The 71,706-nt window shown below is 50.8% G+C and overlaps 2 protein-coding genes across 3 annotated transcripts; one reads left to right on the top strand and one right to left on the bottom strand.

The window, feature by feature from the left end:
* Window positions 1-2,847: 2,847 nt before the first annotated feature.
* FAM43B (family with sequence similarity 43 member B) lies at window positions 2,848-4,251 on the bottom strand. Its single transcript, XM_063943924.1, has one exon. The coding sequence runs from the start codon at window positions 4,184-4,186 to the stop codon at window positions 3,191-3,193; it is 996 nt and encodes a 331-aa protein (XP_063799994.1). The 5' UTR covers window positions 4,187-4,251; the 3' UTR covers window positions 2,848-3,190.
* Window positions 4,252-28,626: 24,375 nt separating this feature from the next.
* Window positions 28,627-69,625, top strand: MUL1 (mitochondrial E3 ubiquitin protein ligase 1). 2 transcript variants are annotated; one of them, XM_063942157.1, is made up of 5 exons: window positions 28,627-28,734; window positions 32,468-32,587; window positions 33,099-33,186; window positions 33,333-33,453; window positions 68,622-69,625. In XM_063942157.1, the coding sequence occupies exons 2-5, from the start codon at window positions 32,468-32,470 to the stop codon at window positions 69,334-69,336; spliced, it is 1,044 nt and encodes a 347-aa protein (XP_063798227.1). In that variant the 5' UTR covers window positions 28,627-28,734; the 3' UTR covers window positions 69,337-69,625. The 2 variants fall into 2 exon arrangements, with proteins under 2 accessions (XP_063798227.1, XP_063798228.1); XM_063942158.1 differs by having other exon boundaries at window positions 28,732-28,820.
* The last annotated feature ends 2,081 nt before the right edge of the window (window positions 69,626-71,706 follow it).

Genomic DNA, 71,706 nt, shown 5'->3' with positions numbered 1-71,706 from the left:
CAGTCAGACAGATATATAATATATATAGATGATGCAGCACACTGGCCTGAGCCTGAGCAGTGCACACAGATATGGTATGTGACTGACTGAGTCACTGTGTGTATCGCTTTTTTCAGGCAGAGAACGGATATATTAAATAAACTGCACTGTGTGTCTGGTGGTCACTCACTATATAATATATTATGTACTCCTGGCTCCTGCTATAACCTATAACTGGCACTGCAGTAGTGCTCCCCAGTCTCCCCCACAATTATAAGCTGTGTGAGCTGAGCAGTCAGACAGATATATATAATATTATATATAGATAATAGATGATGCAGCACACTGGCCTGAGCCTGAGCAGTGCACACAGATATGGTATGTGACTGAGTCACTGTGTGCTGTGTATCGCTTTTTTCAGGCAGAGAACGGATTATAAATAAAAGTGGTGGTCACTGGTCACTATCAGCAAAACTCTGCACTGTACTGAGTACTCCTAATGCTCCCCAAAATTAGTAAATCAAGTGTCTCTCTAATCTATTCTAAACGGAGAGGACGCCAGCCACGTCCTCTCCCTATCAATCTCAATGCACGTGTGAAAATGGCGGCGACGCGCGGCTCCTTATATAGAATCCGAGTCTCGCGATAGAATCCGAGCCTCGCGAGAATCCGACAGCGTCATGATGACGTTCGGGCGCGCTCGGGTTAACCGAGCAAGGCGGGAAGATCCGAGTCGCTCGTACCCGTGAAAAAAAACATGAAGTTCTGGCGGGTTCGGATTCAGAGAAACCGAACCCGCTCATCTCTAGTTTTCATCCAAACACAGCTCGGAGCAGAATGATTTCCCAATGCTAGGACGCCAGTTAGACTGCTGTACGTGAGCACAGAGTGTATCTGGGGACATTAGACAGCTGAGAGATGTTTCATTTAGACACAAGGGCTGTCTCGCTATGTATTATGATTACAGTGAATGAGTGACAGAAAACTTTCCGCTGCGTCCCACGGACAGAATACGTGGAGATCATCTTCCACAGTGCACAACTGATGTGTATCTCCGTCACACAATAAACACATGGAGAAACCTTTGTTTGCAACCCGCTGAACTACAAGTACAAGCATGTCTGGCCAGCCTCCAACTGTTGTGGAGCTACTGTTCCATCCTGCTGGGACTTGTGGTTTCACCACAGGCGGGTGGCCACCTCTGAGCAATTAGGGATTATTGATTAAACTAACACCATTTAGTGCTAAATATCAACTTATAATTATATTTAATTATTTATAAACACGGGGCAGATTTATCAAACCTTCTAAAAGTGGTAAGTGGAGGTGTTACCCATAGCAACCAATCAGAATCGAGAAAACATTATCTAGAACGTGCTATAAAAAAGCTATAATCTGACTGGTTACTTTGGGGGACATCTGCGCGAGTTCTCTATAGAAGAAGTCCATTAATGTATATTCCATTACAGGGCTCATGTATCAAGCAGTGAAAACAGTGAAGTTGTCCATAGCAACCAATCAGCTTGGAGGTAGCACTTATCAAGTCCATTCTATAAAATGATAGGTAGCAGCTGATTGGTTGCCATGAGCAACTTCTCCACTGACCCACTTCACTCTTGTGACTGCTTGATACATAAAGACAAGTCACTACAACCAGGAGCTTTATAAATGACATGGCGCAAGGAGCAATAATGTGATGTAACCAATAGTAACCAATCATTTATCATATAATAACACTAGTTTAGCTCTGACGTTCTCAGCAGGAAACACTTCACTATACAATGAGGGAACATCTATGTCTAGGTGCAAGGTCCAGTCGGCACAGATGTCGGGGATAGGTACGCATCGTTAAGTGTGTACCCAGCTTTAGCCTCTACCACCTCTGCTGGGAGGCTATTCCACCTATCCACTACCCTTTCTGTGAGGTAAAATTTCCCCCGGACCTCTCTCCCTCCAGTCTCAGTGCATGTCCCCGTGTCCTATTACTTCTCTTCCTGTGGAGAACGTCTCCCTACTGGACCTTGGCAGCGTCAGACTGGCTGACCGGGGAAAGTGCTTCCGTCCATTTACGCCAGGACAGTGTTCAGGAGCACTCGGCTCTTTACACCCGCAGGTAATTGCAGGTGCGAGTGCAGAGAACCGGCTGCCTCTAAACATTGTCCCGGCATAAATGGACCGGAAGCGGTTCCCCGGAAAGCCAGTCCGAGGCAGGACCTTGGTATATGTGAAAGTCTCTATCATGTCCCCCCTTTCCCTTCTCTGCTCCAAGCTACAGTATACGTAGTAAGATCGTTTTATTCTTTCCTCACCCGAAAGCCATGTCTTGCGGGATCCTATTATTTATAACCAGTGATTGATAAAACCCATTCAGATACCCCACGCACAGTATTACTTCTCACTGGCACAGTATTACTTCTCACTGGCACAGTATTACTTCTCACCTCTACTCAGACAGGAAAGACACAGAGATGCTAAACCCGAGGTATTTATTGCACAGATTATAAGTATCTGACTGTTCAGCAGACTCTGCACAGTGATGTTGTGTTCCTGCACACAGACCGGGATGTATATAAGTCTATAATGTCCTGTACATATACCGGTCTATTCAGTTTCATGAGACGCTGAGACAGGAGCTGATTCTGAGGTCGGACCACAGCAAGAAGAGCAAGTAACCGTGCTGCAATGCAAGGGGGGTAAATACACTTATATGTCTGCATGCAGGGTAAATACCCGCTGCTTCTGCATGTAGCCCACAGATGCTGGGCAGCTTTATTACCCTGCAAATTAGATATGAGCCTAGGCAAACCCCTCTCACATCTGAATCTCTGCTCAGGTAACCCCCCCCCCCCACTCCCCCCCTAAAGGTGACTTTCTCTTTTTTGCTTCGGTCCCAAATCTTAATCAGACCTTTTTTTTTGCTGTTTAATTATGGCTGTGGCAATGATTGTCAGGTATACTGTCCAAGATGTTCTGCAGCATCTTCAGCACCAGGTGTTAGTGACTCGCAGCTATGTCCCTGATACAGAGAGCCAGCGGCCAAATCCCAATCTCCCAGTCTTCTGCTTGGAGCACGGGGTAAGGGGGGGCCGTTGGGGTGAACTCTGCAGGTGCTTGGGCACCCCCAATATTTGTGCTGCCATTTGCCAGTCCTGCGGAGCGGCACCCCCAGTTAGTCTGAGAAGCTGGCTTTGGAGTGACCCCAGCCGGACGGTCAGCAGATAGTTCTGATATGACACTTCCAGGCGCACAGCTGCGGGGGAAGCGCGGGACTGTGGGTTTTGGACAAAGCTCTCTGGACGCTCAGTCTCCTGAGCTCCTGCGCCAGTTCCAGGACCGTGTCTCTTTCATGGCGCTGTGCGCCCACCTGACCCCGGACGTGCATGAGAATCTCCTGGGAGCCTTTCCACTCTTCCTCGCCGCCTTCCTCTTCCTCTAAGATGGGGCTGAGCCTGGGGGCGCTCCGAACTCTCTCTGCCGGAGGGTTGTAGGAGCATGTCCCGTTCAGGAGCCTTCTGAGCGGTATCATGGGGACGACCAGTTCCCCCAGGAGTTCCTGCTGCCCCCTCCTGAAGTCACTTTGCCTCTTTAGCCTCTTGAACTCATTGAAGGCGGCCAGGGAGGTCTGGCAGAGGGTACATGCCATGGCTTTCGCCTTTTCAGCCGTGGAGACCAGCACAGCGTGGCACCTCAGTACCACTGCCTTGTTCTTAATCTGGTGCCTGTAGACCCAGGAGAAGACCTTGAGGTGCCCCGTGCCAGCCACACAGTAGGTGATGCGGTGAAGTGCGTAGGAATGGACCGCCTTTCTGGAGCCTCTCCTGCAGGGGGTCATCTTGATGCCATAGGTCCCCAACGAGAGCTTCATCTTGGAGCTGCACTGCCCAAACTCGCTCTTCTGCCAGATCTTGCTGACGGCCTCCAGCGTGCAGCCCTCGCCCTTGGCTTGCAGGGTCACCGCGTTGCCCAGGTACCACACGGTGTAGGATGGGTCCTCTCTGTTCAGCACCACCTTCTGCCTCCTGGTGCTGAAGACGCTGCCCAGGCGCTCCAGGGGGAAGTGGGGCAGCAGGTCAGGGCAGGAGTGCATGACAGAGGAGAGGAGAGAGGAGTAGCTGATTCCCTTCCCCTTCTTCTCATCCTTCACCAGCACAAACTTGCTTCTCCTCCAAGGCAGCATGGTGTCTCTCAGCCCAGCGCAGTGTCTCATGGATGCCGGGGACACAGGAGACAGGTCTCTGGTGTTGTGTGTTTTCGCCTGATTGTGGGAAAACGAGGAGGGGAAGCGTTGGTACTGCCTCCCCCTTCCTCTGCCACACCTCTGCTTCTCCAACTTCATCACTGGCTCCGTACAATCCCCAGCCACATGTTACATGGAGCTACAGGAGCATCAGCTGGCTCTGCGCCTCTACCAGGCAATGTCATTCCTAGTCTCACACAGGAGAAATAATCTGTCCCTCTTACTGGGGACCTGTAGCTCACCGGCTGCTGTGGAACCACAAATCTCAGCACGGCTGTCAGGGCATGCTGGGACTTGCCGTTCCACAGCAGCTAATTCAGCATGAGATCCTTCCCCCCGTCCCTGGGAAGTCTGCACTGTGTGATCTGCATTTCAAAGGGAAATACACCAAGGGGTCTATGGTGGTCATTCCGAGTTGATCGCTAGCTTCCGTTGTTCGCAGCGCAGCGATCAGGCAAAAAAATCGTCACTTCTGCGCATGCGTATGGTGCGCACTGCGCACGCGCGTCGCACTTTCACAAAAGCCGACGTAGTTTCACACAAGGTCTAGCGACGCTTTTCAGTCGCACTGCTGATCGTAGTGTGATTGACAGGAAGTGGGTGTTTCTGGGTGGTAACTCAGCGTTTTCAGGGAGTGTGCTGAAAAACGCAGGCGTGCCAGATAAAAACGCAGGAGTGGCTGGAGAAACGCAGGCGTGGCTGGCCGAACGCAGGGCGCGTTTGTGACGTCAAAACAGGAACTGAACAGTCTGCAGTGATCGCAAACTAGGAGTAGGTCTGGAGCTAAAGAGGTCAGTTAGGAGCTCATTGGTTGGTACTTTATCTCTCTCCAAGGCTTAGTAAATAGACCCCAGAGCCTGTAACAGGGCAGTTAGGAGCTCAGCTGATTGTCTGGTACTTTATCTCCATCCACTTTATCTCTCTCCAATGCTTAGTAAATAGACCCCTTTGTTCCTGTTTTTTTTAGAAATGCTGATGTTACTCATAGCAACCAATCAGATTGTACTTAACATTTATCTAGCTGCTTCTAAAAGATAATAGAATCTAATTGGTTGCTATGGGCAACATCACCAGTTCTAGAAAGATTCCCACCTTAGTAAATTTACCTCATGGTATCCTATGGATCAGGAATGCTTTGATACTGCGCTTGTGGCGCTGTGTTCCGATGGAGACCACAGTGCAAGGGTTTGTCTCCACGTGTAACTAGCGATGTTCTTCTGTGAATGAGCCTTAAGGGAGGTGGGTGGTTATACAGTGATGTAGGTACTGATCCAACAGGATTCCGTGTCCAATCCAGGGGCTAATTCCGACCTGATCGCACGCTAGGTTTTTTCGCTGCGATCAGGTCAGAACTGCGCAGGCGTATGCACCACAACGCGCAGGCGCCTCGTACGGGTACAAAGCGGATCGTTGCTGAGTGATGGATTTAACGAAGAATCCATTCGCACAGCCGATCGCAAGGAGGTTGACAGGAAGAAGGCGTTTGTGGGTGGCAACTGACCGTTTTCTGGGAGTGGTTGGAAAAACGCAGGCGTGTCCAGGCGTTTGCAGGGCGGGTGTCTGACGTCAATTCCGGTCCCGGACAGGCTGAAGTGATCGCAGCGGCTGAGTAAGTTCTGGGCTGCGCAGAGACTGCACAAAACTTTTTTGTACCGCTCGGCTGCACATGCGATCGCACACTTGCAAAGCTAACATACACTCCCCTATAGGCGGCGACTATCTGATCGCAGCGCTGCAAAAAATAGCTAGCGAGCGATCAGGTCTGAATTAGGCCCCCAGTCTGGTGGCGTATTCGCATATCCTTCCCATGCACAGCGAATGCTCCGGACAGTAGCCTGTCTCACTCTGGGCGGGATGTATTAAGATACATTGCCGCCCCTCGCCGCGCATCGCAGCGATGTTGATCGCATATGTACTAACATATGCGATCAATATCACAATGCAGTGACGGAGGCCCCCGCGATACCGGTGAGGTGGTCTACGGGGGTCTCTGTCATCTCATTGGGCTCTCCAGACTCCTCCCACACTGGGAAGCAGCAGCAGGCTGCCCCCGGCGCCTCCTCCTCCCCCCTGCAGCCGGAAGGACCTCCGGCTGAGTTGCTAGGGGGAGGAGGAGACTACCTTGCGGGGCCAGGGCTGCCGGGGGGGAGGGGGGTCAGCATCTGCGGCGGGGGAGGCGGGTTGCGGTGGTCGGCGATAAGCTCATAGGCTTCTATAGGGTATCGCCATCCAGAGATGGCGATACCCTGTACAGCGAAAAACCGGCGGTGGGGTCTTAGTACATTTGAAAATGCAGTAAACCTCCCGAAAATGGGGGTTTTACCGCATTTTTCCTTTAGTACACCCCGCCCTATGCGAGGGATGAATGCAAGGGAACAATTAACATGGATGGGACCTCGTGACCCAGACGTTTCGCAGTCTGTTCATGGGCTATCGTTCTTCTGTATATTAATGTAATAAATCTAATGTAATAATACATTCAATAATGACGTTAATAATATAAACAGCGCTGCGTTATATGTTGGTGCTATATAAATATAGTATGATGATAATAATAATACTAGAGGTCTTCGGGGGGACATACTGCTAAGTACTGCGCACTAGTGTATGAGTGCGCTATATTGTTATCAGCGGCTGCAGCCATACAGTAAGTGGATATTTCCAGGGTGGCCAGACAGCGCAGAGGATAAATGTCTCTGGATGCCGGTGTGTGGAAGAGACGCACTTACTGTATAGGAGGGGGGGGGGAGGGGGATGACTCGCCAATCCCTCATTTCCGGCAGCACTTCAGGCATTGGAGAACATAATAAGCCTCAAGGTCTTTGGGTAATAAATATACGGTGGAGTCGCGTCCAGCCTACGTCAGGCCGGTCACCCAATGCTGCTACACACACATATATAAACAGGACACAAGGGGCGATATGTATTATGTTATTTACAGCAAAACACAGATACAAACTTGTTCCAGCAAAATAATATTTATTGTAAAAGATAATTGTAGGGTACAGACAGACCAGCGGGTGGTGGAGTCATTCTCACCCGATAACGTGTTATATAACACCCCGCACCTGTGCTGACCTGTGCTATTATATAATACGCCTCCTCGCTGTCACACAATGCCTCCTATGTACTAAACATCTGCATCAGTCGCCGCCATAACGCAATCACTTGTCTGTGAAATGTATTTATATGTTATACTGGGCTGGAATTCTGAGGGATATTTCTTATTCGCTGGGCTATTCTGCACAAGTACACTATGCTGACCTATAACCTCTGCCTGTGACCTATGGTGACCTATAATGACCTGTGTCTGTGACCTATGATGATTTGTGTTAGGGATGGCCATCGACTATCGATGATTCAAAATCATTGATGGTTTATGGCCGATGTAGAATACTTTTACCATCGATGGGGGAGAACCAGATGGTTTTCCTCCATCGATGGCAAGGTATAACCATATGCTTTTTTTTTTTATGTGTTGCCCCTCCCCGCAGCCACCAGATGGGTTGTGCCATTGGGTTGTCCAGTCAGCAGTGATCAGCTGCATGGCAGGCACTGTGGAAAGGATCACAGATGTTCAGGGGCCAGGAGGTCTCTATAAGATTGGCAGCAGCTAGAAGATTACCATCCGGCAGCGGCCTCAATTTCTGTTTTCTGACTGGTCGCATCAGATGCGACCATGGGAAAGCCCAGCTTGGCACGGGGGTAATTCAGACCTGATAGCTCACTAGGGTTTTTTTGCAGTCCTGCGTTCACATAGTCGTCACCCACGGGGGAGTGTATTTTAGGTTTGCTAGTGTGCGATCGTATGTGCAGCCGGGCGGTACAAAAAGATCTTGTGCAGTCTCTGAGTAGCCCAGGACTCAGCCGCTGTGATCACTTCAGCCTGTCTGGGACTGGAACCCGCCCTGCAAACACTTGGACACGCCTGCATTTTTTCAACCACTCGCAGAAAACGGCCAGTTGCCACCCACAAACGCCCTCTTCCTGTCAATCTCCTTGTGAACGCCCGTGCAAATGGATTCTTCGCACAAACCCATCGCTGAGCGGCGATCCGCTTTGTACCCGCGCGACCCGCCTGCACATTGTGGTGCATACGCATGCGCAGTTCTAACCTGATCGCAGCGGTGCAAAAACCGCTAGCGAACGATCAGGTCTGAATTACCCCCCATGGTCGCATCTGATTGAACCTCACCGGGCAAGTTGTTAAAGTGGCAACAAAAAATAAGAATTTACTCACCGGTAATTCTATTTCTCGTAGTCCGTAGTGGATGCTGGGAACTCCGTAAGGACCATGGGGAATAGCGGGCTCCGAAGGAGGCTGGGCACTCTAGAAAGATTTATGACTACCTGGTGTGCACTGGCTCCTCCCACTATGACCCTCCTCCAAGCCTCAGTTAGGACACTGTGCCCGGACGAGCTGACATAATAAGGAAGGATTTAGAATCCCGGGTAAGACTCTTACCAGCCACACCAATCACACCTTACAACTCGTGATACTATATCCAGTTTGACAGTATGAAAAACAACTGAGCCTCTCAACAGATGGCTCAACAACAACCCTTTAGTTAACAATAACTATTTACAAGTATTGCAGACAATCCGCACTTGGGATGGGCGCCCAGCATCCACTACGGACTACGAGAAATAGAATTACCGGTGAGTAAATTCTTATTTTCTCTGACGTCCTAGTGGATGCTGGGAACTCCGTAAGGACCATGGGGATTATACCAAAGCTCCCAAACGGGCGGGAGAGTGCGGATGACTCTGTAGCACCGAATGAGAGAACTCCAGGTCCTCCTCAGCCAGGGTATCAAATTTGTAGAATTTTGCAAACGTGTTTGCCCCTGACCAAGTAGCTGCTCGGCAAAGTTGTAAAGCCGAGACCCCTCGGGCAGCCGCCCAAGATGAGCCCACCTTCCTTGTGGAATGGGCATTTACAGATTTTGGCTGTGGTATGCCTGCCACAGAATGTGCAAGCTGAATTGTACTACAAATCCAGCGAGCAATAGACTGCTTAGAAGCAGGAGCACCCAGCTTGTTGGGTGCATACAGGATAAACAGCGAGTCAGATTTTCTGACTCCAGCCGTCCTGGAAACATATATTTTCAGGGCCCTGACAACGTCTAGCAACTTGGAGTCCTCCAATTCACTAGTAGCCGCAGGCACCACAATAGGCTGGTTCAGGTGAAATGCTGACACCACCTTAGGGAGAAATTGGGGACGAGTCCTCAACTCTGCCCTATCCATATGGAAAATCAGATAAGGGCTTTTACATGATAAAGCCGCCAATTCTGACACTCGCCTGGCTGAAGCCAAGGCTAATAACATGACCACTTTCCACGTGAGATATTTCAGATCCACGGTTTTTAGTGGCTCAAACCAATGTGATTTTAAGAAACTCAACATCACGTTGAGATCCCAAGGTGCCACAGGAGGCACAAATGGGGGCTGAATATGCAGCACTCCTTTCACAAATGTCTGAACTTCAGGTACTGAAGCTAGTTCTTTTTGAAAGAAAATCGACAGAGCCGAGATCTGTACTTTAATGGAGCCTAGTTTTAGGCCCATATCCACTCCTGCTTGCAGGAAATGCAGAAATCGACCTAGTTGAAATTCCTCTGTTGGGGCCTTATTGGCCTCGCACCATGCAACATATTTCCGCCATATGCGGTGATAATGCGTTGCCGTAACATCTTTCCTGGCCTTAATAAGCGTAGGAATGACTTCTTCCGGAATACCCTTTTCCTTTAGGATCCGGTGTTCAACCGCCATGCCGTCAAACGCAGCCGCGGTAAGTCTTGGAACAGACAGGGCCCCTGCTGTAACAGGTCCTGTCTGAGCGGTAGAGGCCACGGGTCCTCTGAGAGCATCTCTTGAAGTTCCGGGTACCACGCTCGTCTTGGCCAATCCGGAACCACGAGAATTGTGTTTACTCCTCGCTTTCTTATTATTCTCAATACCTTTGGAATGAGAGGCAGAGGAGGGAACACATAAACCGACTGGTACACCCACGGTGTCACTAGAGCGTCCACAGCTATCGCCTGAGGGTCCCTTGACCTGGCGCAATATCTTTTTAACTTTTTGTTGAGACGGGACGCCATCATGTCCACCTGTGGTTTTTCCCAATGGTTTACCAGCATCTGGAAGACTTCTGGGTGAAGTCCCCACTCTCCCGGGTGGAGGTCGTGTCTGCTGAGGAAGTCTGCTTCCCAGTTGTCCACTCCCGGAATGAACACTGCTGACAGTGCTAGTACATGATTCTCCGCCCATCGGAGAATTCTTGTGGCTTCTGCCATCGCCATCCTGCTTCTTGTGCCGCCCTGTCGATTTACATGGGCGACTGCCGTAATGTTGTCTGACTGGATCAGCACCGGCTGGTGTAGGAGCAGGGATCTTGCTTGACTTAGGGCATTGTAGATGGCCCTTAGTTCCAGAATATTTATGTGAAGGGAAGTCTCCTGACTCGACCATAGTCCTTGGAAGTTTCTTCCCTGTATGACTGCCCCCCAGCCTCGAAGGCTGGCATCCGTGGTCACCAGGACCCAGTCCTGTATGCCGAACCTGCGGCCCTCTAGAAGATGGGCACTCTGCAGCCACCACAGTAGAGACACCCTGGTTCTAGGAGACAGGGTTATTAAGCGATGCATCTGAAGATGCGATCCGGACCACTGGTCCAACAGGTCCCACTGAAAGATTCTGGCATGGAACCTGCCGAAGGGAATTGCTTCGTAAGAAGCCACCATCTTTCCCAGGACCCGTGTGCAGCGATGCACTGATACCTGTTTTGGTTTCAGGAGGTCTCTGACTAGAGATGACAACTCCCTGGCTTTCTCCTCCGGGAGAAACACTTTCTTCTGGACTGTATCCAGAATCATACCCAGGAACAGTAGCCGTGTCGTCGGAACCAGCTGTGACTTTGGGATATTCAGAATCCAGCCGTGCTGGTGCAGCACCTCCTGAGATAGTGCTACTCCCACCAACAACTGTTCCTTGGACCTCGCTTTTATTAGGAGATCGTCCAAGTACGGGATAATTAAAACTCCCTTTTTTCGAAGGAGTATCATAATTTCCGCCATAACCTTGGTAAATACCCTCGGTGCCGTGGACAGGCCAAACGGCAGCGTCTGGAATTGGTAATGGCAATCCAGTACCACAAATCTGAAGTACTCCTGGTGAGGATGGTAAATGGGGACATGCAAGTAAGCATCCTTGATGTCCAGGGATACCATGTAATCCCCCTCGTCCAGGCTTGCAATAACCGCCCTGAGCGATTCCATCTTGAACTTGAATTTTTTTATGTACGTGTTCAAGGATTTTAAATTTAAAATGGGTCTCACCGAACCGTCCGGTTTCGGTACCACAAATAGTGTGGAATAATAACCCCGGCCTTGTTGAAGTAGGGGTACCTTGATTATCACCTGCTGGGAATACAGCTTGTGAATTGCCGCTAGCACCGCCTCCCTGTCTGAGGGAGCAATCGGCAAGGCAGATTTTAGGAACCGGTGGGGTGGGGACGCCTCGAATTCCAGTTTGTACCCCTGAGATACTATTTGCAGGATCCAGGGATCCACCTGTGAGCGAGCCCACTGATCGCTGAAATTCTTGAGGCGACCCCCCACCGTACCTGGCTCCGCCTGTGGAGCCCCACCGTCATGCGGCGGACTTGGAAGAAGAAGCGGGGGAGGACTTTTGCTCCTGGGAACCTGCTGTTTGTTGCAGCCTTTTTCCCCTACCTCTGCCTCTGGACAGAAAGGACCCGCCTTTTCCACGCCTGTTTTTCTGGGTCCGAAAGGACTGAACCTGATAAAACGGCGCCTTCTTAGGCTGTGAGGGGACATGGGGTAAAAATGCTGACTTCCCAGACGTTGCTGTGGAAACTAGGTCCGAGAGACCATCCCCAAATAATTCCTCACCCTTATATGGCAACACTTCCATGTGCTTTTTAGAATCTGCATCTCCTGTCCACTGGCGAGTCCATAAGCCTCTCCTAGCAGAAATGGACAATGCACTTACTTTAGATGCCAGTCGGCAGATTTCCCTCTGTGCATCTCTCATATATAAGACTGAGTCTTTTATATGGTCTATGGTTAACAGGATCGTGTCTCTGTCTAATGTGTCAATATTTTCTGACAGTTTATCTGACCACGCAGCGGCAGCACTGCACATCCAAGCTGACGCAATAGCTGGCCTAAGTATAATGCCTGTGTGTGTATATACAGACTCCTGCTTTCTATCAGCAGGTTCCTTGAGGGCGGCCGTATCCGGAGACGGTAGTGCCACCTTTTTAGACAAACGTGTGAGCGCTTTATCCACCCTGTGCGGTAGCGGGCGTTTTAAAGCCCCTGACGACCCATGCGACGCCTGGGCAGGCACGAGCTGAGAAGTCGGCTGTCCCACATTTGGCATGTCGTCAATTTTCTTATGTAAGGAGTCTATACGTGCACTCATTACTTTCCATAAGCTCATCCACTCAGGTGTCTGCCCCGCAGGGGGTGACATCCCTTCTAAAGGCATCTGCTCCGCCTCCACATCATTATCCTCATCAAACATGTCGACACAGCCGTACCGACACACCGCACACACACAAGGAATGCTCCGAATGAGGACAGGACCCACAAAAGCCCTTTGGGGGGACAGAGTGAGAGTATGCCAGCACACACCAGAGCGCTATATAATGCAGGGACTAACTGAGTTATGTCCCCTATAGCTGCTTTTTCTATATATTATATACTGCGCCTAAATTTAGTGCCCCCCCTCTCTGTTTTTACCCTGTTCTGTAGTGTAGACTGCAGGGGAGAGCCAGGGAGCTTCCTTCCAGTGGATCTGTGAAGGAGAAATGGCGCCAGTATGCTGTGAGAGATAGCTCCGCCCCTTTTCCGCGGACTATTCTCCCGCTTTTTTCCATATTCTGGCAGGGGTATTTTCCACATATATAGCCTCTGGGACTATATATTGTGGAATTTTTGCCAGCCAAGGTGTTATTATTGCTTCTCAGGGCGCCCCCCCCCCCAGCGCCCTGCACCCTCAGTGACCGGAGTATGAAGTGTGTATGAGGAGCAATGGCGCACAGCTGCAGTGCTGTGCACTACCTTGGTGAAGACTGATGTCTTCTGCCGCCGTTTTTCCGGACCTCTTCTTGCTTCTGGCTCTGTAAGGGGGACGGCGGCGCGGCTCCGGGACCGAACACCAAGGACTGGGCCTGCGGTCGATCCCTCTGGAGCTAATGGTGTCCAGTAGCCTAAGAAGCCCAATCCGGCTGCAAGCAGGCGAGTTCGCTTCTTCTCCCCTTAGTCCCTCGCTGCAGTGAGCCTGTTGCCAGCAGGTCTCACTGAAAATAAAAAACCTAAATCTATACTTTCTTTCTAAGGGCTCAGGAGAGCCCCTAGTGTGCATCCAACCTCGGCCGGGCACAAGATCTAACTGAGGCTTGAAGGAGGGGCATAGAGGGAGGAGCCAGTGCACACCAGGTAGTCATAAATCTTTCTAGAGTGCCCAGCCTCCTTCGGAGCCCGCTATTCCCCATGGTCCTTACGGAGTTCCCAGCATCCACTAGGACGTCAGAGAAATAAATGCTAAATCCATCGATAAGAGCCGCCGATCATCAGCGAGAAACAGCGTGTTAGTAAATATACACCCTGGCCTGTAAACGTGTAGCACATCATGTAGTGTGGCCACGCACCCTTTCTGGGTGTCTACAACCTCGGGTCACCACATCCTGGTCCTTTGTAGACAAAGGACGCCGGGCAAACTCGGATTGGCTGGTATTTTATCTCTCTCCACTTTATCACTCTTCAAGGCTTTATACATCTGCGTCTGTATGTCATAATGTGAATTATGGGTACTGTGTTGCATTATGTGTACTTGCAGTCCTACAATGTGACATTGGGTGGGATTTATCAAGCATCGCATTTTGGGGCTAATTAAGGTTGGACCGCTGTGTGATCCGACCGCAAAAATGACAAAGAAAGGTGTAGGCGCATGCACCCGCATTTTCTGCGCGGGGGTGGGGGCGCAGAAAATGCACTTGCCTCTGCCTGTCAATCAGGCAGAGGCATACCCTCCAGTTGGACCTTTTTAGTAGGTACAGTACGTTTTAATAGGTTGAACTCGATGGACAATTGTCTTTTTTCAACCTTAGATACTATGTTACTATGTTACTATGTTTTTTTTATGGTCTGTACCGATTTCTGTCTCTCCTAATTCCATTGAAAATATAGGAAAAGGGCGTGACCACGCCCTTTACCAGAGACCACGCCCCTTTTGCATTTGTACCAATTTTGGGGGGTCATTCCGAGTTGATCGCTCGCTAGCAACTTTTTGCAGCGCTGCGATCAGATAGTCGCATACCTCCCAACATTTCTTCTGTATAAAGCGGGACACACACGCGGCGAAGCCGCGCGCTCTCCCGAAAAAGGGGTGTGGCCTAAGGAAAAGGGGGCATGGCTTCGCGGAGGACCCGCGATCGCGAGCCACGCCCCGTTTTCGTCACTGAAGGGCATGCCAAGCGCTCTGTGAGCCGCTGGCATGCCCCCTCTCCCTCTGACTTCAGTGAATAGACGCTGTGCGCATGCGCACAGCGTCTATTCACCGCTGCTCTGCTAAGCAGGGCAGCGACAGACAGAGCCTCCCAACTGCCCCCCCCACCGCGGGACACTGCGGCCCGCGGGTGGGACAGCGGGACAGTCCCCAAAAAACAGGACTGTCCTGCAAAAATCGGGACAGTTGGGAGGTATGTAGTCGCCGTCTATGGGGGAGTGTATTTTTGCTTTGCGAGTGTGCGAACGCTGTTGCAGCCAACGGCACAAAAAAGTTTTGTGCAGTTTCTGAGTAAGTCTGGACTTACTCAGGGCTGCGATCACTTCAGCCTTCCCGGGCCCGGAATTGACGTCAGACACCCGCCCTGCAAACACTTGGACACGCCTGCGTTTTTCTAAACACTCCCTGAAAATGGTCATTTGCCACCCACAAACGCCTTCTTCCTGTCAACCTCCTTGCGATCGGCTGTGCGAATGGATTCTTCATTAAATCCATCGCCCAGCACCGATCCTCTTTGTACTCGTACGACACGCCTGTGCATTGCGGTGCATATACATGCGCAGTTTTGCCGAGATTTAACCTGATCGCAGCGCTGCAAAAAGTTGCTAGCGAGCGATCAACTCGGAATGACCCCCTTTATGTTTAAAATGTTGGAGGGTATGCAGAGGTAGTCGTGGGGCGAGCGGCGGCAACGCTCCATTTTCTAGGTGGAGATGAAGCGTTGCGGGGGGCGGAGGCCAGTAAATGGGGGGCAGATGGGGGGCGGGGCGGAGCGATCGGGGGCATGGTGGAGGCGTGATCGCAGCGGCTGTGTGACATCACACGTAGCCGCCACGATCGGAAACATGGAGGCGGGGCTCCTGCGTGCGCAGATAAGCTGCGCTGGCAGGAGGCATCCTTAATTTCTGCTTACAAGCTTCGGGATGCGATCGCAATTTCTGCTTGATGAAAGGGGGGAGGCGGCGGTCAGCGTGCTGGGTCAGCATGCCGCGATTGCGGGCCCCCAGCATGCGAACAGATGGATTGCAAATTCTGATAATTAGCCGGATTTGCAATCCTTAGTGGATTAGGCCCTTTGCATGCAATGCCCCCCCCCCCCCCCCCCCCTCACCGCATCGGTGTTTAGTAACGCTGTATGCATGAACATTGTAACAAAGGACAACTCTCCTGGGAGTCCGTCTGCGCATGCGTCTTATGGAACACGCACCTCGGGGGTTTTGCTGGGAGGGATCTGAATGGATCCCTTTCCGAGCAGAGTGGGAAAAAAAGCCCACAGGCTTCTATTGGGTAGCACCATGACGTTACATATCGGCTCCAGGTTCCGGAACGCATCACGATACGGATCTTGGTGCATTTGCAATAAGCGACCAGACTTCTGAAAATAAAATTTTTCACATTTGATGAATCTGGATCCGGTCAGGATCCCGGAGTTTAGGATGCCGGCAGTCGGAATTGGCGGCATTGTCAGTGGTCGGGATTCAGGCGTCGGTATCGTGAACGTCAGGATCCCGACTGCCGGCAATGTAACTACATCCCCATAAAAGGCTTATAATAATGCAGATGTGGTAACCAATAGCAACCAGACCAGCATTTGAGGTCATTGAAACGTTTTCCCTAGAAAGATGGAAGCTGATGACTGGTTGCTATGGGTTACTGCACAACCGTGTGATTGGTTGCTATAAATTACAGCACATTTCTGCAATTGGTTACTGAGTTACCATGTTTGTGTGATTGCTATGGTTTACTTCACTGCACATGTGTGTGATTGGTTGCTATGGGTTACAGAATATTTGTGTGATTTGTCACTGTAGATTAAACAACCAGTGGCACTCCAGTTGCTGTGGAACCACATATCCCAGCATGCCCTACCACTTTTTTTGCTGTTATGGCTTGCTAAAATTGTATCTTGGCATGCTGGGATGTATAGTTCTGCAGCAGCTGAAGTGTCACAGGTTACCTACCTGTGGGTCACAGGACTCACAGCATATTTGTGTGATTGGTTGCTATGGGTTACAGCATACTTGCCCTATATATAGACAGTTGGTAAATAATAAAATCACCTAATTTATGAGCTCTGCTACAGTATATTCTCCTGATACATCTCGGTAACGCTGACCTCGTTATTATACTGTACACTACGCCAGGGAACAGAGTGGGGGGGGGGGGGGGGGCGGGATCCGCTCCCTGACATGAAAGAAAACTGTGTCACACATAATAATTCAGATTCATTTTCTTCTCTTTATCTGAAATGGAATGAATGCAAATGACGCTGCGATGTCAGGAAACTTTCTATATTTAACAGCTGTGTTCCGTTTCTACGGTAACTAAAGTTTTTTTAAAATGATGTCAAGTATTGAACTTCAGAAAGTTGCCATGGAAACTGCCGGGAAAGAAAAAAAAATGATATAAATAAATATTTATCCACGTCTTATTCCTCCACCACGTCATGTATCTTCACTTCAGAGATGTGGTTTCACCTTTAGCTCAGATAATAAGGTACAAGCGACATTATTATAGATGGGATAATGTACCCGCTCACTGCACATTATAATGATACTAGATGTCATCAAGGAGTCCTGTGATGATATACAGGCACTATACGCCCTGCATGCTTCTATGTGGGTCACCGACGTCTGGGGTGTCTTCTAATATCATAATATATAATAGTATGCAATATTCCTTCTAACCAGTTCCTCAGCTAGGAATGTGCAAAACGGTGCCGCAGCTCCTGGGCGCAATGCCAAGGGGGTAGCATCGTCACTGACCCAATCCATCCTGTTCCAGGCTGCTGAGGAGCCACACATGGGCCTCCACAGGAAAAAAAAAATACACATTGATCCCCCACAGGAAAAAAATAAAATACACATTGGTCCCGCACAGGAAAAATAAGAATTTACTCACCGGTAATTCTATTTCTCGTAGTCCGTAGTGGATGCTGGGAACTCCGTAAGGACCATGGGGAATAGATGGGCTCCGCAGGAGACTGGGCACTCTAAAAGAAAGATTAGGTACTATCTGGTGTGCACTGGCTCCTCCCTCTATGCCCCTCCTCCAGACCTCAGTTAAGGAAACTGTGCCCGGAAGAGCTGACACAACAAGGAAAGGATTTGGAATCCAGGGTAAGACTCATACCAGCCACACCAATCACACCGTACAACTTGTGATAACCATACCCAGTTAACAGTATGAACAACAACTGAGCCTCAGTAACAGATGGCTCATAACAATAACCCTTTAGTTAAGCAATAACTATATACATGTATTGCAGAGAGTCCGCACTTGGGACGGGCACCCAGCATCCACTACGGACTACGAGAAATAGAATTACCGGTGAGTAAATTCTTATTTGCTCTGACGTCCTAGTGGATGCTGGGAACTCCGTAAGGACCATGGGGATTATACCAAAGCTCCCAAACGGGCGGGACAGTGCGGATGACTCTGCAGCACCGCATGAGCAAACTCAAGGTCCTCCTCAGCCAGGGTATCAAACTTGTAGAACTTAGCAAACTTGTTTGACCCCGACCAAGTAGCAGCTCGGCAAAGCTGTAAAGCCGAGACCCCTCGGGAAGCCGCCCAAGAAGAGCCCACCTTCCTTGTGGAATGGGCTTTCACCATTTTGGATGCGGCAATCCAGCCGCAGAGTGAACCAGCTGAATCGTGCTATAGATCCAGCGAACAATAGTCTGCTTCGAAGCAGGAGCGCCAACCTTGTTGGCTGCATACAGAATAAACAGCGAGTCAGACTTTCTGACTCCCGCCTTTCTGGAAACATAAATTTTCAAAGCCCGGACTACGTCCAGCAACTTGGAATCCTCCAAGTCCCTAGTAGCCGCAGGCACCACAATAGGCTGGTTCAAATGAAACGATTATACCACCCTAGGAAGAAATTGGGGACGAGTCCTCAATTCTGCCCTGTCCATATGGAAGATCAGATAAGGGTTTTTACATGACAAAACCGCCAATACTGACACACGCCTAGCCGAAGCTAAGGCCAATAGCATGACCACTTTCCACGTGAGATATTTTAGCTCCATGGTCTTAAGTGGCTCAAACTAGTGGGATTTCAGGAAATCCAACACAACGTTAAGATCCCAAGGTGCCACCGGTGGCACAAAAGGAGGCTGAATATGCAGCACCCCCAGAACAACGTCTGAACTTCAGGCAGTGAAGCCAGTTCATTTTTAGAGAAAATGTATAAGGCCGAAATCTTGACCTTTATGGATCCTAATTTTAGGCCCATAGTCACTCCTGACTGTAGGAAGTGCAGGAATCGACCCCGCTGGAATTCCTCTGTAGGGCCTTCCCGGCCTCACACCAAGCAACCTATTTTCGCCATATACAGTGAAAAAATCTTGCTGTCACGTCTTTCCTAGCCTTTATCAGCGTAGGAATAACTGCATCCGGAATGCCCTTTTCCGCTAGGATCCGGCGTTCAACCGCCATGCCGTCAAATGCAGCCGCGGTAAATTTTGGAACAGACAGGGCCCCTGTTGCAACATGTCCTGTCTGAAAGGCAGAAGCCCTGAGTCCTCTGAGAGCATTTCTTGCAGCTCCGCGTACCGAGTCCTTCTTGGCCAATTCGGAGCAAAGAATATTGTTTTCACTCCTCCTTTTATTACAATTCTCAGCCCTTGGGTATGAGAGGAAGAGGAGGGAATACAGAGACCGACTGGAACACCCACGGTGTTACTAGTGCGACCACAGCTATCACCTGAGGGTCCCTTGACCCGGCGTAAAACCTTTTTTAGCTTTTTATTGAGGTGGGACGCCATCTAGTCCACCTTAGGCAGTTCCCATCAATTTGCAAACTGCGTGAAGACTTCCTGATGAAGTCCCCACTTTCCCGGGTGGAGGTCGTGCCTGCTGAGGAAGTCTGCTTCCCAGATGTCCACTCCCAGAACGAACACTGCTGACAGTGCGCTTACTTGATTCTCCGCCCAGTGAAGAATTCTGGTGGCTTCTACCCTTGCCACCCTGCTCCTTGTGCCGCCTTGGCGGTTTACATGAACCCCTGTGGTCTGACTGGATCAGAACCGGTTGGTCGCGAAGCAGGATCTCCGCTTGACTTAGGGCGTTGTATATGGCCCTTAGTTCCAGGATATTGATGTGAAGGCAAGTCAGTTGACTTGACCACAGACCTTGGAAATTTCTTCCCTGTGTAACTGCCCCCCACCCTCGGAGGCTTGCATCCGTGGTCACCAGGATCCAGTCCTGAATGCCGAATCTGCGGCCCTCGAGAAGGTGAGCACTCTGCAGCCACCACAGGAGAGACACCCTGGCCCTGGGGGATAGGGTGATTAACCGATGCATCTGAAGAGGTGATCCGGACCACTTGTCCAGTAAGTCCCATTGGAAGGGCCTCGCATGGAACCTGCCTAAGGGGATGGCCTCGTATGATGCCATCATCCTTCCCAGGACTCGAGTGCAGTGATGCACTGACACCTGTTTTGGTTTTAATAGATTCCTGACCAGTGTCACGAGCTCCTGAGCTCTCTCTATCGGGAGATAAACCCTTTTCTGGTCTGTGTCTAGGATCGTGCCTAGGAGAGGCAGATGAGCTGTAGGAACCAACTGCGACTTTGGAATATATAGAATCCAGCCGTGTTGCCGTTACACTTCCAGAGAAAGTGATACGCTGTTCAGCAACTGCTCTCTTGATCTCGCTTTTATGAGGAGATCGTCCAAGTACGTGATAATAGTGACACCTTGCTTCCGCAGGAGCACAATCATATCCGCCATTACCATGGTGAATATTCTCGGGGCCGTGGAGAGACCAAACGGCAACATCTGAAATTGGTAATGACAATCCCGTACCGCAATTCTGAGGTACGCCTAATGAGGTGGATAAATGGGGACCTGAAGGTATGCATCCCTTATGTCCCGATTCACAATAAAGTCTCCCCCTTTTTAGGCTTGCACTGACCGCTCTTAGCGATTCCATCTTGAACTTGAACCTTCTCAGGTATATGTTCAGGGATTTTTAATTCAATATGGGTCTGACCGAACCGTCTGGTTTCGGGATTACAACATGGTCTAATAATAACACCCTCTTGTTGAAGGAGGGGACCCTTGACCACCACCTGTTAAAGATACAATTTGTGAATTGCAGATAACACTGGCTCCCTCTCTTGGGGGAAGCCCGCAGGGCCGTCGGTGAGGGGGCATCTTCTCACAGTCCATCTTGTATCCCTGAGACACAATATCTATTGCCCAGGGATCGAACAGGGAGTGAACCCACTTGTGGCTGAACTTACGAAGGCGTGTCCCCACCGGGCCTAGCTCCGCCTGTGGAGCCCCAGCGACATTGGTGGATTTTTGTAGGGGCCGGGGAGGACTTCTGTTCCTGGGAACTAGCTGCCCGGCTCTGACAAGAAAGGACGCCCCTCAGACTTTCTTGTTTCTTTATACGAAAGGCTGCATTTAATAATGTCGTGATTTCTTAGGCTGTGCAGGAATATAAGGCAAACTAGCAGAATTACCAGCTATAGCTGTGGAGACCAGGCCCGAGAACCCTTCTCCACACAATCCTCAGCCTTCCATATGCCTCTTAAGTCGGCATCATCTGTCCAATGCATATTCTACAGGACACGTCAAGCAGAGATCGACATAGCTTTGACTCTAGGACCCAGTATACTCATGTCTCTTTGGGCATGCTTTATAACTATATATCTATCACTTAAGACAGCATCTTTAATATATTTATATTGCATACTAGCCGGTCTCATCTCTGCTGATAAGGTACCTGTCCACGCTGCCACAGCGCTATAAACCCATGCCGACACAATCGCCGGTCTGGGTAGTATACTAGAATGTGCACGCTATCTGCAGGATCCCTGAGAATAGCAAGTGCTACCGTCTGTGCAAACAGGACACCCTAGGGGAAGATTCTCAACACATCCTGGCCCTAGTGGGGAAAGGATACAGCCTGAGAATTCTCTTGTGGGAAGCTGCCGTCTCTTGTCTGGAGATTCACGCTCTTTTTCCTCATGAGAGGAGGGAAATTTACCTCAGCATTCTTCCCCTTAAACATGTGTACCCTTGTGTCAGGGACAGATCAGTCATCAGTGATATGCAAATCATCTATTATTTCAATAATCATATATTGAATACCTTATAGCCATCTTGGCTGTAACTTTGCATTATCGTAGTCGACAGTGGAGTTAAACTCCATGCCGATACCAGTGTTTGTTATTATGGATAGTGAGCATTGAGAGACTCTGAAGGTCTCTGTGACATAGGGACAGACATGGGTAGATTTCCTTTCTGTTCCCTAACCTTTTGTGCAATAAATTCACCTTAGCACTTACACATATCCAAACAGGTGTCGGCGTTGTCGACGGAGACACCCTCTCACACACATATCCGCTCTATCACCTCCTTAGAGGAGCCTTTTACCTCAGACATGTCGACACACGCGTACCGACACACCACACACACAGGGGATGCTCTATTTGAGGGCAGTTCCCCCACAAGGCCCTTTGGAGAGACAGAGAGAGAGTATGCCAGCACACACCCCAGCGCTATATAACCCAGGGATTACACTACAGCTCAGTGTTTACCCAGTAGCTGCTGTATATACAAATTTTGCGCCTAAATTTATGTGCCCCCCCCTCTCTTTTCACCCTTTGTGTACCAAGATACTGCCGGGGAGAGCCTGGGGAGCTTCCTTCCAGCGGAGCTGTGAAGAGAAAATGGCGCTGGTGTGCTGAGGAAGAAGGCCCGGCCCCCTCAGCGGCGGGCTTCTGTCCTGTTTCTGACTAAAAATGGCGGGGGTTTTACACATATACAGTTTTCCAGACTGTATTATGTGTATATATTGCCAAAAGGTATACTTATTGCTGCCCAGGGCGCCCCCCCCCAGCGCCCTGCACCCTACAGTGACCGGAGTGTGTGGTGTGCAGTGGGAGCAATGGCGCACAGCTGCAGTGCTGTGCGCTACCTTAGTGAAGACCGGAGTCTTCTGCCGCCGATTTTATCTCCTTCTTCTGTCTTCTGGCTCTGCAAGGGGGACGGCGGCGCGGCTCCGGGAACGGACGATCGAGGTCAGGCCCTGTGTTCGAACCCTCTGGAGCTATTGGTGTCCAGTAGCCTAAGAAGCACAAGCTAGCTGCACGCAGGTAGGTTTGCTTCTCTCCCCTCAGTCCCTCGTAGCAGTGAGTCTGTTGCCAGCAGATCTCACTGAAAACAAAAAACCTAACAAATACTTTCTTTCTAGCAAGCTCAGGAGAGCTCACTCAGCGGCGGGCTTCTGTCCCGCTGTTTCTGACTAAAAAATCGCGGGGGTTTTACACATATACAGTCACAGACTGTATTATGTGTCTTTTTTATGCCAAAGGTATTCTTATTGCTGCCCAGGGCGCCCCCCCCCCAGCGCCCTGCACCCTACAGTGACCGGAGTGTGTGGTGTGCAGTGGGAGCAATGGCGCACAGCTGCGGTGCTGTGCGCTACCTTAATAAAGACAGGAGTCTTCAGCCGCCGATTTCATCACCAACTTCTGATCTTCTGGCTCTGCGAGGGGGACGGCGGCGCGGCTCCGGGAACGGACGACCGAGGACCTTTGCCTGTGTTCGATCCCTCTGGAGCTAATGGTGTCCAGTCAGAGCCGGCCCTAACCAATATGATGCCCTAGGCAAGATTTTGGCTGGTGCCCCCTAGCACCACCGCTGGTTCCGCCTCTGACCTTGCACTTCTTTACCAGAACCATCACCCCTCAGCCATAACAGTCCTTATTTTGGTGTTTGTACCCCCTATATTTTAAATAGGAACAGTTCGCACATTTGGCGCACAGCCCAAAAAGGGGTGTGTTTTTGCTGGCAAGGGGCATGGCCACACAATAGTAACCCCAATTCCAAATACGCCACACAGTACTGCACTTTATTCACATTTGATCATGCGATAGTTTCCATAATTAATATTACATCCCACAGTAGTATCACTTTACCTTATAAACGTTACTCCTCACAGTAGAGCCCCTTATTCACATTACATCACACTGAATTGCTCCTTATTCACATTACACTACACCCTATTGCTCTTTATTCACATTAGACGACACAGTAGTACCCTTTCTATACGCAACACCACATAGAAGAGCACCTTAAACACATAATTCCACACAGTAATGCCCCTAACACATATGAGACACATTATTAATGTCCTTCTAAACATAATGTGCTTACACATTATGACAACCTTTATTAATGCCCTTTTACACAGAATGTCCCTTACACATATGCCGCACATTATTAATGCCCTAATACACATAATGACACACATAGTGCCCCCTACACATTTGCTGCACATTGTTAGTGCCCCTATACACATAATGACAAATACAGTAGTACCCTGTTACACATACTGTATGCCACACATTATTAATGCCCTTATACACATAATGACACATAGTGCCCCTTATACATATGTTGCACATTAATGCATTTTTACATGACACACATAATGCTCCTTACACATATTCCGAACACTACTGCACAACCAACCCACTCACATGCACACAGCACTCACACTGCTGCTAACACTGTGACCTCTGCCTCTGCTTGGATACAGATGTGTCCTCATAAATCTTGCCTCAGTGCTAACGTCGGGCACATTTTTTTATGAAAATGCATCTTATTTGCATTGTTATGTGGCTAGGATGCACAAGCAGCTTCTGCTGATTAAAATGATATACAGCATGCCTCTATACTGTGTGAGACTGTGGCTGTATCTGCATATGAAATGTTACACACAGAATATAGGCATGCTGCATATCATTTTAATCAGCAGAAGCTGCTGATGCCCCTGGGCATATCAAATGCCCTAGGCAATTGCCTAGTTTGCCTATAGCTATGGCCGGCTCTGTGTCCAGTAGCCTAAGAAGCACAAGCTAGCTGCAAGCAGGTAGGTTTGCTTCTCTCCCCTCGGTCCCACGTAGCAGTGAGTCTGTTGCCAGCAGATCTCACTGAAAATAAAAAACCTAACATTACTTTCTTTACTAGCAGGCTCAGGAGAGCCCACTAGGTGCATCCAGCTCGGGCCGGGCACAGATTCTAACTGAGGTCTGGAGGAGGGGCATAGAGGGAGGAGCCAGTGCACACCAGATAGTACCTAATCTTTCTTTTAGAGTGCCCAGTCTCCTGCGGAGCCCGTCTATTCCCCATGGTCCTTACGGAGTTCCCAGCATGCACTAGGACGTCAGAGAAATATAAAATACACATTGGGCCCCACAGAATACACACCTGCCCTGATATGAAGACTAGTTGGCACAGGTAGAAGGTGTTGGTGCTGCGTTGCAGAACTAAGTTGCAAAGTTTCAGGAGAGAAGTTCGCAGTCCCGTCCTCGCCCTCAGCTGCGGAACGCAGCAGCCTCAGCGAGCCAGTCACTGCAGTGCACTGAGCGGGGCTGTGATCGCCTGTGTGACCTGCGACATCACGCAGCCGCGCATTGCTGTTTATAGGTCACGTACGCATCTGAGCCCCCAGGACGATGAGCCCAGCACTACCGCCTGGGCCAGACAGAGGCTAGCTCACTTAACTGTGGAGGTTGCGGTGCTTCTGGTGGCTGGCGGTTGCCGCTATAAGCCGGACTGTGCCCCCCAATGGGGTGACACCTCTGTGTGGCTGCTCTGCTGGAACAGCCCCCGAGCCGGTCCTGGGAAGAACACGCCAATTATAAGTGGTGACATCAGAGCTGACCTTCTTACAGACATTACCTACGGGAGCTGATATATGGAGGTGATGGAGATAACGTACACGTGTGATCGCTGCGAGCCCGCTGCTTCCTGACACACTGGCCTGCATTACGTTCCCGCTCTGCAGACAGAGGGTGATGTGTGACGCGCAGGCTCCTCGCTCCACTGGCTGTGATGGAACCAGACTTTCCCTTACAATTAAATGAAAAGCATTTCTGACTCTCAAGGCTCTAATTAGAAGCACGTACAGCAGAAAACGCGGCTGCCGCTGTCTGAAGATTCCTGTGACTTATCCCTATTTAAGTCTTGCATTATCCATGAGAGTGAGGATATTGGGGCGGTTTATAATACATGGTCCTTATATGTGCCTGGAGGATTTTATTACATGACTGCGCCCACAATTGCGCATTACTTGAAAGGTCCAGAGACACGTCTCTGAGCAGCCATAGAATTTGCGCAGAAAGCTGCGCGCTTAGCCCCCTCAATGCGCCTTCTCCATCCCTGCCGGCTGTTTAAATAATACCGAACCCGAAATGTAAAAAATCTTATTGCTCCACTTAGCATCGGTACATCCTGCGACACCATCAGCCGGCTGCATGAGCCACGGGGTCGAGCGAGACAGGAAATTTCCGTCCCTTGATAGAGATCCTTGTCCCGTTCCTGCCCCACAAAAGCTGAGACACGTTGGGAAACAGAGGCCATTGCCGTCCCCTCACCGCCCCCAAAACGCCAGCAGACTGTAAATCACTGACAGCGTGCTGCCGATCTGCGTCTGACGCCTGTAGTTGTGGCTGACGTCCCTCCTCACCGTCACAGTACACCTGCATCTCTTGACCGGGACAGGGCCGCAACTAGGAGTGAGGGAGTGGTGCTATCACTCACGGTGCAAGGCAGAGGTAGCGGCACTCTTAGTTCCAAGATGGTACCTGCATTTGGCATGCAGGGTGCCTAGAGTTGGTGGGGTGGTAAACCACCTGGTACATGAAGAATATAAATAGAGATCGATTTATCGTAGGGAGAAAAGTCTTACATAGGTAAGAAGCCGAATGTCTGGCGACAGCGACCGCTGGGCATCGCTGGTCTCCAGTGACAGCTTCCCCGTACAAAGCAGGACGTCGACAGCCGGGATACATTAAAGGGAAGTAAAAAAAAAAAAGATTTTTTTTTTTTAAATAAAACATTTTTTCTGAAGAGAGAACAATATGAAAATATATTTTTTCTTTTTTTCCCCAAAAAATAATTCTGCGATAATTTGCAATTTATATCACCCTCGCTATTGCCACATATTGATAAACAGACTTGGCACCAAGATCGTTATTGTGAGAAATTGCAGTGTCTGCGAGTAGAAAAGTGCCGCCCCACAGGAAGAGAAAACGCTCCGTGCAGTTTGCGAATGCTTCGCAGATCGCTATCAACTCGCAGACGCATACGCAATTTCCGGAACATCTGAGATTTTTTGCCGTCTGAGCAAACGTGAGTAAGTCTGAGGCTGCCATTAATCTGCGACTGAGACGGCCTGGAAGTGGTCTGCGCTGACGTCAGAGACCTTCCCCAAAAAACGCCTGGGCGCGCTTGCTTTTTTTCCGACACACCCAGAAAACAGCAGGTTTCCCGCCCAGAAACACCGGCGTCCTGTCAGTTAAACAGCGGCTGCATTGCGATTACGATCTGTACGCATTTTCTGTCGCTATTACACCTCGCACATGTGCAAAGTGAACGTTACGCATGCGTAGTCGTTCGATTTGCGATTTCTCTGAATAGCGATCCATGCTGAATTACGCCCCTAGTTGCTTATTACTAGGTAGAGTATAGCGGCTGCACCAGGCCGCTATGAATAACGACATATGGCACGGCGCACAGTACGATGACTCAGCTGCACTCATGTTCCTTTCTTAGTACAAACTTATATTAATCTGTCTGATGTGAGTCAGAATCAGCGCCGAGTGACTCAGGAGAGAAAGTATATATATATATATATATATATATATATATTACATCAACCGTCATGTGAGCGCGTGTGTACACACCGTGCGTCTGACCAGCGCCAGCGCCAGTAACACCTAGATGTAGGGGGGAGGGAACATATTTAATAAATATTTGTTGCAGAAGTTCTCAGGGCGGGATGTACTAAACAGAAAATGCAATAAAACCTCTGTTTTCGGGGGTTTTATCGCATTTTCGTATGTGCTATCACCCGACCACCGCGTTTTCGCCCATGAGGGTATCGCCATCTCTGGATAGCGATACCCTATAGAAGCCTATGGGCTTCTTATCGCCGGCTGCTGCAACCGGCCGCCTCCTGCCGCAGACGCCCCCCCCCCCCGCATACATTCCTCCAGGAAGCCTGGACCCGGAAGGTAAACTCCTCCTCCCCCTAGCAACGCAGCCGGAGGTCCTTCCAGCTGCAGGGTGGAGGAGGCGCTGGGGCCAGCCTTCTGCTTGCTTCTCGACAGGGGGGCAGGTGAAGAGCCCAGGAAGGTGACGGAGACCCCCCGCTCACCACCTCACAGGTATCGCGGGGGGGCTCCGTCACCGCATTGCGATGTTGATCGCATGTTAGTACATCTCACCCTCAAAGTGAAAATGAATATTGTTACACACACGTACTGCGGTCAGAGCCCGTGCTGGCTGGAAGCAGCGTGGTAGCGCAGTGCTGTTCCCTCTCGGTAAAGATTTACGAGTTAGTAGCCCAATAACGCCATATGGAGATGACGTTATCCTATCGAGGCCAAGCTCCGAATTGGCTTGGTACATCTGACAGCTTTGTAACCCCCATACAAAACTACAGGGGCTGTGGCTGCTGTCGGGAATGGAGGAACCACGGCAGATATCGGAGACGTTGTGATGTCACATCCCTGGAAGAGCGCGTAAAGAGCATCCACACTCCCCACCGACAATACAGCGGGTTACACACATGTATATGTAACGCTCACAAGGTTTCAGTGCACTTATACAGTTCTGCTGTTGTGGAACTACAAGTCCCAGCATTTGCCACCAGTTACTACACAGTCACACAGTACAGATCTATCACTGGGCTGCCTGATGCTGCATAGTCAGTGCTAGCAACAGGGCATGCTGCTGTCAGTGAGGGGTGGGCGGGTCCAGCCACAAGCCCCGCCCTTCCAGTGACGTCTATCACAGGATCGCCTGATAAGCGATAATAAAAGGACAAGCTGCTGTCAGAGAGGGGTGGGCGTGTCCAGCCACGCCTCTCCAGTGGCGCCACGTGTGGGCAGAGCGGCGGCTTCCGTGCCCTCAGCTGACGTCATCAGTGGACGCATGAGCAGGAAGTGAGTACAGTCTGGGGTTGCACTGTGCCAGGTCGGGTAACCCTGAAACCGCTCCGGGTGGGCTCATCACCGGCTACTGGGACTAGGTGGGCTCCCAGCCTCCATTCTGGGGCCTCATTATACTAGTCATTAGGGGCCCCACCCTCCCTTTACTAGTCATTAGGGGCCCCACCCTCCCTTTACTAGTCATTAGGGGCCCCCACCCTCCCTTTACTAGTCATTAGGGGCCCCCACCCTCCCTTTACTAGTCATTAGGGCCCCACTCTCCCTTTACTAGTCATTAGGGCCCCACTCTCCCTTTACTAGTCATTAGGGGGCCCCACCCAGGGCGCACATTGACTCTGGTCTGTGTCTGGGCTGGGAGAGTCAGTGTTACAGCTGTGACACAGGTCACTCAGGAGACAGGAGGGGGTTTCCAGAGAGGGGTGGAGCTAAGCATGGGGGTTAAGTCTGAGGTAAACCAACATGTACTGTACCTGGTCCATTAAACAAGTGTATATACATAGACAAATGCTATACAGTATATACATGTATATTATATATATCTATATACACGCACACACATATATATACAGATGGAGTCACAGTCATCCTGGCTACATCTGCAGCAGACGGGCACTCTCGGCGTGGCTAGGCGTTCCCGCGCTAAGTCGCGCTGAGCTGCGTGTTTACCAGCCCCATTCATTGCAAACGGGGAAGGTGTGCGCAGTAGGCCGAGACGTAGCCACAATGAGTTTGGCTACATTTGTTCATGCATATACTTACGTGTGTGTGTGTATATGTGTGTGTATATATATATATATATATATATATATATATATATATATATATATATATATATATATATATATATATATATATATATACACGCACGCACAGCGGATACATACATATATATGATATGTGTATACAGTATGTTTAAGATTGAAATTCTAGTGAAACAGACATAGGGGGTAATTCCAAGTTGATCGCAGCAGGAAATTTTTTAGCAATTGGGCAAAACCATGTGCACTGCAGGGGGGGCAGATATAACATTTAAGGAGAGAGAGTTAGATTTGGGTGTGGTGTGTTCAATCTGTAATCTAATTTGCAGTGTAAAAATAAAGCAGCCAGTATTGACCCTGCACAGAAATAAAATAACCCACCCAAATCTAACTCTCTCTGCAAATGTTATATCTGCCACACCTGCAGTGCACATGGTTTTGCCCAATTGCTAACTTTCTTGCTGCTGCGATCAACTCAGAATTACCCCCATAGTGAATTCCTTACAAGTGCCTCTGAGTTTGGAAGTGGGAACAACATAAGCAGCAGCGTTGAGATCTTGGAAAGAGCTTGAGGGACGGATGGAGACGGAGATCACAGCAGTAGTTGTGTGGAAACACAGCAATGACAGATCTGCTCTCTGTACAACCCGCGGGTGTTTGGAAAGGGGACGGAGCCAACACTCAAGGGGCTGGGCTTAATTGCAAGTCGCGACAGGCAACCCCATTACATGAAAAAAAAAAATTGGGGTGGGGGGTGGAGATGGGGTTTTCTGGGTACTCAGATACCCCGCTGCGTGCGCCACTGGGAGAGGTCACCATTGCTGGGGAATAAGTGGAAAAAGCAGAGGTCTGTGACACAGATCTTTCAGGAGAGGTCACCATTGCTGAAGAATAAGTGGGAAAAGCAGATGTCTGTGACACAGGTCACTCAGGAGAGGTCACTATTGCTGGAGAATAAGTGGGAAAAGCAGATGTCTGTGACACAGGTCACTCAGGAGCGGTTACCATTGCTGGGAGAGGTCACTATTGCTGGAGAATAAGTGGGAAAAGCAGATGTCTTTGACACAGGTCACCCGGGAGAGGTCACCATTGCTGGGAGAGGTCACCATTGCTAGAGAATAAGTGGGAAAAGCAGATGTCTGTGACACAGGTCATTCGGGAGAGGTCACCCTTGCTGGAGAATAAGAGGGAAAAGCAGATGTCTGTGACACAGGTCACCATTGCCGGGAGAGGTCACCATTGCTGGGGAATAAGTGGGAAAAGCAGATGTCTGTAACACAGGTCACCATTGCTGGGAGAGGTCACCATTGCTGGGGAATAAGTGGGAAAAGCAGATGTCTGTGACACAGGTCACTCAGGAGAGGTTACCATTGCTGGGGAATAAGTGGGAAAAGCAGATGTCTTTGACACAGGTCATTCGGGAGAGGTCACCATTGCTGGAGAATAAGTGGGAAAAGCAGATGTCTGTGACACAGGTCACTCAGGAGAGGTTACCATTGCTGGGGAATAAGTGGGAAAAGCAGATGTCTGTGACACAGGTCATTCAGGAGAGGTTACCATTGCTGGGAGAGGTCACCATTGCTGGGGAATAAGTGGGAAAAGCAGATGTCTTTGACACAGGTCATTCGGGAGAGGTCACCCTTGCTGGAGAATAAGAGGGAAAAGCAGATGTCTGTGACACAGGTCACCATTGCCGGGAGAGGTCACCATTGCTGGGGAATAAGAGGGAAAAGCAGATGTCTGTGACACAGGTCATTCGGGAGAGGTCACCATTGCTGGGAGAGGTCACCATTGCTGGAGAATAAGTGGGAAAAGCAGATGTTTGTGACACAGGTCATTCGGGAGAGGTCACCATTGCGATCCGCCGCCGAGCTGCCTGACGGCGGATACGGGCGACGCGGTGGGGGGGGGGGGGTCAGGCAAATATGGACGAGATCGTCCATATTGGCCTGCATGCACAAGCGACGGGGTACCAACGATGAACGAGCGCGGGGCCGCGCATCGTTCATCGCTGGTGCCTCCACACTGAAAGATATGAACGGTATCTCGTTCATTAATGAACGAGATCATTCATATCTTTCAGTAATATCGCCCAGTGTGTAGGGCCTATAAGTGGAAAAAGCAGATGTTTGTGACACAAGTCACTCGGGAGAGGTCACTATTGCTGGAGAATAAGTGGGAAAAGCAGAGGTCTGCGACACAGATCACTCTGGAGAGGTCACTATTGCTGGGGAATAAGTGGGAAAAGCAGAGGTCTGCGACACAGATCACTCAGGAGAGGTCACCATTGCTGGTCTGTAACACAGGTTACTTCACTTGGGAGAATATACTACTGGAGAATAAATGGGAAAAGCAGAAAGTGCTGGGGGAAGTGGGCCAAGCAGACATAGGGGCCCATTTATTAAACAGTGTTTGCGGCTATGTACCTGAAAACACCCATTTTAGGGGGCTAGCCGCAAATACTATGTATCCCCCAACTGTATGAAAAAGGGATCTCCGTTACCTGCTGCGATCCCTCCATTGCCGCCTGCAGCTGCATCCCCCGTAGCATTCTGTGAGGGATGCGATGCTGTACGATGTATCAATATTGGAAATGCAAAGCATTCCTGATACTGGCCCCAACTGCAATCTCCTGATTGTGGCAGCCCCTGTCCTTGTCTGTGCGGGGTGATCGGCATATTGCAGTCTGATCCTGGGTGCTAAGATCCCGAGATATATAGATACCCTAGCAACATCTCTTACCCGGTGATAGTGCAGCGGATACAGGGCGTTTAAACAAAAAAAAGACAACTATAACTTTTTCCGCCTTCGCACATTGCTCGTGCTGCTGCGGGGTCTGCCGGAACATCCTTTATTAAGATTAGCCGCGGACCCTGTTTGCCGGAACGTTTCCACCCAAGACAGGGATAGGTTTGTTTGGCGGTGTATAATGTACTGTGTATGATTGCTATTTTCTTTCCCCTGCGCAGATGGAAGGCAACGCACGCCCGTCCGTCGGGCAGATCATTCTCCTGGCATCCAGCTCCGCGGTCACCGCCATCTTCTACTCCATATACCGCCACAAATACCGATCTGCACAGTCGCTCAAGGTTAGATGATGTGGCACGTGGGGTGATATTAGGGGGGTGGCTTTTAGAGAGAGTAGAAATATATATGCGGGTGACGGGAAGGGTGGTTTCACATCTGACAGGTTTACAGTGTTATTTTATATCCTTAAGGTCATGTGACGCAAACTAAAAAAAAATGCTTTCAAATAACGCTGTGGGCCAAGTGTAACACAGCCAATGAGATCTCAGCGATTGGCGCCGCTAGATTCAAAGCAGCAATTTGTTTTATTGCAAAATCAACCTGGTTTTGCTTTTAAAACAAATTGATGCTCTATGTGCGGCAGCTGCGGGTCCTTGCATTTGTGCCCCAACAGGTCCTTGCTTTTTGTGCCCCAGCGGCTCATGACATTTGGGCAGTAACAATCGTCAGCGTTGTTACCATATGCTGTAGTGCCTTGCGATGTCTGACTCGCCAAAGAGCGACTGGATCGCTGCAGATCCTGCGTTAGTAACTGAGCAATGAATTAAATGTCTCTTCTTTTGTGATTTTGAGGGAGCCAAGAAAATCTCCTTAGATGACGACTTGCAGAATATCCTCATGGACCTGCCCGGGAAGTGCGTCCCCTATGCGGTCATTGAAGGTGAGCGTCACAATTTTAGAGTGTAAGCTTCTTGCGATCAGGGAAGTATGTGTCTGCATAAGCCAGGCTTATAATATTGGAACAGGTACAATGCCCTGCGCTGGTGCCATTGCAACGTGGCTTCTCTGACTTGTGATCCTTTCCAGGCGTGGTGAGGACCGTGAAGGATTCTCTCAGCAGCCAGTTCATGGATAGCTGCAAGGGTGTCATCCACCGGCTGTCTCTGAAGGAGCACAAAATGGTCTGGAACAGGACAACGCACCTCTGGTGAGTGTCATGGCTGCCGTCCCGCTCACCTCTCCAATTACTGTATGATACAGTGCACCCGGAAGGTATTCACAGCGCTTTTTCCACATTTTATGTTATGTTACAGCCTTATTCCAAAATGGAATTCATTAATTTCTCTGACGTCCTAAGTGGATGCTGGGACTCCGTAAGGACCATGGGGATAGCGGCTCCGCAGGAGACTGGGCACAACTATAAAGAAAGCTATAGACTACTGGTGTGCACTGGCTCCTCCCACTATGACCCTCCTCCAGACTTCAGTTAGAATCTTGTGCCCGGCTGAGCTGGATGCACACTAGGGGCTCTCCTGAGCTCCTAGAAAGAAAGTATATTTAAGTTTTTTTATTTTACAGTGAGATCTGCTGGCAACAGACTCACTGCAGCGAGGGACTAAGGGGAGAAGAAGCGAACCTACCTAACTGGAGATAGTTTGGGCTTCTTAGGCTACTGGACACCATTAGCTCCAGAGGGATGGACCGCAGGACCCGACCTTGGTGTTCGTTCCCGGAGCCGCGCCGCCGTCCCCCTTACAGAGCCAGAAGCATGAAGAGGTCCGGAAAATCGGCGGCAGAAGACTTCGGTCTTCACCAAGGTAGCGCACAGCACTGCAGCTGTGCGCCATTGCTCCTCATGTACACCTCACACTCCGGTCACTGATGGGTGCAAGGCGCTGGGGGGGGCGCCCTGAAGGCAATATAAGACACCTTGGCTGGCAAATCTACATCATATATAGTCCTAGAGGCTATATAGATGTAAAAATACCCCTGCCAGTATTCCAGAAAAAGCGGGAGAAGTCCGCCGGAAAAGGGGCGGGGCCATCTCCCTCAGCACACTGGCACCATTTTTCCCTTACAGCTCCGCTGGAAGGAAGCTCCCTGGCTCTCCCCTGCAGTCTGCAAGCTACAGAAGGGTAAAAAAGAGAGGGGGGGCACTACATTTAGGCGCAGTATATATATAATAATATAAACAGCTATAAGGGAAAAAAACACTCATTTATAGTGGGATCCCTGTGTTATATAGCGCTCTGGTGTGTGCTGGCATACTCTCTCTCTGTCTCCCCAAAGGGCTTTGTGGGGTCCTGTCCTCTGTCAGAGCATTCCCTGTGTGTTTGCGGTGTGTCGTTACGGCTGTGTCAACATGTTTGATGAGGAGGCTTATGTGGAGGCGGAGCAGATGCCTGTAAATGTGATGTCACCCCCTGCGGGGTCGACACCTGAGTGGATGGTGCTGTGGAAGGAATTACGCGACAGTGTCGACTCCTTGCATAAAAGGTTTGACGACATACCAAATGTGGGACAGCCGGCTTCTCAGCCTGTGCCTGCCCAGGCGTCTCAAAAGCCATCAGGGGCTCTAAAACGCCCGCTACCTCAGATGGCAGACACAGATGTCGACACGGATACTGACTCCAGTGTCGACGACGATGAGACTAATGTAACTTCCAGTAGGGCCACACGTTACATGATTGAGGCAATGAAAAATGTGTTGCACATTTCTGATGTTACCCCCAGTACCACAAAAAAGGGTATTATGTTTGGAGAGAAAAAACTACCAGTAGCTTTTCCTCCATCTGAGGAGTTAAATGAAGTGTGTGAAGAAGCGTGGGCTTCCCCTGATAAGAAGCTGGTAATTTCTAAGAGGTTACTAATGGCGTACCCTTTCCCGCCAGAGAATAGGTCACGTTGGGAAACATTCCCTAGAGTGGATAAAGCGCTCACACGCTTGTCAAAGAAGGTGGCACTACCGTCTCCGGATACGGCCGCCCTGAAGGAATCTGCTGATAGAAAGCAGGAGGCTATCCTGAAGTCTATATATACACACACAGGTATTATACTGAGACCAGCTATTGCTTCAGCATGGATGTGCAGTGCTGCAGCTGCATGGTCAGATTCCCTGTCAGAAAATATTGATACCCTAGACAGGGACACTATATTGCTAACCGTAGAGCATATAAAAGACGCACTTTTATACATGAGGGATGCACAGAGGGATATTTGCCGGCTGGCATCCAAAATTAGTGCAATGTCCATTTCTGCCAGGAGAGGGTTATGGACTCGGCAGTGGACAGGAGATGCAGATTCCAAAAGGCACATGGAAGTTCTGCCTTATAAGGGTGAGGAGTTGTTCGGGGATGGTCTCTCGGACCTAGTTTCCACAGCAACAGCTGGGAAGTCTACATTTTTACCCCATGTTCCCTCACAGCCAAAGAAAGCACCGTATTATCAGGTACAGTCCTTTCGGCCCAATAGGGGCAAGCGGGTTAAAGGCGCGTCCTTTCTGCCCAGAGGCAGAGGAAGGGGAAAAAAGCTGCAGCATACAGCCAGTTCCCAGGAGCAAAAGTCCTCCCCCGCTTCCTCTAAGTCCACAGCATGACGCTGGGGCTCCACAGGCGGAGCCAGGTACGGTGGGGGCCTGTCTCAAATATTTCAGCAATCAGTGGGCTCGCTCACGGGTGGATCCCTGGATTCTTCAGATAGTATCTCAGGGGTACAAGCTGGAATTCGAGACGTCTCCCCCCCGCCATTTCCTCAAATCTGCCTTGCCAACCACTCCCTCAGGCAGGGAGGCAGTGTTACAGGCAATTCACAAGCTGTATTCACAACAGGTGATAGTAAAGGTACCCCTACTTCAACAAGGACGGGGTTACTATTCCACAATGTTTGTGGTACCGAAACCGGACGGTTCGGTGAGACCCATTTTAAATTTTAAATCCTTGAACACATATATAAAAAAATTCAAGTTCAAGATGGAATCGCTCAGGGCGGTTATTGCAAGCCTGGACGAGGGAGATTACATGGTATCACTGGACATCAAGGATGCTTACCTGCATGTCCCCATTTACCATCCTCACCAGGAGTACCTCAGATTTGTGGTACAGGATTGTCATTACCAATTCCAGACGTTGCCGTTCGGTCTATCCACGGCTCCGAGGGTCTTTACCAAGGTAATGGCCGAAATGATGATACTCCTTCGAAAGAAGGGAGTTTTAATTATCCCGTACTTAAGGCAAGGTCCAGAGAGCAGTTGTTGGTCGGGGTAGCACTATCTCAGGAGGTGCTACAACAGCACGGCTGGATTCTAAACATTCCAAAGTCACAGCTGGTCCCTACGACACGTCTACTGTTCCTGGGGATGGTTCTGGACACCGAACAGAAAAAAGTGTTTCTCCCGGAGGAGAAGGCCAAGGAGCTGTCATCTCTAGTCAGAGGCCTCCTAAAACCAAAACAGGTGTCGGTGCATCACTGCACGCGGATCCTGGGAAAGATGGTAGCTTCCTACGAAGCGATTCCATTCGGCAGGTTTCATGCAAGAACCTTTCAGTGGGACCTGTTGGACAAGTGGTCCGGATCGCATCTTCAGATGCATCGGCTGATAACCCTGTCTCCAAGGACAAGGGTGTCTCTGCTGTGGTGGCTGCAGAGTGCTCATCTTCAGGAGGGCCGCAGATTCGGCATACAGGACTGGGTCCTGGTGACCACGGATGCCAGCCTTCGAGGCTGGGGGGCAGTCACACTGGGAAGAAACTTCCAAGGACTATGGTCAAGTCGGGAGACTTCCCTGCACATAAATATTCTGGAACTAAGGGCCATTTACAATGCCCTAAGTCAGGCAAAACCCCTGCTTCAAAACCAGCCGGTACTGATCCAGTCAGACAACATCACGGCGGTCGCCCATGTAAACCCGACAGGGCGGCACGAGAAGCAGGACAGCGATGGCAGAAGCCACAAGGATTCTCCGATGGGCGGAAAATCACGTGTTAGCACTGTCAGCAGTGTTCATTCCGGGAGTGGACAACTGGGAAGCAGACTTCCTCAGCAGGCACGACCTCCACCCGGGAGAGTGGGGACTTCATCCAGAAGTCTTTCAAATGATTGTAAACCGTTGGGAAAGGCCACAGGTGGACATGATGGCGTCCCGCCTAAACAAAAAGCTAGAAAAGTATTGCGCCAGGTCAAGGGACCCTCAGGCGATAGCTGTGGACGCTCTAGTGACACCGTGGGTGTACCGGTCGGTTTATGTGTTCCCTCCTCTTCCTCTCATACCAAAGGTACTGAGGATAATAAGGAGAAGAGGAGTAAGAACTATACTCATTGTTCCGGATTGGCCAAGAAGAGCTTGGTACCCGGAACTTCAATAAATGATCTCAGAGGACCCATGGCCTCTACCGCTCAGACAAGACCTGCTGCAGCAGGGGCCCTGTCTGTTCCAAGACTTACTGCAGCTGCGTTTGACGGCATGGCGGTTGAACACCGGATCCTGAAGGAAAAGGGCATTCCGGAGGAAGTCATTCCTACGCTGATTAAAGCTAGGAAAGAAGTAACCGCAAACCATTATCACCGCATATGGCGAAAATATGTTGCGTGGTGTGAGGCCAGGAAGGCCCCTACGGAGGAATTTCAGCTGGGCCGTTTCCTGCACTTCCTACAGTCAGGGGTGACTATGGGCCTTAAATTGGGTTCCATTAAGGTCCAGATTTCGGCTCTATCGATTTTCTTCCAGAGAGAACTGGCTTCACTACCTGAAGTTCAGACTTTTGTTAAGGGAGTGCTGCATATTCAGCCCCCTTTTGTGCCTCCAGTGGCACCTTGGGATCTCAACGTGGTGTTGGATTTCCTAAAGTCACATTGGTTTGAGCCACTGAAAACCGTGGATTTGAAATATCTCACGTGGAAAGTGGTCATGTTGTTGGCCTTGGCTTCGGCCAGGCGTGTATCAGAATTGGCGGCTTTGTCATGTAAAAGCCCTTATCTGATTTTCCATATGGATAGGGCAGAATTGAGGACTCGTCCCCAGTTTCTCCCCAAAGTGGTATCAGCTTTTCATCTGAACCAACCTATCGTTGTGCCTGCAGCTACAAATGACTTGGAGGCTTCCAAGTTGCAGGACGTAGTCAGGGCCCTGAAAATCTATGTTTCCAGGACAGCTGGAGTCAGAAAGACTGACTCGCTCTTTATCCTGTATGCGCCCAACAAGTTGGGTGCACCTGCTTCAAAGCAGACTATTGCTCGCTGGATCTGTAGTACGATTCAGCTTGCACATTCTGCGGCTGGACTGCCGCATCCTAAATCAGTGAAAGCCCATTCCACGAGGAAGGTGGGCTCTTCTTGGGCGGCTGCCCGAGGGGTCTCGGCTCTTCAACTTTGCCGAGCAGCTACTTGGTCGGGGTCAAACACGTTTGCTAAATTCTACAAGTTTGACACCCTGGCTGAGGAGGACCTAGAGTTTGCCCATTCGGTGCTGCAGAGTCATCCGCACTCTCCCGCCCGTTTGGGAGCTTTGGTATAATCCCCATGGTCCTTACGGAGTCCCAGCATCCACTTAGGACGTCAGAGAAAATAAGAATTTACTCACCGGTAATTCTATTTCTCGTAGTCCGTAGTGGATGCTGGGCGCCCATCCCAAGTGCGGATTGTCTGCAATACTTGTATATAGTTATTGCTTAACTAAAGGGTTATTGTTGAGCCATCTGTTGAGAGGCTCAGTTGTTATCATACTGTTAACTGGGTATTGTATCACGAGTTATACGGTGTGATTAGTGTGGCTGGTATGAGTCTTACCCGGGATTCAAAATCCTTCCTTATTGTGTCAGCTCTTCCGGGCACAGTATCCTAACTGAAGTCTGGAGGAGGGTCATAGTGGGAGGAGCCAGTGCACACCAGTAGTCTAAAGCTTTCTTTATAGTTGTGCCCAGTCTCCTGCGGAGCCGCTATCCCCATGGTCCTTACGGAGTCCCAGCATCCACTACGGACTATGAGAAATAGAATTACCGGTGAGTAAATTCTTATTTTTTCCCCTCAAAATTCTACACACAATACCCCATAATGACAACGTGAAAAAAGGTTTGTTTGTTTGTTTGTTTTTTGTTTGTTTTTTTAGATTTTTGAAAATGTATTAGAAATAAAAAGCTAAGGAATCACATGTACATAAGTATTCACAGCCTTTGTCCAGTACTTTGTTGATGCACCTTTGGCAGCAATTACAGCCTCAAGTCTTTTTGAATATGATGCCACAAGCTTGGCACACCTATCTTTGGGCAGTTTCGCCCATTCCTCTTTGCAGCACCTCTCAAGCTCCATCAGGTTGGATGGGAAGCGTCTGTGCACAGTCATTTTTAGATCTCTCCAGAGATGTTCAATCGGATTCAAGTCTGGGCTCTGGCTGGGCTACTCAAGGACATTCACAGAGTTGTCCTGAAGCCACTCCTTTGATATCTTGGATGTGTGCTTAGGGTCGTTGTCCTGCTGAAAGATGAACCGTCGCCCCAGTCTGAGGGTAGGAGCGCTCTGGAGCAGGTTTTCATCCAGGATGTCTCTGTACATTGCTGCATTCATCTTTCCCTCTATCCTGACTAGTCTCCCAGTTCCTGCTGCTGAAAAACATCCTCACAGGATGATGCTGCCACCACCATGCTTCACTGTAGGGATGGTATTGGCCAGGTGATGAGCGGTGCCTGGTTTTCTCCAAACATGACGCCTGGCATTCACGCCAAAGAGTTCAAGCTTTGTCTCATCAGACCAGAAAATGTTGTTTCTCATGGTCTGAGAGTCCTTCAGGAGCATTTTGGCAAACTCCAGGCAGGCTGCCATGTGCTTTTTACTAAGGAGTGGCTTCCGTCTGGCCACTCCACCATACAGGCCTGATTGGTGGATTGCTGCATAGATGGTTGTCCTTCTGGAAGGTTCTCCTCTCTCCACAGAGGTATGCTGTAGCTCTGACAGAATGACCATCGGGCTCTTGGTCACCGCCCTGACTAGGGCCCTTCTCCCCCGATCGCTCAGATTAGACTGCCGGTCAGCTCTAGGAAGAGTCCTGGTGGTTCCAAACTTCTTCCATTTACAGATGATGGAGGCCACTGTGCTCATTGGGACCTTCAAAGCAGCAGATATTTTTCTGTACCCTTCCCCAGATTTGTGCATCGAAAAAATCCTGTCTCGGAAGTCTACAGACAATTCCTTTGACTTCATGCTTGGTTTGTGCTAAGACATGCACTGTCAAGTGTGGGACCTTATATAGACAGGTGTGTGCCTTTCCAAATCATGTCCAATCAACTGAATTTACCACAGGTGGACTCCAATTAAGCTGTAGGAACATCTCAAGGATGATCAGTGGAAACAGGATGCACCTGAGCTCAATTTTGAGCTTCATGGCAAAGGCTGTGAATACTTATCTACATGTGATTTCTTAGTGTTTTATTTTTAATACATTTGCAAAGATCACAAAAAAAACAATGTGGGTTATTGTGTGTGGAATTTTGTGGGAAAAAATTAATTTATTCAATTTTGGAGTAAGGCTGTAACATAACAAAATGTGGAAAAAGTGAAGCGCTGTGAATACTTTCGGGATGCACTGTACCACTGTCAGCGTATCGCGTATTACCAGATAATTAACACTGATGCCAGGTGCAGATGTTCCTACAGGGTGCATTGTGCGGCATGTTTACTATCGGGTTCTATAATTTCTTATCGCCACTATAAGCTGCTGTAAGAAATGTAGTACCATGGGGTATAGATGGGTCTACTAGGAGCCATTGGCAGTTTAAGAGTTTAATAGTGTGGGTTGGCTCCTCCCTCTATGCCCCTCCTACCAGACTCGGTTTAGAAAATGTGCCCGGAGGAGCCGGTCACAGCTGGGGGAGCTCCTAGGAGTTTTCTTAGTTTTTTTTGTTTTAATAGAGTTATTAGGTTACAGGGAGGCTGCTGGCAACAGCCTCCCTGCTTCGTGGGACTTAGGGGGCGGAGTAGGAACCAACTCTTGAAGTTAATGGTTCTCTATCTCCGCTGACAGGACACTGAGCTCCTGAGGGTGCTGATCGCAAGCCTACAAGGCGACCGCTCACTCCCGCAGCATGGCCGCCACCCCCTAACAGAGCCAGAAGAAAGAAGAGCGGTGAGTACAGCGCCGGCGGCCCGGTTAACGGGTCGCCGGCGGGAATGGCGGCACAAGGGTGGGAGCGCGGCTCTGACCGGCTGCGCTCCAATGCAGGCTCAGCAACACATGCTGTGAACGCTTGAGGGGCGTCCTGAGGCAGCGCCGATACACTACACTGGTCAGTCAGCTAACAGGGGCTAATCCCGCTGTTAGCAACAAAATCCTCAGGCCGGTATAATACAATTTGTGCGGGAAGCCGCGTGCCATTACAGGGGGCGGGGCTTCTCCTCAGAGCGAATCCAGCACTCAACAGCGCCATTTTCTTCCTGCAGATCTGAGGAACAGAACGCTGACAGAAAGCGCTGCCCTCCACATAACTCCAGCTATACCTCTGCGGTACCAGGGTGTTATAGACAGGGGGGGAGTGTATTGTTAGTACTAATTGATCTAGTAAGGTTGGTTAGTCAGCGCCGGACCTTTATCATAATAACTGCCTACTGGGGCAGTGTGTGTGTGTGTGTGTGTGTGTGTGTGTGTGTGAGTCTATCTCACATTACCATGTCCAAGGACTCTGTGTCCTGTGCTGCAGAGTGTGTATCTTCTCCTGAAGAGTCTATTCCATGTACTCAGGACTGCAATATACTGTCTCAGCCTTCTGAGTCCGAACCCCCATGGGTGGATTCTTTAAGGGGAATGATATCCCAGATTTCAACTAGGATGTCACATAACGAAAAAGAGACGCAGGTTTTGAGAAAATCTGTGGAGGGTTTGATATACTCAGCCCCCACTGCTTTGTTTTAAACCCCCCCCCCCACCTTTACATACCCACAAAAACGTGCACTTGCCCAGATAATGCAAGTTGACACTGATACCGACTCTGATACAGGGGACGGTGATGCATCACTTGCTAAGGGGTGCAACTAATGATTGAAGCCATTAGGGATATTTTACATATTACTGAGAAGGTACCTGAGCAGGTAGAGGAAGCTTATTTTACGGGCAGTAAGAAATCTTCGCTTACCTTCCCGACTTCTAAGGAGTTAAACTCTTTGTTTGAAAAATCCTGGGAAAGCCCAGAGAAAAAATTCCAGATCCCAAAAAGGGTTCTCATTGCTTTCCCTTTCCCTGAAGAGGACAGAAAAAAAAGTGGGAAAACCCCCTTATAGTAGACGCATCTGTATCTAGATTGTCAAAAAAGGTGGTTTTACCTGTCCCTGGGTCCACCGCTTTGAAAGAGCTGGCTGACCGCAAGATTGAGACTACGCTCAAATCTTTATACACAGCTACTGGCGTAGCTTCAAGGCCCACCATTGCTTGTGCGTGGATTTCTAAAGCAAAAGTAAAGTGGTCAAGCAGATTACTTGAGGACTTCGATACTTTGGATAGGAGTGACATTGAATTGTTTTTACGTCACATACAGGATTCTGCAGGTTTCATGGTGGAGGCCATGAAGGGCCTTGGCATGCTGAATGCGAGGGCTACATCCATGGTGGTCTCGGCACGCAGAGGACTCTGGTTACGCCAACGGACTGCGGATACAGAATCCAAGAAAAGTGTGGAGAACCTACCCTTCACAGGTCAGGCTCTGTGTTTGGGGACGCATTGGATGCGTAGATTTCCGCGGCAACTGCGGGTAAGTCGACCTTTCTTCCCTCAGCAGCAACACTGACTAGGAAATCTTATCCTACGTCTACACTGCAGTCCTTTCGGACCGCAAAAAAAAATCCAAACCCCCCTGTGACAGGACGATACCGTACGAAAGCACTCGCAGCTTCCGCGTCCCGTTGACTGCGCACAGAATGGAAGGTCAAGCCGCACGAGGCCTGACCACATAGGGGATTCCCGCTTACCGTCAGTAACCGCCTGTTACTGACTCCACCCACTGCGCTGTGGGCGGGTTCTCGCTGCCACCACCAAACTCCTAACCTGCCGTGGCGTTTGGAACCACGGTTCTGCTCTGTATGTGCCGACGCACTGCTTTACCACACCTGTGTGGTGTCGACGAATCCCCACTAGCCACTTGCTAGGCCTCTACCGGTAGCTGGCGGAAGGCGGAGCTTGGAGACGTCAGGTGCTTCCCTGGACAGCCGGAGAACGGGGCTAGGTTTGGCCTAACCCTGTTGGTCACAAGATGAAGCAGTCTTCTTGAGGCAAAGGTGTTTATTGCTCAAAAACCTTTAAAAAGGCTCCTCCCTATTGCTAGGGGCAACAGCATACAATTAAGATGTTTCAGCAGAAGAAGATGTTACAATACACAATCCTATGGGCCAACTGCCCTCCTTTTATCCCTCTCCAAGACCCCTTACCACAGGGGGTAAGCCCGCCCTGTGGTGTACAACCAATCAATGTTTACCCATGAGCTGTGCATGCTCTGGTCTCATGCACACACAACATTGTTCCCTATGGACAGTGGGGAGTGGTCGGTCTCCTTTGTCTCTCCCATCTGGGAGAGCAGGCTACTCCCACGGTGCCGTTCAGTCTGGCTGGGGGGAGGTTTTCCCTCCTAAACTGACTTCCAGAAACCTGCCCGGGACCCCTTCTCACTGCCTGCAGCCTGGATTTGGGCTCCAGAGCTGGGCAGCCTGGCTCCCCGGTCCAGGTCTCTGGTCCACTACGGCTGATCTCCATGGAGCTCCAAGAAACCACTCAGCTTGTTTTATAGCTAAGCTGCTTCTCTTTCTCCCTGTCCCCATTGGAACTGTGAGGCTGGATGGGAAAGCATTCCGTTTTTTAGGGAAAAGGTCTGGGAGAATCCATCAGCCTGCACAGCTATGGATTCCCCCCTCCTGGGACACACAATCAAGTAAGTGCATTTTATCTTTAAATACATTACATTTTAAACCACACTGTACATTTCCCTGTAACTATACACTGAGCCTGTGCCCTGCACAGACTCTACATACTCAGGCACTGCAGTGCCTTACAACACACTGTATGTCCTTATTTTACACAATGTTTTATTTAACTGCTGTGCTTCCCTAGCCCTGCAGCCTGGCTGCTAGGGCTCTCCCTCTCAGTGCTGGAGGTATGGGGCTGGCTTCCCCCATCCTCCAGCCTGCTTTTCTGCCTCTGGGGTTCCAGGGAGCTGGCTCTCCCTGTCCCCCCAGGGTGGCACTAATCAGTGGCCTCGCCGCACGCAGCGGCGCACCCCCCTGTACCTAAGCCCGGCGGCCCGGGACACTTGTCCCGGCCGCCGTGACTCTGGCTTTGTTGTGGCGCTGGGAGCGTAGCTCCCGGACCCCAGCGCTCATCAGCCTGCTCGCCCGCCTAATGTGCCCACGCCGCTAGGGAGCCGGCTAGCCCGGTCCCCCCCTGAGCGGCGCCTGTCTTGTGGCCTCGCTGCAGCGTCCGGCGGGGAGCCGGGCTGCAGCGCACCCCCCTCGCCGACTAGCAGCCCGGGACGTCCGTCCCGGCTGCTGCGGCTGGCCACCCGTGCTGGGCTGAGGCGCTGGGAGCAGAGCTCCCGGCCCCCAGCGGCGGCTCTCACAGAGAGCACTGCAGCGGGAGCCGAGCTCCCAGCCGCAGCGCTCACCCTTCTCCCCGGCGCGCACACTCCAGTGCGCCCGGGGCTACACTGACCGCTGCCGGGAGCGGAGCTCCCGGACTCCGGCGGTCAGCGGCTGCCTCCTCTCCCCCGGCGCGCACACTCTGCTGAGCGCGCCGGGGAGCTGTCCTCCCTGCCGTGGTCTCCGGAGGGGTCCGGGACCACGGCACAGTTAAAAATACAGTTTCTAAACATTTTTATACATTTTTATAAACACGGCGCCTAGCGCCCACAGCATGTTCAAATATGGCGCCAAGCGCCCATTGTCTTTGAAAATGGCGCCGGGCACTAGGGATTAACCCCTTCAGTGCCAAGGCGGCCATTTGCCTCGTGGCTGGGGCTCTCCGGCCACACTCCCCCCCCCCCCATTCAAGCGGGTCAACCAGGGACCCATGTCCCAACGATTTGGGTCCTGGTCCCGCAGTCCTTAACGAGGTTACCGGGAGTTCTTTGGGGGTTCAGGCTCCTCCTGACGTGACAGTCCATCTGCATTGCTATGAGCCTTGCCTTGCTTGTGGATAATATGGAAGTCATAAACCTGAAGAGCAAGGCTCCACCGCAACAGTCTGCCGTTTTCCCCCGTGGTGTGTTGGAGCCACCGTAATGGATTGTGGTCCGTTACCACCGTAAAATGGCGGCCATACAAATAGGGCTGAAGCTTCTTCACAGCCCAAACAATAGCCAAACATTCTTTTTCAATTGTGGCATACCCCACCTCCCGCGGTAGCAGCTTTCTGCTCAAATAGGCCACAGGGTGCTCCTGTCCATCCGGCCCCTCCTGGCTCAGTACTGCCCCGAGTCCGTACTGTGACGCATCAGTTTGTACAACAAAGTTTTTACTATAGTCCGGCGCCATCAGTACTGGGGCTTGTACTAGAGCAGTTTTCAACGACTGGAATGCCAACTCACATGCGGTCGTCCAGTCAACTATCTTGGGGAGTTTCTTCTTAGTCAGATCAGTCAGGGGTTTGGCCACGGAACTAAAGTCAGGGACAAAACGTCTGTAGTATCCTGCGATCCCTAAGAAAGCCAGGACCTGTCTCTGGGTTGTGGGCCGGGGCCAGTCGCGGATCGCCTCCACCTTCGCTGGTTCAGGCTTCACCTTACCTCCCCCCACACGGTGCCCCAGGTACTGTACCTCTGTCATCCCCATTTGGCACTTGTCTGCCCTGATGGTCAGACCTGCCCACCGAATCCTCTCTAACACCAACCCCACATGGCCCAGGTGCTCTTCCCAGGTTCGGCTGAAGACAGCAATGTCATCCAAGTAGGCCTGGGCGAACTCTCGGAACCCCTTCAGCAGGTCATCGACCACACTCTGGAAGGTTGCTGGCGCATTCTTCATCCCGAATGGCATCGTTTTGAACTCAAACAAGCCAAAGGAGGTGATGAAGGCGGACCGTTCCTGAGCCTCGGGAGTCATTGGTATCTGCCAATACCCCTTGCTCAGATCGAACGTAGAGATGTACTTCGCCCCAGCCAGCTCGTCTAACAGTGCGTCAATGCGGGGTAGGGGATAGGCGTCGGATTTGGTTACTTCGTTCAACCGGCGGTAGTCTACGCAGAACCTGGTTGTCCGGTCCTTCTTGGGAACCAGTACAACGGAGGCGGCCCAGGGACTGTTGGAGCGCGTGATTACGCCTAGCGCTAACATCTCCTGCACCTCTTGGTAGATACTCGCCTGCGCCTCTGGTGAGACCCGATACGCGGGTTGCCGAATCGGCCTATGCTCACCAGTATCTACATGATGGGCACGTAGGGAAGTCAGGCCGGGCTTCCTGCTGAACTGGGCCTCAAAGGACAGCAGCACTGACTCCAGCTGCTCCCTCTTGTGGTTACCAAGCTCACTGCTCCAGCTAACTTCCTCTACACCACCCTCACCCTTGGCATCCGCGAGGAGGTCCGGAATGGGATCTTTTCCTGGTTCCTCCATCGGCAGGCAGCACACAGCGGCTACCGACTCCACACGCTCGTGGTATGCCTTCAACATGTTTATATGGTAGGTACGCTGCCTCCTACCATCGCTGTCAAATGACACCACGTAGGTGATGTCGCTTAGGCGTTTTGCAACCGTTTACGGTCCCGCCCAGGCAGCCTGGAGCTTGTTCTGACGTGTGGGCACCAGAACCAGAACCTTCTGCCCTACTCCAAAGACCCGAGCACGCGCGCCCTGGTCATACCAAGTCTTCTGCTTGGTCTGTGCTTCCGCAAGATTCGCTTGCGCTAGTCCCATGAGATTCTCTAACCGATCTCTGAGCTTCAACACATACTCCACCACGGACTCATCCTGGTGGATCAGCTCCCCCTCCCAAGACTCCCGGAACAGGTCAAGAGGTCCACGTACTCGGCGGCCATATAGTAACTCGAAGGGCGAGAATCCGGTTGACTCCTGGGGCACTTCCCGATATGCAAACAGGAGGTGCGGCAGGTATCGCTCCCAGTCTCCTCCCTCCGAAGTCACAAATGCCCGTAGCATCTGCTTCAGAGTACCATTGAATCTCTCGCAGAGTCCGTTAGTCTGGGGATGATAGGGGGCAGTGCGGAGTTGGCGCACTCCGCACTTCGCCCAGAGACACTGGACCAGATCACTCATGAACTGTGTCCCTTGATCGGTTAGGATCTCACTGGGGAACCCTACTCTACTAAATATGCCTAGCAGAGCGTCCGCTACCTTTTCCGCAGTGATGGCGGACAGAGCCACAGCCTCTGGATACCGGGTAGCATAATCCACCACGGTGAGGATGTATCTCTTCCCCGATCTACTGGGCACAGGTAGGGGACCGACTATGTCCACGGCCACTCGTTGGAAAGGTTCCCCGACTATTGGCAAAGACCTCAGGGGAGCCCGAGCACTGGGGCGTCCAAGCCGTTGGCACACATCACAGGACTTACAGTAGGTCCGTACGTCATCCGACACTCCGGGCCAAAAAAAGTTCTGCGTCAGGCGCCTCAGTGTTCGGTCCCTCCCCAGGTGTCCCGCCAAAGGAATTTCATGGGCAACTGACATCAGTTGCTCCCGAAAGCTCCTGGGAACCACCAGTTGAACTTTCTCCCGCACTGGCCTATCCCCCTCTACCTTGGCTACCCGGTACAGTAACCGTTTCCACCAGGTCACACTCCCTGCCCCCATCCCAGCAAGGCCGCGGCCAGCTTGGCGCCTCATACCTTCCAGGGATGGGTCAGAGAGCTGAGCTTCCCTAAACTCCTGCCTGCGGCCCTCACTTTCTCCTAAGTTTGGACACTCTACAGGGGGAAGATTGGGGTCAGTCAAGTTGGGGTCAGTCATGGTAGGGTCGGGATAGTCACTCATACTCACCGCCGGAGTTGGCAGACCACTAGGGACAGGAGCGTCGCTGGGCACCCGCACAGGATTCAACAAACTGGAACCGACATCCTCTGCGTTGCTAGGGGACGTAGGCCCACCAGAGGCAAGGGGCAGATGTGCTGATCTGGCCGCTGTGGTCTTTTCCTCTGGGATGGCTGACGCTGTGGTTGGCGGTTGTTCAGCCGCTAGGGTCTTTTCCTCTGGGCTGGGCGGTGCTGGCAGAGACGATGAAGACTGTAGTCTGGCCGCTTGACTCCGGGTGATGGCGTTCGCGAAGGCAGTAACGATCCCTCCACCGAGATCATTCCCCAAGACGACATCAGTTGGGAGGCCATCCATTACGGCAACATCTCTTAGCTCTTGTCCAGCTCCCCAGTCGAGGTAGACTCTGGCCATGGGCACTTCTCGCTCTAGCCCATCGGCCACTGTAACTTTTGCAGTGCAACCCTGCAGTACGGCAGCAGGGTCGACCAGGTGGGGGCTTACAACGGTTATGGAGGCCCCAGAGTCTCTTAAGCCTTCGCCCTGCAGGGATCCCACTTGGACCGGCTGCAGGTGCCGCCACATATTTGGTGGGGGCTTCTTAGCCATACAGGTGACTCTTTCCGTGGAGTCCACCTGTTTCTTGCCACACTCCATCGGACTGACTGGAGGGGGTACAGTCTCTGGAAGCTCATCTTCCCGGGTTAAGCAAGCAATCCGGGCTCCAGCACTCGGATTTGGGGCACGAGTCTGGGGTGCTTGGGATGCAGGACAGTTCATCCTCAGATGTCCGATCTTCCCACAGCCATAGCACTTTTTGTCCAGGCGTGGCTCCGATGGCCTCTGATTACTGGCAGGGGCACTGCGGGGCGGTTGCTGGCCAAAAGCACCCGGGTTGGAAGATGCTTGCTTTGGGGGGCGATGAGCTGAAGAGGGGTGTCCCCCTGGTGGTACAGTCTTTTGGGGTTGGCTGCTGGTTGGGCGCTTCTGCCCCTGCGGCCGAATTGCCACATATTTGTCTGCTAACTGGGCAGCCATCTTTAAGCTTGGTGGCTCCCGATCTAGCACCCACTCCTTCACTTCTGGGGCGCACCTGCGGTAGAACTGCTCCCTGCAGATCAGGTCGATCAGTGCGTCCCACGTAGTGGCTTCCGAATCCTTCACCCACTTCACCACGTACTGCCTCAGCTGGGTGGCGAACTGCTCATGGGTGCTGCTAGGATTCTTGGGCAAGTCTCTGAATTTCTTCCTGTAAGACTCAGGAGTGATGAAGAATCGCTGGAGGAGGGCCTTCTTGACTTCGTCGTAGTTCCCACAGTCCTCCGTCGCCACTCCTCGATAGGCCTCCAAGGCCTCTCCATGCAGAGTGGGCACAAGGTGTCTCACCCACTCTGACTTGGGTAGATCATGTAGTTTACAAGTCCTCTCAAAGACTTGCAAATGTCCATCAATGTCCCCATCACTGTCTGCAAACTTGGCAAACTGAACTCGTCCTGATCTGTGTACAACAGCTGACAACGGCTCCCGGGGTACCACGGCCTGTGATGCCCGCTCCGCATGCCACATCCGAATGACAAGCATGCGCTCTTGCTCCGTTGCCCTTTCCCCCAATTCCGCTAGCCGATCTGCTAGGGTATCCGGGTCGCCCCCCCTGGGACGTTGGGATCCTGGCCCTGCTAGGGATTGCTGGGAAATATGGCTGTTGTGAGAGAGGGCGGGGCTTGTGGATCTCACCGGTCCTGTGCGAAGGTCCACTGTTGGGTCGTCCTCTGCGATGCTGACGCCGTCAGTGTTTTCCACCTCCACCTGAGACTCCTCCCAGCTCCTGAGCGCCGCCTGCATGACGCTCCTGGACGCGTTGAAAGGGATTTCCACACCCTTCCCCTGGCATACGATCTCCAGATCCTCCTTGGACATTCCGCTGAATTCCGCCATCTTGTGCGTTCTCCTGCGCTGCAGTTACTCCTCTCCTGAGTAACTCGGCTTCTCCAATCGGGTGATGAAAAGCCGCCTGGGATTATCCCACCACTATGCCACCAATTTCTGTGACAGGACGATACCGTACGAAAGCACTCGCAGCTTCCGCGTCCCGTTGACTGCGCACAGAATGGAAGGTCAAGCCGCACGAGGCCTGACCACATAGGGGATTCCCGCTTACCGTCAGTAACCGCCTGTTACTGACTCCACCCACTGCGCTGTGGGCGGGTTCTCGCTGCCACCACCAAACTCCTAACCTGCCGTGGCGTTTGGAACCACGGTTCTGCTCTGTATGTGCCGACGCACTGCTTTACCACACCTGTGTGGTGTCGACGAATCCCCACTAGCCACTTGCTAGGCCTCTACCGGTAGCTGGCGGAAGGCGGAGCTTGGAGACGTCAGGTGCTTCCCTGGACAGCCGGAGAACGGGGCTAGGTTTGGCCTAACCCTGTTGGTCACAAGATGAAGCAGTCTTCTTGAGGCAAAGGTGTTTATTGCTCAAAAACCTTTAAAAAGGCTCCTCCCTATTGCTAGGGGCAACAGCATACAATTAAGATGTTTCAGCAGAAGAAGATGTTACAATACACAATCCTATGGGCCAACTGCCCTCCTTTTATCCCTCTCCAAGACCCCTTACCACAGGGGGTAAGCCCGTCCTGTGGTGTACAACCAATCAATGTTTACCCATGAGCTGTGCATGCTCTGGTCTCATGCACACACAACATTGTTCCCTATGGACAGTGGGGAGTGGTCGGTCTCCTTTGTCTCTCCCATCTGGGAGAGCAGGCTACTCCCACGGTGCCGTTCAGTCTGGCTGGGGGGAGGTTTTCCCTCCTAAACTGACTTCCAGAAACCTGCCCGGGACCCCTTCTCACTGCCTGCAGCCTGGATTTGGGCTCCAGAGCTGGGCAGCCTGGCTCCCCGGTCCAGGTCTCTGGTCCACTACGGCTGATCTCCATGGAGCTCCAAGAAACCACTCAGCTTGTTTTATAGCTAAGCTGCTTCTCTTTCTCCCTGTCCCCATTGGAACTGTGAGGCTGGATGGGAAAGCATTCCGTTTTTTAGGGAAAAGGTCTGGGAGAATCCATCAGCCTGCACAGCTATGGATTCCCCCCTCCTGGGACACACAATCAAGTAAGTACATTTTATCTTTAAATACATTACATTTTAAACCACACTGTACATTTCCCTGTAACTATACACTGAGCCTGTGCCCTGCACAGACTCTACATACTCAGGCACTGCAGTGCCTTACAACACACTGTATGTCCTTATTTTACACAATGTTTTATTTAACTGCTGTGCTTCCCTAGCCCTGCAGCCTGGCTGCTAGGGCTCTCCCTCTCAGTGCTGGAGGTATGGGGCTGGCTTCCCCCATCCTCCAGCCTGCTTTTCTGCCTCTGGGGTTCCAGGGAGCTGGCTCTCCCTGTCCCCCCAGGGTGGCACTAATCAGTGGCCTCGCCGCACGCAGCGGCGCACCCCTCTGTACCTAAGCCCGGCGGCCCGGGACACTTGTCCCGGCCGCCGTGACTCTGGCTTTGTTGTGGCGCTGGGGCGCCGGGAGCGTAGCTCCCGGACCCCAGCGCTCATCAGCCTGCTCGCCCGCCTAATGTGCCCACGCCGCTAGGGAGCCGGCTAGCCCGGTCCCCCCCTGAGCGGCGCCTGTCTTGTGGCCTCGCTGCAGCGTCCGGCGGGGAGCCGGGCTGCAGCGCACCCCCCTCGCCGACTAGCAGCCCGGGACGTCCGTCCCGGCTGCTGCGGCTGGCCACCCGTGCTGGGCTGAGGCGCTGGGAGCAGAGCTCCCGGCCCCCAGCGGCGGCTCTCACAGAGAGCACTGCAGCGGGAGCCGAGCTCCCAGCCGCAGCGCTCACCCTTCTCCCCGGCGCGCACACTCCAGTGCGCCCGGGGCTACACTGACCGCTGCCGGGAGCGGAGCTCCCGGACTCCGGCGGTCAGCGGCTGCCTCCTCTCCCCCGGCGCGCACACTCTGCTGAGCGCGCCGGGGAGCTGTCCTCCCTGCCGTGGTCTCCGGAGGGGTCCGGGACCACGGCACAGTTAAAAATACAGTTTCTAAACATTTTTATACATTTTTATAAACACGGCGCCTAGCGCCCACAGCATGTTCAAATATGGCGCCAAGCGCCCATTGTCTTTGAAAATGGCGCCGGGCACTAGGGATTAACCCCTTCAGTGCCAAGGCGGCCATTTGCCTCGTGGCTGGGGCTCTCCGGCCACACCCCCCTCCACCTTCTTTAGGGGAGGTCGGGGAAAATCCAGAAAACCTGCACCAACAGGATCTCAGGAACAGAAACCAAGTTCTGCTTCCTCAAAATCTTCTACATGACGGTGGACCTCCCAGCCTGGAGATCAGGCAGGTGCGAGCGAGACTAAAATATTTCCGTCACATCTGGGTGTCGTCATGCCTAGACCCCTGGGTAACAGATATTGTTGTCCAGGGGTACAAACTGGAGTTTCAAGAACTCCCACCTCACAGATTTTTCAAATCAGGCTTACCAGCTTCGCTGACAGAAAGTGCTATCCTCCAGGATGCCATTCAAAAAATGGTTCAAACAGATCCTGTTCCACCTCCCCTACAACACAAGGGTTATTACTCAAACCGGACGGTTCGGTAAGGCCAATATTAAACCTAAAGTCATTGAACCCCTACTGGAGGGAATTCAAATTCAAGATGGAGTCTCTGAGAGCGGTGATCTCAGGTCTGGAGGAGGGGGAATTTCTGGTATCCCTGGATATCAAGGATGCGTACCTTCACGTTCCGATCTGGCCGCCTCACCAGGCTTATCTCAGATTTGCGCTACTGGACTGTCACTATCAGTTCCAGGCCCTGCCATTTGACCTCTCCACGGCACCAAGGGTGTTCACCAAGGTCATGGCAGAGATGATGCTACTCCTCCACAGGTGGGGAGTGAGCATAATTCCATATCTGGACGATCTGCTTATTAAAAGCATCTTCCAGGGGTAAGCAACAGAACATTGCTCTCTCAACTTGACTACTCCAGGATCATGGGTGGATCCTGAACCTTCCAAAGTCTCATTTGGAGCCGACAAGGAGACTGCCCTTCCTGGGGATGATACTCGACACGGAAGTGCAGAGTGTGTTTCTACCGGTGGAGAAAGCGTTGGCGATCCAATCAATAGTCCGGGATGTCCTGAAGCCAGCCCAGGTATCTGTTCATCAGTGTATACGCCTTCTGGGGGGGAGATGGTAGCCTCCTACGAGGCTCTACAATACGGAAGATTCCATGCACGGTCCTTCCAACTGGATCTCCTGGACAAATGGTCGGGATCACATCTTCACATCACATCTTCGGGATCACATCTTCACATGCACCAGCGGATACGACTGTCGCCGAAAGCCAGAATGGTGGCTGCAAAACTTCTCACCTTCTCGAGGGCCGCAGGTTCGGGATTCAGAATTGGATCCTTCTAACCACGGATGCAAGTCTCAGAGGTTGGGGAGCAGTCACCCAAGGGGAAAACTTCCAAGCAAAGTGGTCAAGTCTGGAATCTGTCCTTCCGATAAACATTCTGGAACTAAGGGCCGTATACAACGGCCTTCTGCAAGCGGCACATCTTCTCCAAGATCAGGCCATTCAGGTTCAGTCGGACAATGTAATGGCAGTGTCCTATATAAACCGACAGGGCGAAACGAAGAGCAGAGCGGCAATGTCAGAGGTATCAAGAATCCTCCCCTGGGCAGAAAAGCACGCTGTGGCGTTGTCAGCGATCTTCATTCCGGGAGTGGACAACTGGGAAGCGGACTTCCTCAGCAGACATTATCTCCATCCGGGAGAATGCGGCCTCCACCCGGAGGTGTTCGCAGACGTGACAAGCCAATGGGGTGTCCCTCAGATAGACATGATGGCCTCTCCACTCAACAAGAAGCTTTGGAGGTACTGTTCCAGGTCACGAGACCCACAAGCAGTGGCGGTGGACGCCCTGGTAACTCCGTGGGTGTTCCAGTCAGTGTATGTGTTCCCTCTACTTCCAATCATCCCAAGGATTCTCAAGCTAATAAAAAGAACAGGAGTTCAGGCGATCCTCATTGCTCCGGACTGGCCAAGAAGGGCTTGGTACGCGGATCTTCTGTAATTACTACTGGAGGATCCGAGGCCGCCTCCTCTTCGCGAGGACCTTCTTCAACAGGGGCCATTCACCTATCAAGACTTACCGCGGCTACGTTTGACGGCATGGAGGTTTAACGCCAGATCTTAGCTCAGAAGGGCATTCCAACAAGGGTCAATTACAGGCTAGGAAGGGAGTAACGTCTAAACATTACCATCAGATTTGGAAAAAGTATATGTCTTGGTGTGAAACCAAGAGGTTTCCTACGGTGGAGTTTCAACTGGGATGGTTTCTCCTCTTTCTGCAAGCAGGTGTGGATGTGGGCCTACGCTTGGACTCCATCAAGGTCCAGATTTCGGCCTTGTCCATTGTCTTCCAGAAGCAATTGGCTGCTCTCTCGGAAGTTCAGACTTTCTTGAAAGGGGTTCTGCACATCCAACCACCTTTTGTGCCTCCTACGGCACTGTGGGATCTTAATGTGGTGCTACAGTTCCTGCAATCGGATTGGTTCGAGCCTTTACAGGAGGTGGATGTCAAGTTTCCGGTCACACTGTTGGCATTGGCGTCTGCAAGATGTTTGTCTGAACTGGGGGCACTGTCATGTAAGAGCCCCTATTTGATTTTCCATGAAGATAGAGCTGAGCTCTACGTCAGCAGTTTCTTCCAAAGGTTGTGTCGGCTTTTCTTATCAATCAACCTATTGTGGTGCCAGTGGCTACTGACTCCTCCATTACCTCAAAGTACTTGGATGTTGTGAGGGCTTTGAAAATATATGTGAAGAGAACTTCTCGTCACAGGAAGTCGGACGCTCTGTTTGTCCTTTATGATCCCAACAAGGTTGGGTGTCCTGCTTCTAAGCAGACAATTTCTCGCTGGATCAGGTTTACTATCCAGCATGCTTATTCTACGGCAGGATTGCCATGTCCTACGTCTGTTAAGGCTCACTCGACTCGTAAGGTGGTGTCTTCCTGGGCGGCTGCCCGGGAGGTCCCGGCTTTACAGCTTTGCCGAGCAGCTACTTGTTCAGGGTCGAACACGTTTGCTAAGTTCTACAAGTTCGATACTTTGGCCTCTGAGGACCTAAAGTTTGGTCAGTCAGTTCTGCGGGAACCTCGGCACTCTCCCTCTCATTCTGGGAGCTTTGGTACATCCCCATGGTACTAAATTGGACCCCAGTATCCTCTAGGACGTAAGAGAAAATAGGATTTTAATTACCTACCGGTAAATCCTTTTCTCGTAGTCCATAGAGTATGCTAGGCGCCCGCGCAGTGCTTCATATTCCTGCATTGTTACTTGATTAAGTATTGTTGGTTCAGTCGTTGCTGAATCGTTCCAAGTTGGTTAGCATGGTTTTCCTTTTTGTTATGTGTGAGCTGGTGTGAATCTCACCACTATCTGTGTATTTCCTTCTCTCGTAGTATGCCCGTCTCCTCGGGCACAGTTTCTAGACTGAGTCTGGTAGGAGGGGCATAGAGGGAGGAGCCAGCCCACACTATTAAACTCTTAAAGTGCCCATAGCTCCTAGTGGACCCGTCTATATCCCATGGTACTAAATTGGACCCCAGCATCCTCTACGGACTACGAGAAAAGGATTTACCGGTAGGTAATTAAATTCCTATTATATCACGGTTGTAAGTGTCTGTAACGCATGCCTGGAGTAAAGCGGCCACGTGTGCCGACACTGCCGCCAACTGGTGCGCATCTTGATTGCAGCCCCAACGCTGTGTTTTTGTGTTGCTTGTTTTTGTGTAACTTGCGCCCGTTTTGCTTTATTTTCCCCCACCCATTATAACATCCTACTCCCCATCGTCTACCGAGGACTCCACTGTCTGCCCTTCTCGCACCACTGCACTCTGCTCCATTGTCTATGGCCTCTGTGGGTCTCCGCCACGCTTCTTGCATCCTCTGTGCCTGCGGTGTTCAGTATGCGGCCAGGTCTCCAGGATGAGCAGGAGATGTGCAAACAGATAAATCACTTTCCTCTTTGTGTTCCTGATAAATACCTGACGTGCCGGGAAACCACCAGCAAGCCTCCTGCTGCGTTACCCTAGATACAGGCGGAGGGTGTTCGGGTGATGCATGCCTGGTGGACGGCACTGCCTCACGCCTGCCTGTTAATCATGAACTAGAGAGCTGTCTCGGAGTAGGGACGCTTGACGGGTTTATCTGGAAGTTTCCTGTTGGGAGGGGGTGTAAAACATAGAACCCTTTAGCTGCTTATTCCAAACACATTTCTCAGATGAAGGAACAAAGGGGGTCATTCCGAGTTGATCGCTCGCTAGCAGTTTTTAGCAGACGTGGAAACGCATTGTTGCCGCCCACCGGGGAGTGTATTTTCGCTGTGCAGAAGTGCGAACGCTTGTGCGGCAGAGCGCCTGCAAAATCTTTTTGTGCAAAACAAGATCAGCCCTGTAGTTACTCTTCGTGTGCGTTTATTCGAACGACGGAGGGACGGCTTTTGACGTCACACACCCGCCCAGCGTTCGCCCAGCCACGCCTGCGTTTTCTGCTGCAGGGTACACTGGGCTGCACAGGGAATGACATTGGGGGTGTAGAGTAGGATCTTGATCCGATGCACCAACAGGCTAAAAGCTTTGACTGTTCCCAGAATGCATAGCACCGCCTCCTCTATAACCCCGCCTCCGTGCACAGGAGCTCAGTTCAGGAGAAGCCCTGAGAAGAGCTTTTCAGAGTGAAAAAATTAAGACTTCAAGGGCTGCAGCAGAGACACTGACTGTGTTAGATGTCAGTCAGACATCTCCTACTGCAGCTCCATCATCTCCCCCCAGCGGCGCTGTACACTCCACACCCTGGTCGCCGGGTACCTACAGCAGAGGCTCTGATTCTAGTCACACACACCACTGCTGCCCTCCTGGATCGCGTGGCCGCACACAGGGAGGAGGTAAGAGGGTCCCCCAGGCGGGACCCATGGGAAATCGCGATCCGGCGCGGCCGGTGTGGACACTGTGGCAGTACAGGGACCCCATTAGACTACCAGAGCAAGGGGACAGGTCGGTTTTATTAAAAACCGTTTATTATACAGCCCACAGTACCCGGTGGTGAAGTCCAGCAAGGGGATAAGGCTCTGATCTGTAGCCCCTCCCCCTGTGCGCCATTTAGAGTAAATGTTCCCGCCCTGGAGCTGCATCTCTCGCTCTCCCTCACTCCCTGTCAGCGTTTTGGCGCCATTAGGACAAACAGAGCTGATCCGGGGACTGTTTGGGCAAATCCTCCTTTGTAAAGCCGCCTGCCTGTCAGCGCTGTGCATTTTACAGGACACTTAAGTATTCTACATGTCTGCTGACAGTGTTAGTTAAGAAAGAGTGCATTTAGTCAGGGTTATATAGTACAAGTACCCTGTGGTATACATCCAGTCTTTACTGTGCATTGTTATATCTATTGAGTGTATAGCTATACATAGTACTACTATGTATTGCTAGTCCAGTGCAGTTTTATTGCATGTCATAATTTCTGCATTGTATAATGTGACTCTGTGTGTGTGCATATAGCTGCTGTGTGACCTCCATTCCGTGTATCTCACTCAGATTGCTATCCCTATATTCTATAACCTGAGGGGGCTACGTGCGTCAGGGTCTAATATAGGTGTTTCACAGGATATACTTACTGTGTATTTTTCTCTGTGATTTTTAGTCACCATATACCTCTTGAATTCCCTGTTTGTGCTGTTACATTACACAGGGGGTTCTTGTCGGGTATTGTACTGGGTTGCCTCGCATTGAGCTTTCAGATATGTCAGCTACAAAGGGCGACAGCTGGGGCTGAGCCCACATTGCGTGGTGGTGACGCTGCAGACACGTTTGAGGAGAATATAGCAGTTGAGGATTCTGGTTCTGGGGGTTCTTGCCCCCCAGTGGGACTGTAGCAACGGGGGTTCAAAATGACCCGCCTTGGGCTACTTTTTCCACGCTATTGAGTACGCTAGTAACTAGATTTGTGCCCCCCTATGGGACCTCCTGTGCCGGTACAACCGCTTATGGTACCTGCGGTTAATCCGCCGTGGGCAGATCAACTGTCGAATCAGTTACAGCAATTGAACCAATCACTGACTAAACAGAAATCTAACCCTCGCCCGCCCAAAACTACGGGGTCCTCTAAGCGGGCTATTACTTCCTCACAATCCTCCAACGTCCCAGACACCTCGTAGGATGAGGATGGCGTATATAATACTGACCCCACAGATTCTGATCCTGATGCTTCTGATGGGGAATCTGTTTCACAGGTGGATGTCCCTGACTTGTTGGAGGCTATCCAGCTCATTCTTCAAATTACTAATGACCCAAAGCCGGATGCTGCCCCTAAGAACCCGGACAGGTTTAAACGTCATAAAGTGGTTAAACAAGTTTTACCTCATTTTGACCATTTAGTTGACATACGTCAGGAATCCTGGGAAAATCCAGGACAGAAATTCACGCCTCACAGGAAGATACTGGCTCGCTATCCCCTCGCGGCGGAGCCAAGTAAAAATTGGGAGACACCCCTGCCAGTGGATTCGCAGGTGGCACGGCTGGTGGTATCCTCTGCTCTGCCTGTAACTACCGTCACGTCTCTGACAGGTTTGTGGTTGGCAACTTCCATTATTAGTTTCGGGCATTACCTTTTGGCTTGACCACGGCTCCGCGAGTCTTCACCAAGGTCATGGCAGTAATGACGGCTGTACTCCGCCGTCAAGGGGTCAGGATCCTACGGTACCTGGACGACTTGTTGATCCTGGCAAATTCCCCAGAAATTCTCCTAAGCCATCTGGATCTTACTATCTAGTTTCTGCAAGTCCATGGGTGGCTTATAAACTGGAAGAAATCTTCCTGGTCCCTGCTCGGAGCATGGTGCACCTGGGGGCGTTGTTGGACACTCACAACCAGCGGTTCTTGTCTCAGGAGAAAGTCCTGAAGCTTCAGGACAGGATTCGATGCTTCCTATCTCGTCCGCAAGTGTCGATACATTCGGCGATGCAAGTGCTAGGTCTCATGGTGTCGGCTTTCGACATGATGGAGTACGCTCAATTCCATTCCCGCTCTCTGCAGAAGCTGATTCTTGCCAAGTGGGACGGCCTGCCTCACCGTATCAGGTCTCAAATGTTTTCCTCGTCTCCGGAGGTCCGTCTGTCACTGAGCTGGTGGCTTTAGGACCAACGATTGAGCAGGAGTCTTCCCTTCTGGATCTCCAACTGGGTCCTTCTGACGATGGATGCCAGTCTGAAAGGTTGTGGCGCAGTGTTGGAGCAACACTCCCTTCAGGGTCGGTGGACCAAGGAGGAGTTTCTCCCGATGAACTTCCCACAACTCCAGAATGTTTAACTCATTGAACTTGGCCCAGCATTTAATACAGAACAGACCTGTTCAAGTACAGTCGGACGACGCCACCACGATGGCATACATCAATCATCAAGGCGGCACTCGAAGCCGCATGGCAATGAGGGAAGTATCACGGATTCTTCAGTGGGCGGAACGCCATCTGCCAGCCATATCGGCAGTATTCATTCCGTGGGTCCTAGAAAATATATACAAGTGCTGCGCTTGAAGTGAGCTTAGTGAATAGATACTAAAAAATTTAAATATAAATAAAGGTGTCTGCTCCAATCAACCAACAACTCACACGGAACTTGCTAGTAAACAAATTTAATAAGCACATAAAAATGAAAATAAAAAGACAATAATAAAAACAGATACTGAAATGAGCTCAAGCACACTGAAACATTTGCTGAGTGGATCACTTAGATAAAAGTTAGTAGATAGTGTCACTTTAGTGTTGCCACAATAGACCAAATTGTGGTCTCTTTGTATCAATTGGAGATAAAAAGTAGCAATAAATACAGCCTGTTGGAGAATGAATAGAACAATAGTCTTGTACCTCTGAACTACTGGCGTCCCAGTGCAGAGGAGAAGCCGCCGGTTATAATTACCCGTCCTGCGGGAAATGCAATGGCGCGGCACAAGAGATACCGGAGCAGCTGCCGTGCGTCCGCCGATGGCACTAGCAAAGTGCAGAGAATCTTGGCGAGCCGGTCGTGATGCTGCAGTGACACGCTGGGCTGGCGTTCCGGATAAATGTTCTCCACAGCTGATCAAGCAGATTGTAAAAACACCGCTGCGGGTGACGGTAACTGGCAACACTCAGGCACTCGAAGCCGCATGGCAATGAGGGAAGTATCACGGATTCTTCAGTGGGCGGAACGCCATCTGCCAGCCATATCGGCAGTATTCATTCCGTGGGTCCTAAACTGGAAAGCGGACTTTCTCAGTCATCAGGACGTACACGCCAGAGAGTGAGGCCTCCATCCAAAAGTGTTTAAGCTTTTTGCCTTCCAGATGTGGACCTGATGGCGTCTCGACACAATCACAAGGTTCCGGTCTTCGGAGCAAGGACAAGGGATCCTCAAGCAGCGTTCGTGGATGCACTGGCAATTCCATGGAACTTTCAGCTGCCATACCTGTTCCCTCCGATGTCACTCCTGCCCAGAGTAATAAGGAAGTTCAAGCAAGAAGGAGGAATCCTACTCCTGATCGCCCGCGTGTCCCAGACGGCATTGGTTCTCAGACCTACAGGGTCTCCCGATAGAGCGTCCCCTTCTACTTCCACAGCGCCCAGATCTCCTCGTTCAGGGCCCTTGTGTATATCAGGATTTAGCCCGATTGGCTTTGACGGCGTGGCTCTTAAAGCTTCCGTCTTCAGGGCCAAAGGATTTTCTGAGGCGGTCATTCAAACCATCTTGAAGGCCCGGAAACCGGCTTCTGCTCGGATTTACCATAGGGTCTGGAATGCTTACTTTGCTTGGTGCGCATCTAACAATCATGACATTACAAGTTTAGTACGGACAAACTTTTGGCCTTTCTACAACAGGGCCTGGACTTGGGCCTTCATCTGGCCTCCATCAAGGTTCATATTTCTGCCTTGTCGGTTTGGTTCCAGAGAAAAATTGCGACCTTGCCTAATGTGCATATGTTCACAGGGTGTTTTGCGAATTCAACCTCCTTATGGTCCTGCCTGTGGCTCCTTGGGACTTGTCGGTGGTTCTGGAGGCGTTGCAAGGGTCTCCGTTTGAGCCTCTTGAATCTGGAGACCTTAAGTGGCTTTCTGTTAAGATAGTGTTTCTGCTGGCTATTTCCTCTGCTAGACGGGGTCTGATTTGGGTGCCTTATCTTGTAGGTCACCATATCTGGTATTTCACCATGATCAGGCGGTTCTTAGAACACGTCCCGGGTATTTACCTATGGTGGTGTCTTCTTTCCACCTTAATCAGGAGATTGTGGTTCCGGCCTTTGCCTCTCCTGAATTGTCTTCCAAAGAGCAGTCTTTGGATGTGGTACGTATCTACGTAAAGAGAACTGCTTCCCTTCGGAAGTCTGATTCTCTCTTTGTACTGTTTGGTTTTCACAAACCTGGCTGGCCTGCTCACAAGCAGACCCTGGCCAGATAGATTAGAATGGTGATTGCACATGCTTATGTACAGGCTGGCCTTCCAGCTCCTGCTACCATAAAGGCCCATTCTACTCAGTCTGTTGGACCTTCTTGGGCGGCCCGCCGTGGTGCGACCCTTGAACAATTGTGCAAGGCGGCTATGTGGTCCTCAGTGAACACGTTCATAAGGTTCTATGCCTTCGATACTTCCGCCTCCCAGGATGCTTCCTTTGGACGCCGGGTTCTTGTGCCCGCTACTGTGCGTTCCCTCCCATAAGGAACTGCTTTAGGACATCCCCAATGACATTCCCTGTGGAGCCCAGTGTACCCCGCAGCAGAAAACGAGATTTATGGTAAGAACTTACTGTTGTTAAATCTCTTTCTGCGAGGTACACTGGGCTCCACAGGGTGCCCACCCTGAGGCACTTAGCTTCTTTGGGTTGGTAAGGCATGTATGTGGCTACTAACGGTTGTCGTCTCTTTTGCCTGCTACTGCATTGGACTGGTTAACAAAAACTGAGCTCCTGTGAACGGAGGCGGGGTTATAGAGGAGGCGGCGCTATGCATTCTGGGAACAGTCAAAGCTTTTAGCCTGTTGGTGCCTCGGATCAAGATCCTACTGTACACCCCCAATGTAATTTCCTATGCAGCCCAGTGTACCTCGCAGAAAGAGATTTAACAACGGTAAGTTCTTGCCATAAATCTCGTTTTTCTAGACACGCCTGCGTTTTTCTAAGCACTCCCTGAAAAAACGGTCAGTTGCCACCCAGAAGCGCCCACTTCATGTCAATCTTCCTGTGTTCGGCCGTGCGACTGGAATCTTCATTAGACTCTGTGCAAACCCACAATGAGTCTAATAAATCTTCATTAGACTCATTGTACCCGTACGACGCGCCTGCGCATTACGGTGCATGCGCAGAAATGCTGATTTCTCTGACGTCCTAGTGGATGCTGGGAACTCCGTAAGGACCATGGGGAATAGCGGCTCCGCAGGAGACTGGGCACAAAAGTAAAAGCTTTAGGACTACCTGGTGTGCACTGGCCCCTCCCCCTATGACCCTCCTCCAAGCCTCAGTTAGATTTTTGTGCCCGGCCGAGAAGAGTGCACACTAGGGGCTCTCCTGAGCTTCTTAGTGAAAGTTTTAGTTTTAGGTTTTTATTTTCAGTGAGACCTGCTGGCAACAGGCTCACTGCATCGAGGGACTAAGGGGAGAAGAAGCGAACTCACCTGAGTGCAGAGTGGATTGGGCTTCTTAGGCTACTGGACACCATTAGCTCCAGAGGGACCGAACACAGGCCCAGCCTCGGAGCTCGGTCCCAGAGCCGCGCCGTCGGCCCCCTTACAGAGCCAGAAGCAAGAAGAGGTCCGGAAAAATCGGCGGCAGAAGACATCAGTCTTCAACAAGGTAGCGCACAGCACTGCAGCTGTGCGCCATTGTTACTCAGGCACACTTCACACTCCGGTCACTGAGGGTGCAGGGCGCTAGGGGGGGGCGCCCTGAGCAGCAATGTAAAACACCTTGGCTGGCATAAATACACCACATATAACCCCCAGGGCTATATGGATGTATTTTAACCCCTGCCAGAACTCACCAAAAAGCGGGAGAAAAGGCCGCCGAGAAGGGGGCGGAGCCTATCTCCTCAGCACACGGGCGCCATTTTCCATCACAGCTCCGCTGGAAGGACGTCTCCCTGACTCTCCCCTGCAGTCCTGCACAACAGAAAAGGGTAAAAAAGAGAGAGGGGCACTAATTTGGCGCAAGTTTAATACAAACAGCAGCTATAAGGGAAAAGCACATTTTATAGTGGCATTCCTGTATATATATAGCGCTCTGGTGTGTGCTGGCATACTCTCCCTCTGTCTCCCCAAAGGGCTAGTGGGGTCCTGTCCTCTATCAGAGCATTCCCTGTGTGTGTGCGGTGTGTCGGTACGATTGTGTCGACATGTTTGAGGAGGAAAATGAGATGGAAGCGGAGCAATTGCCTATCATACAGTTGTCACCCCCTGGGGAGTCGACACCTGAGTGGATGAGCTTATGGAAGGAATTGCGTGACAGTGTCAGCTCTTTACGACAGACAGTTGACGACATGAGACAGCCGGCTAATCAGCTTGTGCCTGTCCAGGGGTCTCAAACGCCATCAGGGGCCTTAAAACGGCCGTTACCTCAAATGGCAGACACAGACACGGATACTGACTCCAGTGTCGATGATGAGGAGACAAACGTGACTTCCACTAGGGCCACACGTTACATGATTGAAGCAATGAAAAATGTATTGCATATCTCTGATAATACAAGTACCACTAAAAAGGGTATTATGTTTGGTGAGAAAAAACTGCCTGTAGTTTTTCCTGTATCCGAGGAATTAAATGAAGTGTGTGATGAGGCGTGGGTTTCCCCTGATAAAAAACTGATAATTCCTAAAAGGTTATTGGCATCGTACCCTTTCCCGCCGGAGGATAGGGCACGTTGGGAAACACCCCCTAGGGTGGATAAAGCGCTCACACGCTTGTCTAAACAGGTAGCACTACCCTCTCCTGATACGGCCGCCCTAAAGGAACCTGCCGATAGAAAGCTGGAGAATATCCTAAAATGTATATACTCTCACACGGGTGTTATACTGCGACCAGCAATCGCCTCAGCCTGGATGTGCAGTGCGGGCCTGGCGTGGTCGGATTCCCTGACTGAAAATATTGATACCCTAGATAGGGACAGTATATTATTGACTATAGAGCATTTGAAGGATGCATTTCTATATATGCGTGATGCACAGAGGGATATTTGCCGTCTGGCATCTAGAGTTAGCGCGCTGTCCGTTTCTGCAAGAAGAGGTTTATGGACGCGGCAGTGGTCAGGTGATGCGGATTCTAAAAGGCACATGGAAGTATTGCCTTATAAGGGGGAGGAGTTATTTGGGGTAGGTCTATCAGACCTGGTAGCCACGGCAACTGCTGGAAAATCCACATTTTTACCCCAGGTAGCTTCTCAACCTAAGAAGACGCCGTATTATCAGGCGCAGTCCTTTCGGCCCTATAAGGGCAAGCGGGCAAAAGGCGCCTCATTTATGCCCCGTGGCAGAGGGAGAGGTAAAAGGCTGCAGCAAACAGCCAGTTCCCAGGAACAAAAGCCCTCTCCCGCCTCCGCAAAGTCCTCAGCATGACGCTGGGGATTTACAAGCGGACTCAGGCACGGTGGGGGCCCGTCTCAAGAAGTTTAGTGCGCAGTGGGCCCACTCGCAAGTGGACCCCTGGATCCTTCAGGTGGTATCTCAGGGGTACAAATTGGAATTCGAGACGTCTCCCCCTCGCCGTTTCCTAAAGTCTGCCTTACCGACGTCTCCCTCAGACAGGGAGGCAGTATTGGAAGCCATTCACAAGCTGTATTCCCAGCAGGTGATAATCAAGGTATCCCTCCTGCAACAGGGAAAGGGGTACTATTCCACACTATTTGTGGTACCGAAGCCGGACGGCTCGGTGAGACCGATTTTAAACCTAAAATCCTTGAACACTTACATACAAAGGTTCAAATTCAAGATGGAGTCACTCAGAGCAGTGATTGCAAACCTGGAAGAAGGGGACTATATGGTGTCTCTGGACATCAAAGATGCTTACCTACATGTCCCAATTTACCCTTCTCACCAAGGGTACCTCAGGTTTGTGGTACAAAACTGTCACTATCAGTTTCAGACGCTGCCGTTTGGATTGTCCACGGCACCCCGGGTCTTTACCAAGGTAATGGCCGAAATGATGATACTCCTTCGAAGGAAGGGAATTTTAGTTATCCCTTACTTGGACGATTCCCTGATAAGGGTAAGATCCAGGGAACAGTTGGAGGTCGGTGTAGCACTATCTCAGATAGTGCTGCGCCAGCACGGTTGGATTCTCAATATTCCGAAATCACAGCTGATCCCGACGACAAGACTTCTATTCCTAGGGATGATCCTGGACACAGTCCAGAAAAAGGTGTTTCTCCCGGAGGAGAAAGCCAGGGAGTTATCCGAACTAGTCAGAAATCTCCTAAAACCAGGCCAAGTCTCAGTGCATCAATGCACAAGGGTCCTGGGAAAGATGGTGGCTTCTTACGAAGCAATCCCATTCGGCAGATTCCACGCAAGAACCTTCCAGTGGGATCTGCTAGACAAATGGTCCGGGTCGCATCTTCAGATGCATCAGCGGATAATCTTGGCACCAAGGACAAGGGTGTCTCTCCTGTGGTGGTTGCAGAGTGCTCATCTTTTAGAGGGCCGCAGATTCGGCATTCAGGACTGGGTCCTGATGACCACGGATGCCAGCCTGAGAGGCTGGGGAGCAGTCACACAGGGAAGAAATTTCCAGGGCTTGTGGTCAAGCCTGGAGACATCACTTCACATAAATATCCTGGAGCTAAGGGCCATCTACAATGCTCTAAGCCTAGCAAGACCTCTGCTTCAAGGTCAGCCGGTGCTGATCCAGTCAGACAACATCACGGCAGTCGCCCACGTAAACAGACAGGGCGGCACAAGAAGCAGGAGGGCAATGGCAGAAGTTGCAAGGATTCTTCGCTGGGCGGAAAATCATGTGATAGCACTGTCAGCAGTGTTCATTCCGGGAGTGGACAACTGGGAAGCAGACTTCCTCAGCAGATACGACCTCCACCCGGGAGAGTGGGGACTTCACCCAGAAGTCTTCCACATGATTGTGAACCGTTGGGAAAAACCAAAGGTGGACATGATGGCGTCCCGCCTCAACAAAAAACTGGACAGGTATTGCGCCAGGTCAAGGGACCCTCAGGCAATAGCTGTGGACGCTCTGGTAACACCGTGGGTGTACCAGTCAGTGTATGTGTTCCCTCCTCTGCCTCTCATACCCAAGGTATTGAGAATCATAAGGAGAGGAGTAAGGACTATACTCGTGGCTCCGGATTGGCCAAGACGGACTTGGTACCCGGAACTTCAAGAGATGCTCACAGAGGACCCGTGGCCTCTACCTCTAAGAAAGGACCTGCTCCAGCAGGGACCCTGTCTGTTTCAAGACTTACCGCGGCTGCGTTTGACGGCATGGCGGTTGAACGCCGGATCCTGAAGAAAAAAGGCATTCCGGATGAAGTCATCCCTACCCTGATCAAAGCCAGGAAGGATGTAACCATACAGCATTATCACCGTATTTGGCGTAAATATGTTGCGTGGTGCGAGGCCAGGAAGGCCCCTACAGAGGAATTTCAACTGGGTCGTTTCCTGCAAACAGGACTGTCTATGGGCCTAAAATTAGGGTCCATTAAGGTTCAAATTTCGGCCCTGTCGATTTTCTTCCAGAAATTACTGGCTTCAGTTCCTGAAGTTCAGACGTTTGTCAAGGGGGTACTGCATATACAGCCTCCTTTTGTGCCTCCAGTGGCACCTTGGGATCTCAATGTAGTTTTGGGGTTCCTAAAATCACATTGGTTTGAACCACTCACCACTGTGGACTTAAAATATCTCACATGGAAAGTGGTTATGCTGTTAGCCCTGGCTTCAGCCAGGCGTGTCTCAGAATTGGCGGCTTTATCCTATAAAAGCCCTTACCTAATTTTTCATACGGACAGGGCAGAATTGAGGACTCGTCCTCAATTTCTCCCTAAGGTGGTTTCAGCGTTTCACTTGAACCAGCCTATTGTGGTACCTGCGGCTACTAGGGACTTGGAGGACTCCAAGTTGCTGGACGTAGTCAGGGCCCTGAAAATATATGTTTCCAGGACGGCTGGAGTCAGGAAGACTGACTCGCTGTTTATCCTGTATGCACCCAACAAGCTGGGTGCTACTGCTTCTAAGCAGACTATTGCTCGTTGGATTTGTAGTACAATTCAGCTTGCACATTCTGTGGCAGGCCTGCCACAGCCAAAATCTGTAAAAGCCCATTCCACAAGGAAGGTGGGCTCATCTTGGGCGGCTGCCCGAGGGGTCTCGGCTTTACAACTTTGCCGAGCAGCTACTTGGTCAGGGGCAAACACGTTTGCTAAATTCTACAAATTTGATACCCTGGCTGAGGAGGACCTTGAGTTCTCTCATTCGGTGCTGCAGAGTCATCCGCACTCTCCCGCCCGTTTGGGAGCTTTGGTATAATCCCCATGGTCCTTACGGAGTTCCCAGCATCCACTAGGACGTCAGAGAAAATAAGAATTTACTTACCGATAATTCTATTTCTCGTAGTCCGTAGTGGATGCTGGGCGCCCATTCCAAGTGCGGATTGTCTGCAATACTTGTACATAGTTATTGTTACAAAAATCGGGTTATTATTGTTGGGAGCCATCTTTTCAGAGGCTCCTCTGTTATCATGCTGTTAACTGGGTTCAGATCACAGGTTGTACGGTGTGATTGGTGTGGCTGGTATGAGTCTTACCCGGGATTCAAAATCCTTCCTTATTGTGTACGCTCGTCCGGGCACAGTATCCTAACTGAGGCATGGAGGAGGGTCATAGGGGGAGGGGCCAGTGCACACCAGGTAGTCCTAAAGCTTTTACTTTTGTGCCCAGTCTCCTGCGGAGCCGCTATTTCCCATGGTCCTTACGGAGTTCCCAGCATCCACTACAGACTACGAGAAATAGAATTATCGGTAAGTAAATTCTTATTTTTTAGCCTGATCGCTGCGATCAGTTTGGAATGACCCCCAAAATGTACAGGAATTATAATGAACACCAAATCTGAGAGTAAAAGTTAAGGGGCCTCGTTCTCAATGTTAAAACTTATTGTGTATGATAAATGGTGCTCCAACCAAACCGCTTCCAACTGTCACTTTCCAAACACATGACAGGAGCTAATTGGCTGGAGCACCACTTATCATAAGCAACAAGTTTTATCGTTCACAACGAGTTTTATCAGCCGTTTATAAATGAGCTCCAAAGTGTCCTATATACATCTCTCCATGAAAATGAGTAAAGAAATAAATGTTTGGTTACGTTCTGCTTAACAAAACATCTGACATTTTTGTAAATATTTTTTTAGGAACGACCACGAGAAAGTTATCCACCAGAGGACAAACTCTGTGCCCTTTGACCTGGTGCGAGACGACATTGCTGAACCCGGTTCATATGTCCGGGTTGTGAAACCTTTAGACGCAACAGTGTTAGACCTTGAGACCGTCTATGAGAAGTTCCACCCTGCCGTGCAGTCCTTCAGCAACGTGCTCGGACATTTCATCACCGGGGAGAGGCCCAAAGGGGTCCAGGAGACAGAGGAAATGCTGAAAGTCGGGGCGACGCTGACCGGCGTTGGCGAGCTGGTTCTGGACAACAAAATCATCAAGCTGCAGCCTCCAAAAGCGGGGATGCAGTACTACCTGAGCAGCCTGGACTTTGAGTCCTTGGTGCAGAAGCAGGAGTCCCAGGTGCGTCTCTGGAAGATCCTTTCCTTGCTCTGTGGGATGGCCACGTGTGTCACCCTCTTCTTTATCCTGCGGCATCAGTACCGGCATTACAAGGAGAAGCAGCGTCAGAAGAGGCTGCTGAGGGAGTTCCAGGAGGCCAGTGCCCCGGGAGAGGAAGGTGATGAGGCTCGCAACGCCTGCACCATCTGCCTGAGCAACCAGAAGGCCTGCGTCTTCCTGGAATGTGGTCACGTCTGTTCCTGCTACCAGTGTTACCAGGCTCTCCCTGTGCCCAAGAAGTGCCCCATATGTAGGAACAGTATTTCCAGAATGGTTCCGTTGTATAACAGCTAGGACCCGATGGCTCATCCCAGATCTGCTGCTGCTGGTGTTTGGAAGCGGGGTATAGGAAGAGAACACGTCGGTGTTATACATACTCTCTGAGAGGGCAGTGAATCATAAGTGTTCAGTGCAGTGCATAATTCATAACCAGGATCAAATAAAAGCCTATTTTGATCGAAATTTGAATGAATGCAGAACTTGGTGAAACGCGTTGATAATGTTGATTGGACAGCAAGCAACGTTATAATATATAATAGTCTGTTTATGAGCAAACTGTAATAAACCTATGTTCTGGGAAGAATTTGTAAGTCCGTACGGGTATCTCATTGCGTACCGCGTTTCGCCATCCTATGCGCACAATTATCACTCATTTTACATAATATTTTTATAGCCCTTTTTCACTAGAAAAAAACGACATTATGTAATGGGTTCTTCGAAGGCATCAGTCCTCAAAAAGGATAAAAACTATTCTTATGTTCCTAAGATTTCTCGCGAATAACGCTTCCGGGTGTACAGTGCAATAAAATGTATTTCTGTGATAGAATTATTTTGCGTGAGTTACCTCATTTTATAGCAGCTTAGCCCCCAATTCCTGATAATATAAACAATCCAGCGGGGTCCCTATAAATTCCGATCTAGACTAGGAAATCGGTGAAACATTCATCCGCTGAGTAATGTTTGTGAGACGGGTCTATGCCGTAACGGGAAACCGCGGCCCCTTGTTCTGTGGGGAGGGGGCGAGTGATAAAACTAAGCTGCATACAAAGAAAATTGCTTGATATATTTACACTAAAAGCATATTATTGACGTTACTTTGAGATTTGGATTTTCATTTAATTGAAGTGCGTTTTTAGCATATCTTAAAAGGCAAAATGTTCTCCATAGTTAATTAAATAAAACATTTTTTTAACGTACTATATTATGGGGCCAATGTACCTAGTCTGGAGAGTGACAAAGTGGTGAAAGATAAACTATCAACTAACCAGCTCCTAACGGTCAAACACAGCCTGTAACATGGCAGTTAGGACTCTGATTGGTTAGTACTTTCTTTCTCCAAGACTTAGTACATCGGATGTGAAACAGGATGCCGGCGGTCACATGACCAATCCCGACCATGATAGTGGCAACAGAGGACGGCGTAATTATTATCCCCCTACCCGAACCTGCCTGGAGTAGCGGCCGGGGCGAAGACACAGGGGGTGTGGCTAGGGCTAAGAGTCGGGGGGGGACGAGGGGGGGGGGGGGCGGCTACGGCTAAGGCTAAACACGCCCCCAGCCCAGCGTCTCTGGTGCCCTGTGATGCAACTAAGGTGCAAATTTAAAGGAAAATACGGTAGGCTACTCATCTCAGAGGGTCTCGGTTGCACCAAACGTCTTGCGCTATATGGCGCAAAGATGCTCCAGTTATGACGACACATCTCTATATTAACTTGGTCGTGTAGAAGTTTCTACATCCCTGGGAGTTATACTTGCTATACAATATGGGAAACTCGACTCTCTGAAGATAAGTAACATTACGGTTTTGTTCCATGATGTACTGCAACCTTTATACCAACGACTGGCGTGTTCCTATAGCTGCAAACAAAGGTTAAACCACACACCGTGGAAAGGTTCTCCCACAGAGCACTGGATGGCACAGTACACAGCCGGAAGAGCTTACACTCTCTGCTTCCCCCCAATATAAAGTGACGGAGAAGGCGTTTGGAAGACGTACAGAAATCCTGCTTTGCCTGCGACTCCATGAAACGCTGTCCTGTGAGTAACGAGGGATGTCCGATCACATAGGTCCAGACTGAAATATCCGTAAGAGGATGATGGTTTCCTGACCTCCGTTCTCTTGTCCATCAGCACCACTTCCTTCCGTATAGGAAAATAAATCTAGGTTCAAAGGATACGTTTATATTTAGCTGTTGAGCTCTTTGTTTTGGGGCCTATTAATAGGCGTCGCTGGGTATAACAAACCGAGCTCAACAACAACAGCGAGATTACGCATTATGGTCACGGAAGGGACCGTTGCAAAAACATGTCGCCAAACTGCGAGTGGCTGAAAATCATCTCAATATCTCTGAGCCACTCCCCCGCCCGCCTGTCCTGGCGCCTGTTTATATCCTAGTAGAGCTTCATACTCATCCTCATCGTTCAATTACAGATGGAGCCTCGCTCATTTATCCTCCTCTGCTGCACCTAGGTGCACCAAGACTTACTAGCTTAAGCTCTTCATCTATTGTTCTCCGCTGCAATACAATACAGAGAGAACAGGACAGCACTCAATAAGGGGCACAACAGACCCGCCCGGCTGCTCCTGTCAGCTGCGGCAAATGTTCCCACCGCGGCAGCTGACCGTCACCTCGGCTCACAAATCCATATGTTGGGATTCGCCTA

Source organism: Pseudophryne corroboree, chromosome 10 (genome assembly GCF_028390025.1).
Source record: "Pseudophryne corroboree isolate aPseCor3 chromosome 10, aPseCor3.hap2, whole genome shotgun sequence".
In the NCBI taxonomy this organism is placed as follows: Eukaryota; Metazoa; Chordata; class Amphibia; order Anura; family Myobatrachidae; genus Pseudophryne; species Pseudophryne corroboree.
This window is presented reverse-complemented; position numbering and strand designations above follow the sequence as displayed.

Coding starts and splice junctions, on each gene's coding strand:
- FAM43B (XM_063943924.1), bottom strand. CDS start 4,186: ATGAGACACTGCGCTGGGCTGAGAGACACCATGCTGCCTTGGAGGAGA.
- MUL1 (XM_063942157.1), top strand. CDS start 32,468: ATGGAAGGCAACGCACGCCCGTCCGTCGGGCAGATCATTCTCCTGGCA. Junction 32,588..33,098: donor GATCTGCACAGTCGCTCAAG/GTTAGATGATGT, acceptor TGTGATTTTGAG/GGAGCCAAGAAAATCTCCTT. Junction 33,187..33,332: donor CCCCTATGCGGTCATTGAAG/GTGAGCGTCACA, acceptor GATCCTTTCCAG/GCGTGGTGAGGACCGTGAAG.